This window comes from Hypanus sabinus, unplaced genomic scaffold, assembly GCF_030144855.1.
Source record: "Hypanus sabinus isolate sHypSab1 unplaced genomic scaffold, sHypSab1.hap1 scaffold_251, whole genome shotgun sequence".
NCBI classification, from domain to species: Eukaryota; Metazoa; Chordata; class Chondrichthyes; order Myliobatiformes; family Dasyatidae; genus Hypanus; species Hypanus sabinus.
In genome coordinates, this window is record NW_026780634.1 from 571,574 (window position 1) to 634,729 (window position 63,156).

Below are 63,156 nucleotides of genomic sequence, written 5' to 3' on the forward strand. Positions count from 1 at the left end.
GAATGACTTGATGGCAGTCATGTGTTTCTGTAGTTTGTGTTGGATGGGGGGTTGAATTACTCTTTTTTTTCACCATAGATGAGACAGAAATTTTTTGTCTCCTTGCGAGAAGTGTTTTCCAGGAACTGATGCGAAATTCGGAGGCTGCATATCATTCCGAAATTCTAAGGTGTTAATGTATGTGAGTCTCAGGTCTCCAGGTCTCACTCTCCTAAGTTCTTTAGAATACGTGCTGAGGCCTTTTGCTTTGGAAGTTGTCTATTCTGTATTCTCCAATTGCCTGCGATGGTTTTGCAGGAAGAGAAGTCTAAGCCCGGATGTTTGGTTTGCTTTCGCAGAGTTTTTAGTTTGTGTAGTTATGTATGGTTCATTTATTATGGGTTTCTGATGGAGACACAGACTCCACACCGGCCGTGTGGATTCAGGTTTAAAGGGATCGAAATTTGACCGCTTCTACACCCGAGACGATAAAATCACGATTCAGAAGTAAATTGTCATTTGGATAAAATGGTGTCTACTTGAATTGGGAATTTGTAATTGGCATTTTGGAAGGCTGGTTCTTTTAATGAGCAGCAAAAGCTGCTGATAACTTTGAAACACTTTGAAATGCTGGTTTGAAGTTGCAGGTCTCATTGGAAAAGATTGTTTTGAGGTTATTGTAGCATCTGCCCTGTAATATGTAAATGGAAGGTCAGTTTAGATAACGTGGCGGTGTAATCATTAGCTCAGCGATTTGCTTACATCATCAGCCCTAATTCCATTAATTATCCAGCTGCTGCTAGGTGGTCAGATTAAATCGGTTATTTCCCTCTATAACTGCGACGTCCAAATATAGTTGTAGAGTGTACCGAAATTTTGACCCACGACTGACATAATGCTCGCTGGTCTGTAATTCGAAGGAGTCTCCCTATTATCTTTGGTTAACAAAGGAATAACATTTGCCACCCACCGCCCCCCCCCCAGTCTTCTAGTTCTACATCCATGACCAAAGAAGACACAAATATCCCGTCCAAAATTACAGCAATATCTTCGCTCGCTTTCCAAAATGACCTGGACTATATCCCTTCCGGCACCGTAGAATCACCTATCATAATGTTTTCGAAGTTTCCGGCGCATCCTCCTTCTTAGCGTCGGCACGTTCTAGCCTTTTGACTCTGTGTTCATATTCATCAATGTATTCAGTAATGACCCTTCACCGCTTCCTTGACTCCAAACACAATTTTCCTCTGGTCTGCCCACACTCGATCTAGTCATCCTCCTGTTTTTCCCTTACTTCAGTGCAACTCGCTAAGGCATTCACAGCTCCCCTTATACCTTTTCTAAGTCAATTGTTAAATTCTTTGCTGTCTGCATTGTGACTCGCCATAACCCTACCCGATCCTTTCTTCCTAAACCTAAACTATCTTTTTTCTTCTTCTTGATTCGTCCATATTTCTGGTCACCTAAGTTTAACTTACGCTGTCATCCTTTCCCTGCGTAAATGAGACAAGCCCTTACTGAACCCCATGTCAGTGCTCCCTAAACAATACCTACATATCTGTTGCGCATTTCGCCGGTCTCCAGGGTTAAAGAAGGACATTCTGGCTGTAGAGGAAGTGCAGCGTAGATTCACGAGGTTAATTCCTGGGATGTCTGGACTGCCTTACGCAGAGAGGTTAGAGAGACTGAGCTTGTACACGCTGGAACTAAGGAGATTGAGAGGGGATCTGATTGAAACATATAAGATTATTAAGGGATTGGACAAGATAGGGGCAGGAAATATGTTCTAGATGCTGAGAGAGTCCGGTACCAGAGAGCATGGTTTGAGAATAAGGGGTAGGACTTTTAGGACAGAGTTAAGGAAAAACTTCTTCTCCCAGAGAGTTGTGGGTGTCTGGAATGCACTGCCTCCGAAGGTAGTGGATGCCAATTCTCTGGATGCTTTCAAGAAGGAGCTAGATAGGTATCTTATGGATAGGGAAATCAAGGGATATGTGGACAAGGCAGGAACAGGGTATTGATAGTAATTGATCAGCCGTGATCTTAAAATGGCGGTGCAGGCTCGAAGGGCCGAATGGTCTACTTCTGCACCTATTGTCTATTGTCTATAATTTCCCACTGTACGTTCCCAAGTTCCTGCCAGGAAGCGCCATAATTCGCAGACCCCCAATTAAATACTTCCCTGCTCCTGCTCCTACACAGGTGCAAGCTAAATGTAGGGGAGTTCTCCCTATCTTCTGAAATGCTGACTCGCGGAGAGATCTGTCACCTGACCCGTTTCCTTTCTTAATATTAGATCCGGTATCAACTGTTCGCTAGTCCACCTGACTTCTTATAGTGACATGAATCTTTCCTGGACACAACTGAGAAATTATGCCATACCTGAACCTTCTACCCTGGGAATATGCCGAAGAATATTAGGTAGGTTTTAATTTTGCGTTCCAATAACATGGCATACGTCCACGTTCCACTCCCGATCGTTCCTCAGTGTTCTCGTTGCAGTTTTTTTTTTCTGTTAATCTGGTTGGAGGCTGGACAGAATACTCCAAATGGGGTGATGTGTTAGTCTCGCCATCTATTAACAAACAAACGCTCCACGTTGCCCTCCCTTTCTGCAGCTACGATACTACCCCTGGTTAGCCACCGCACTCCCTTTACACTCTGTTACCCGGCCCTGTCCATTCTGAAACATCTAGAACACGGGAGGTCCTGAAACCATTCCTGCCCTTGTGACAGTCGAGTGTCTGTGATAGTTTGGAACATACTTCAACCAATGTAACAATCACGCCAGCAGCATTGAGTGTTTGTATTGCAACCTACCTGAACTGTATGAAGTCAGCATTCTTCCGCCAATTCTGCAATTTTTGGGTGACCAGGCAGATGATTGTTTGAATTTGCGACATATTTGCCAAACCTGTTAATTGTAAAACGACTTTATTTGAAAACTCCGCTGAATTGTAATTGGACATGGGCGTTATCTACACAGATGGCCATTTAATGTAAGCACATACTTCATTCCATTCCTCAACTCTTCTCTGAATTTCCTCTGTGTCAGGGTATAGATACAAGTATTGGTGCACATGCTGAGTACTTGCAACATGAACCCAAATTGCTGCAGAATGTATACAGGGGAACTCAAATATCTGTTCACGTAAAAATAGTTTTCCAATTGCCATTTCAGGGAATGGGCTACATAGGGCAACCAAAATAATATGAAATTAGCTGATATAGAAAACAGCAAAATCATAGATTTTCTGCGGTTTTCCACCTCGGCATCTTTCTGATTGTCGCTGCTGTGCCGAAGCTTTCTGCGGACTCTATTTGCCACAACGATATGTCTTATGGTTAACCCGTTAAACACCAGGATTAAGCCGATTGGTAGCAACGGATTTAAAATACTGTCCAGTAATTCGTATCCTCTCCACACGGGTGAAGTAGTGTATTCATATGTGACGGTGCACCGCCACGGCATGTTGTCAATGATGACGTAAGGTTCAACGGCAAAGTAAACCGGGACACATCTCCCGCAGCTCACTATAACCACAGTCACGATAACCACCGTTGCTGTTCTCTCGGTGCAGTATCGCTCCCGCAGCTTTTGGCAACATATTGCGATGAAGCGGTCGAAGGTAAAACTGACCGTGAACCAAACAGAACAGTCCGTCGTTGCAACCTTAAATACAAGTGTCAGAGCGCATACAGGAGTGATGAGCAGGGATCTGGAATAAATGTGGATGTTGTTGGTCTGTTCCACTAAAGCAACAACGATAACCACCATCAGGTCCGCTGTGGCCATTCCAACCAGGTAACGGGTGATGCATTTGGAGAGTCCGCATTTTCCCCGAGATAAGATCACAATCGCCGTTAAGTTAACTGCAAGAAATTTGGAAACAAAATAGAAATATGGTCAGTTCCCTGAATGGCCCCATTCTACCGACGCTATGCAGGGTATGGTCTGTTTGGAAGTGGAAAGCGGGAATCCGGTGTGTGCGGTCTCGGTCGCTGCACTCCGGCTGGAGGACAATGACGGATGTGAGTGTCAGTGGATTGGCGACCTTCCCACAGTTTAGAGCGAGGCATCCGAGTTCCACGACTCACGGACCGGTGAGCAGTCGATCGCTCCTGTAAACAACACCATTTCCATTATTAGAGGTTAAAGAACAGACGGGATTATTTCTTAGCGGTGTCAAAGTGCCATCAAGGAGATATAAAGCACGACTTCTCATTTACTTACAGAAGTACGGTCCGGTGAACGGAAGATCGGAAACAAAACCATTTCTATTATTAGGGGCGAAACAGTTGAAGAGATTGTTTGCAGCGGTGACAAAGTGGAATCACAAGATACAAAACACAATTTATCATTTAATGACTTGTGTAAGAACAGATCTGCGTGTCGAAAATAGACCGGACCGTCATTTAAATAAGCTGCCACGTTGTTATAAGGTCGAAGTGTCTGCACTGATAGAGACTCGGACCTAGAAAAGCAGAGACCAGCATCACTTCAGAAAGCCTAGCGATGTAATAATATGAAACACTGTCAATATCGGCACGAACGTCACTGACAAAAGAAATATCACTTCGATCAAAGTACGAAAATGAAAATAAAACAATGAGAAGCTGGAATCCTCCATTCCGGAAACACGTTTCAGCCGACGGTAGCATCTGTGCTCAGTAACAGTGCGGATACTGCAGCAGAGTAACGACGGCACCATACATAAAGTAACCAGCTCCGGCATCTTACCGGGGACACCAACCGCTACAAGAGTGGGATAGAAAATGGCCGCGGTGTAGTAAATAGCCGGATATTCCATATTCTGTCAGAAGCAACGTTCAGCTGCTCAGATGGACTGGTGATCGGGTTTGCAGACTTTTATTGAAGAGAGAGCAGTTCCACTGAGGCAGTTAGCGTGGCTGTCACGTCAGGGACATTAGTGACAACCAATTGCACAAACACTTACGTTAAACTATTTTTATCACTGTTCCGTGTCATGAATTTGACTCCTCAAGGGATATTGCAATCTATTTACTTTAAAACAAAATATGATTTGAATTTTCCATGTTATTTTCCATGATACCTGGCTTCAGCTATTTGAATAGGATTTTTTTTTACATCTGTGTTGCTTTCAAAGTAGGCATTCATCTTGAAGTCGATTTATTTTGTAACATTTGACGGAGCATATTCGCTTCTGAAATTGAGGAAAAGAGATTGTTTGGCAAGGGGAACTGAGAGCACTTCTTTAATAAAGGGGAATATTCGTTCATTCTTTTCTTTCGTTCGTTCCAGTATTCCGAGCGGTTTGAGTGATGGAAATCACAGTGACAACTGACATGTGTTACAATAAAGTACACTGCACATATTCCTCTAAACACCGTAAAAGATCCACAGCGGTATTCCAGAGACCTGTGGTCAAAAAGGGAACGTGTCTTCTGGAGTTTAGCGAGGGGTGTGGACAGTTTGAAGAACAGTGTTTTTCAGCGCACACATGGAGCGTTTGGCAGGAACTGACCTCTTCCAGTGAATGACTTGAACACTCCATACCCGTGACCTTCTATGCAGTCGATTTACCTTTAAAGATATTCTCAAACCAGCTACAATTCTACCAGTATTTCGCCATCCATTCTATGTTTGAACACAAGTAACAAGTGAAGTCTGTGAACATTCTGCATGTTTTCAGGCTGTTCTATTATTTGCCACGAAGTTGTCTGTTTTTCTCCTCATTTGCTTTCAGGTGTATTGTCTTTCATACAAACATAGAAACATAGAAAACCTACAACACAGCATAGGCCCTTCGGCCCATACAGTTGTGCCGGACATGTCCCTACCTTAGAAATTACTAGGGTTACCCATAGCCCTCTATTTTTCCAAACTCCATGTACCTATCCAAAAGTCTCTTAAAAGACCCTATTGTATCTGTCCCCACCACCGCTGCTGGCAGCCCATTCCACACATTCACCACTCTCTGAGTAAAAAACTTACTCCTGACATCTCATCTGTAACTACTCCCAAGTACCCGAATCCTGTATCCTCTTGTTGCAACCATTTCCCCTCTGGGAAAAAAGCCTCTGACTATCCACATCATCAATGCCTCTCATCACCTCTATCAGGTCATCTCTCATCCTCCGTCGCTCCAAGGAGAAAACGCCGAGCTCACTCAACCTGTTTTCTTAAGCAATAGTCTCTATGAGTATGTGCATACTCTCCTCTCTCTCTCTCTCTCTCTCTCTCTCTCTCTCTCTCCCTCTCTCTCTCCCTCCCTCCCTCTCTCCCTCTCTCTCTCTCTCTCTCTCTCTCTCTCTCTCTCTCTCTCTCTCTCTCTCTCTCTCTCTCTCTCTCTCTCTCTCTCCCTCCACCCCCCCCCCCGTTTTAGCAGCACAGCCTGTGAGTAACGTCACAGGCCCTCCTCACTTAAAGAAGCAGGCTGAGTTCTTCCGCAGGCTCGTAACAGAGGTTCATAGTTTGCCGTTCATTTGGAAATTGGACAGTTTAAGCACTACCGCGCAAAATTCCCGAAGTATTCAGCGCGGGTCAGGCAAAATCTTTAACAACGATAATTGACATTTTCTGATCGGATCAGGGACAGATTGTGAAGGAACCGCGGGCAAGCGGAGTTGCAGATTTTAAAAGAAGCGAGCCGAGCGAGGCTGCAGTACGGGGATGGCAGACTGGAGTTCGGGAGGAGACGAAGACATGCGAACGTGGGAAATAAATTTGCTTTAAACTTTGTGAACGGACTGAACGCTTTTCTCTGTATGGGAAGATTCCAGTACCAAGTGGCAGGAACACGCCAGTCACCATTGCCGAGGACGGTGCCGAGGTATCCAGGTTTACACATCAGTCGAAATCCTGATGTTTGAAGATTTATATTCTGTCCATAACGACCTCGGCGATCAGTTGACAATGCCTCCTTTCCGCATACTGATTTCTTCTGGTACGGAGTACCGTAACCTTCACCCAGGGCGCACGCGTGTCACACGTCTGCGACTCACACTTTGCACCTTTTAACTTCCTGAAATGAGTTGTCTACAAAGATTCCAGCTTATTCGCAATTTCCAGCTTATCTCGACCCTGAGAGCCACGGAGCATCGAGACAGTATTTAACTCATCTTTTTTGCTGTTCCCCCACTGTATTTAGTGGCAATTGTTTTCCTGTCCCGATGTGCGGCCACTCTAACTGCATCACGCGCTACCTGGTGGCCATGGCAACGGCGGATCTACTTACCATCATCTTTGACGTAACACTGTTGCAGATCAGTTATTATTACTTCCCGGGACTTTGATGGACATCACTCCCGTGTGCAATGTGATCTCTGCCCTGGCAGAGGCAGCTGCTGACTGTTGTGTCTGGTTCACCGTCACTTTTACATTTGAATCGGTTTGTCGCCATCTGTTGCCAGAAGCGGAAAGTAAAGTATTGCACCGGGAAAACTGCGGTTGTAATTGTGACAGCAACCGGCGTTCTACTCTGTTTTAAAAATGAGCCTAAAATCTTTGGGTATGGTCCTGTGAAAGTGATTGACAATATACCCTGGGACTGTTTACCAAAGCCGGGTTCCTTTACCGATCCAGGGTGGGTGGGGTATGACTGGCTTTCTACCGTTCTAACGCCGTTACTCCCCTTCATGTTAATACTCCTGCTCAACGCTCTGACAGTCAGACACATTTTGATGACTAGTCGCATCCGAAAGGGGCTGAAGGGTCAGAGCAAGGCGGAGAAATCCAGTGACCCGGAGATGGAGAGCAGGAGGAGGTCTGAGATCTTACTTCTCACCATCTCCGGAAGCTTCGTCATCCCGTGGTCGGTGAATTTTGATGAATTCCCTTATTACACCACTGCCGGATTGGATCAAAATAATTATAACGATTCTGAATTAATATTTCAACAATCGGGATACATACTTTTGATATTGTTGCTGCACAAACACGTTTATTTATGGGGTGACTCACTCCAATTTCAGAGAGCAGTTCATCAGCGCAGCGAAATATCCGCTCACGTCAATTATTTAACTAATCAATAAATAAAATATCTAAGCTCTTCTCAGAGGCGGTCGCGGTGTTTTTCATCTTGACAAAACAGACCTGTTAATCGAAGAACGTGGCAGAGGGAAAGAGATCAGATCGAGCCTGGCCCGTACCCACAGTGAGTAGGCAGCGCTGCAGAGATTTAGCTGATTTCAGTCAACATCGGCACGTCCTTGTAAACGCTATATGTAGTCAGCGTCCACGTAATCTTAACGTCAACTAAACTTAAGGTAAACGTAACATAACGTCAACTGTGAGTGTACCTGTGTCCAGTGAGTTGGTATCAAATTTTGTGATGTCTTCCCCTGCATAAGGACAGTCTCAACAAGGTCTTATTATCATCGGCTGAAACTCTACTTCTGAATTGTCGTGCATGAATCTATGAAGAAGGCGCCTTCATTCCTCATTTCCCTGGGTAACAAATAATTTCAATAAATTCAACAACACAAAGCCGGCCAATAGCCACTTTCAAAGAATTTGAGCGAAGGCCAGATGGTTAATTCAGAAAATAAAACTACATGGGATAAAACCAGGACCTAGGAGCAGAATTGGGCCACTTGTTCCATCGAGCTCCCCGCCTTTCTTTCTTGGGGGGGGGCGTTGTCTGTTCGATAACTCCAAACTCTTTCTTATTCCTGGATACCGTTAGCCCCCTCACTAATAGAGAACTTTTTAACCGTTTCACTCACCACATGCAATGGGTTAGCCTCCACACCTTCTGCAGCATCGAATTCGAGTCCTGTTCACACGAGTGCTTGCATTGCATTTGTCTTCGTTACCTCCGAATTAACTGCAAGATAAACAACAGGACATCCAGAGCGAAGACCCAGAACTACATATACATCTCTTCTTTCTGACCATTAACAATGTCTGTGAAATATCCAACTGGTCCCGTCTTGATGACCACTTCCTCGACGTCTCCATTACCTCACTCCTTCCCACACTGTATCGGCAATCTCCCTTTCCCCAACCCCTCTTTGCAACCACCTCCCTTCCTTTCCCCGTCTTTGTGACCGCATCCGCAGTCTCCTGTTACGGAGTAGTCTGATGAAACGCTTACACCGAGTCATGTTGGAAACAGGACATACTGGGAAATTTACAATTTGGGAGCTGCGACCCGGACCCACCCGAGACGAAACTGATGTGCTCTCAAGCCTGCACGCCTAGAAAACGCTTCATATAGGACCATGGTCAGACCCCATTTGGCGTACTGTGCTCAGTTCTGGTCGCTTCACTACAGGAAGGATGTGGAACCCATAGAAAGGGTGCACAGGAAATTTACAAGGAAGGTTGCCTGGATTGCGGAGCATGCCTTATGAAAATAGGTTGAGTGAATTCGGCCTGTTCTCCTTGGAGCGACGGGAGACGAGAGGTGACCTGATAGAATTGTACAAGATAATGAGAGGCAATCAACATGTGGATAGTCAAAGGCTTTTCCCCAGGGCTGAAATATTTGCCACAAGAGGACACCGGTTTAAGGTGCTGGGGGGTCGGTACAGAGGAGAAGCCAGGTGTAAGTATTTTTGTTACTCACAGACAGTGGTGCCAGCAACGGTGGTGGAGGCGAATACGATAGGGTCTTTTAAGAGATTCCTGGATAGATACATGGAGCTTGGAAAAATAGAGGGTTATGGGTCACCCTAGTAATTTCTAAGGTAGGGAAATGTGCGGCACCACATTGTCGGCCGAAGGGCATGTATTGTGCTGTAGGTTTTCTATGTCTCGAAGTTTCTAGGCGCAAGGGTCCCAATCTGTACACCGCACGCTATCAAACAGCGCATGCGCATCTACCACTTTTCCGCAAATCGACCTGATGGATACGTTCACATCCTTTCACTGCAATTCTTCCCACCTTCACGAAACACTCCCTTCCCTCTTCCGACGTGACCCTCACTCCCTCTCTCCACGGCGATCACCTTCCCTCCGGCGGAATCCTGCGCTTCTCTGACTGCACGGTTGCCTTGGCTGCCGGCGGGAGTTGGAGGGTCCGGGGCGGACGCAGCCAGGGGCAGAGCCAACCTCCTATACAGTCTGCAAACGCAGCCGGTTCTCAGAGCACCCTGGACCCAGGTAGGATGGAGCTCAAGGAGAGTCGGGGAGGGAAAGTTTCCACACTCGGCAAGGATCTGGTCTGGGCTCTGATGGCCTATTGCTGGATCTACCAGCTTTCTCCTCCACTCCCTTCTATTTCTTAATCAACAGGGAAACCAGCCGAAACCAAGATTCCATTCCAGGGACCCAAAGCACCCCAACCTCCTGGGTAGCCTGTCGGACCTACCGCATGTTTTTGTTCCAGGAGATCGTCGATGAAGGGCGAGGTAGATTGCTGTATGTTTTTAATTTAGGTCGACAGATATCTGTAATGATTTCTGGAAGAACTCAAATCCAAGACCTATGTAAAATATAATCAAAAACTGTGATTCACACTGTTCCAGCAGTCTCCCTTCGTAAGCAAGGAACACATACTAATACCATAGCCCTATATCAAAGTAGTCCTGTGCCCGTCAAATCCTCAAAGTCCGTCAGTCCCCAAACTAATTTATTTGTCCAGCTCTCTCCCCACAGCTCCACGTCAGTCCCCAGACTAATCCCACTGTCCTGTTAATTCCCCACGGTCCGTTGTTAGTCCCCCAAATAGTGCAAATATAATGCTATTAGGCTCAGACCTCGGAACATAACTCGGGAAGGGGTGTTGTACATCGGAAATGTACAACAAAAGTGTGGAGGTATTTTCGGCAGAACTTTCATGGGGTTCTGGATAGATGTGTCCCATTGAGACAGGTAAAGGATGGTAGGGTGAAGGAACCATGGCTGACAACAGTTATTGAACATCTGGAAAAGAGGAAGAAAGAAGATGATCTAGAGTTTAGGACGCAAGTGTCAAACAGGCTGTCGTGAGTTACAAGGTACCTTCCTGAATTCTATATGCACTACATCTTCTGCTCTACCTTCATCAAGGTGTTTAGTCACATCCTCAAAAAATTCAATCAGGCTCGTAAGGGACAACATGCCTTTGACAAAGCTAAGCTGACTATTCCTGATCACATTACGCCTCTCCAAATGTTCATAAATCCTGCCTCTCAGGGTCTATCAACTTACCAACCACTGAAGTAAGGCTCACTTGTCTATAATTTCCTGGGCTATCTCTACTCCATTTCTTCAAAAAAGGAACAACACCCGCAACCCTACAATCTTCTGGAACCGCTGCCGTCTCCATTGATGATACAAAGATCATCGCCAGAGTTTCAGCAATATCCTCATTATCCTCCCACACTACCACAGTAGCCTGGGGTACATCTCATCCGGTACCGAAGACTTATCCAACTTAATGCTTTCCAAAAGCAGCAGCACATGTTGTTTCTTAATATCTGCATGCTCAAGCTTTTCAGTCCACTGTAAGTCATCCCTACAATCGGCAAGATCTGTCCTGTGATCCCTTGCTTTTTTGTGATTTTTATAAATAATCTGTTTGAGGATGTGGAAGGCTGGAATCAGTAAGTTTGCAGATGATATGAAGGTTGGCAGAGTTGTGGACAGTGTATACATTGTTGTACGTTAAAACAGGACATTGACAGGATGCAGAACAGGGAGGAGAAGTGGCAGATGGAGTTCAACCTGGAAAAGTGAGGAGTGAGTCACTTTTGAAGGTCGAATTTGAAGGTAGAATACAGGGTTAATGATAGGATTGTTAGCAGTGTGGTGAAACAGAAGGGTGATAGGGTCCACACCTATAGATCCCTCAATCTTTCTTCACACGTTGATCGGGAGTTTAAGAATGCGGATTGGCTGTCGGCCTCAGTAGTCCGGGGCTTCAGTTGTGACTCTAAAAATACCAGTTAGACCGCATTTGGAATATTGTATTCAGTTCTTAGCGCCTCGTTATAGGAAGGATGTGGAAACTATCGAGATGGTGCAGAGGAGATTTACCATGATGCTGCCTGGACAAGGGAGCATGTGCTGCGATGATACTTTGAGCGAGCGAGTGTGTTTCCTTTTGGGAGAAAGGTGGAGGAGTGCTGATTTGATAGAGGTGTACACGACGATTAGAGGCATACAGTAGATTGAGTGGACAGATAGAGACTTTTGGAGACACGGCAAAAATGGTGGGCATGACCACACATAATTATATAGTGATTGGAGGAAAGTATGGGGGAGAGGATAAGCGTTATGGGAGGGTATTTATCTAGGGCAGGGCAAATTATGAAAGCATTAGCACTGAGTTGAAAAGTCAGGGAGTTAATTTGCGTCATTTAAAACTCTAGTTAGGCTAGATCTGGAATATTGCGTTCAACTCTTGTTTCCCCATTCTCGGAGGGGAATCGAGGAGTTGAAGAGGGTGCAAATGCGGTTTGCAGGATATTGCCCGAATTAGAGAGCGCTTGATGGGACAAACTTGGGTAGTTTTCTCTGAAGCCGTGGAGTTTGAGGCGAAATCTGATAGAGGTTTATAAGATCATGTGAAGTACAGATAGAGTAGGCAGACAGTATCTCTTTTGAGTGGTTAAAATATCTACTACCAGAGAGCATGCACTCAATGTGAGAGGGGTAGGTTCAAAGGAGAAAGGCAATCTCTGTTTAGTTCAGTTTGCCATCTGATTACTGATCTGCTTGGCCACTTTCAGAGAGCTAAACACATTGTGGGCTGAAGATAGAGTTTATTCTATGTTCTATGTCTGTGTTCTATAACATTGTTCAGTCTACAATGCTTCAATGACATTTTCGGTTCATGGTGTTGTTTTACCATAACAAAAGTTCCAGAAGTTTGTTCAGCATTTTGGCCATCTTTGCAAACCCATTCCTCATTTCCACAGCGGATTCTCTCATCACTTCCTGGGACTGGGAGCCTTTCCCCTTCGCCAGGCCGAGCACGTGCGGGGAATCCTCTGTCGGGTTTCCTTTCTCTGTGAGTTCTGTGATTTCCTGTAGACATGAACGTGTTGAGTGACAGACTGAGTGAAAGGGAATGGAGAAGACATTATCTGCTCAGTGATGAGACGTCTCAGTGACTTTGATCATAGGAACAGTCACTGGGCAGCCTCTACACCCATTCTGTAAATTACTGGGTTTGGTATTAGACAGCAAAGCACATGACTGTGGAAATTACATATCAGAATATTGTTAGGGTCACAGAGAACAAAGCAAAGAAACAGGCCCTTCGGCCTAGTTAACGCCAAAATGTTATTTTCTGCTTTGTTCCAATTGCCTGCGTCAACGCCCTCCGTACACTTCCCATTCTGTACTCATCAGAACTTCACAAATGTTGTAAATCAAATCTGCATCTACCACATATGATGACAGCTCGCTCCACACTCTCGCCAACCTCTCAGTGAAGAAGCTCACCCCTCAGGTTCCACTAAAATATATCACCTCTCACCCTTAACCTATAACCTGTCGGGGTTCAGAACAAAGACTGCGTTGAGAGGGAAAGCGGGTGGGGAAGGTGCGGGAGGAGGGACACAGCTGTAGTGGGTAATGGGAGAACAACTGCAAGATGGAAACAAGGAGGGCCTAGACTTACTATCTGAATACAAGTAATTGCTTGAACTTACTTGCCGCAAAGATGCTAATTATACCCTGTACATTCTCAACGGAATTATTGATGTAGATGAAAAGCAGCAATGTGTAACCCTGGGGAACACCTCTAGGCACGGGCCTCGAGTCCAATACACAGATCCCACCATCACTCTCTGGTTCCTACCATCAAGCGAATTGGGCATCAAGTTAGCCAGCTCTTCTGGGTCCCATGTGATCTGACTTTCCACAGAAACTCGCCATGCTGTACCTTATCAAAGGCCTCGCTGATGCACATATCAGCCACGATCCTGGGACAGAGGTGTTACCGATCAGAGGGCATAGATTTAATCAGAGGATGAAGAGGTTTAGAGGGATCTGAGGAAGATACTTTTCACTCAGAGGGTAGCTGAAATCTGGAACTCACTGCCCGAGGTGGTGGTGGAGGCAGGTCCCTTCACAACATTTATGAAGAGGATGAGCAATGAAACTGCCGAGATACAGTCGGGTATGAACCGAGTGCTGATAAATGGGACCAGTGTAGACAGTGAGTGGATGGTCAGAACAGGTATGGCCGGCCAAAGGCCTGTTTCTGTGCTATGTGATCCACCACTCCGGACATGGTAAATTAACAAAGGTGGCACAGCAAGGAATTGATTTTAAATCTTACTCCCCTCTCCAACCTGAAATAAACCAGACTGAACCCCTTTGTCACCACTGTGAATATCTGTTTCTGTCAAGGTAAAATACAAATTGGTCACTTCTGCTAAACAACTGGCAATTGATGAAATTTCTGTGTCTTCTTTCACTGATATGGCTTCCTTACAGTAAACATAACCGTCTCACAGTGACATATGGTACATGCAGCTCGTCGTCAGACCTGACAAACCATGTCTTCCAACAGCTGGTTCCACCTGTTGGTGTGTCCTCTTTCCTCCACCTCCAGGGAAGCTGCATCTTCACACAAACTCCTCACTTGAGACGACTGTCTGTACCCGTGACACAGGAAATCACATCTCCGTCACTCTCCTGATTCCGTGTCAGGCCTGATCACCTCCGGGTATGCTCCCAGCTCACTCTCCTCCTCAACAAGCCTCCTTCCTCAGTCACAAACTGTGAAATCTTCAAAGAGCAACGCAACCAATACATTAGACAGACCGTGTACTTCACTGCTGACCAGTTAAAACTGTCGCTCCTCAGCACCTTCCATTTTCCCTTTCCCTTTGCAAGCTTCAGATATGCCACCAGATCTGAATCCACTGTAAGGACATTTATGTCTCACACGAGGCTGTACAAACTCCTGTCTTTCTCTGATGCAGACGTCACTGTCACCCCTTCCCCATTCCCAGTCTCCACTCGTAGCCCATGACGGTGACAGATATCCCAGACTCTGGGGCTTTGTAACAAACACAGTGTTAACAACAAAATTAGACAATAATTATTATTAATAGAGAATTGTTGCTTCCTGAAGGGACTTGCGAGTTGTCTGATCTAATAGATCACATCCTCCCTTGTTTACAACTTAATTTGTCCTGTGTCCATCCTTCCCGGTTCACGGAACGTCCAATCATCCAACTTTCTTCCAATAACATCGCCACCACCACGCCTACGGCTCCACACCTTTCACATCACTCACTCCACACCCACACGCCCACCCATAACCTCTCCCCGCACACAAAGACCTTCACACCAAACCTCCTCCCAGCTTTGAGAACAACAACTAAATGATCCCACAGACCGGGGTCGGACTGAAAGCTCCAACCGGGGCAACAGGCCCCGGATTTCCACAGACCAGATCAGGCCTGCCGCCCGAACAGGAGAACAACCGGCAAGCACTGGGATAGGCACTGCGCTTGTTGCAGCCGAAGGTTCCCACGGCGCCGCTGCGCGTCGCCGGAGGTTACTACAGCGCCACGAGCGGCAGGACACCGACAACGCGGACGATTCAGCTGTCCGTCCGTTCAATGGTAGACGCCCGATGTCCACATCAACACCATCCAATCGACTCTGGGCGAACTATGATGACTAACAAGCATAATTCCTCTCAGCCCTCAGCTTTCTGAATGATTCTCTGACTTTTAGAGGACAGAGTACCTGTGGTCTACATTGTTAGAGTGTTTAGTATCCCAGGAGACAAAGATTGCAGGGACGAGAGGTGTTCTGTTGCCAAATATGCTCTGTGTCTAGCCCGCTGACAGTTCTCGTTTATATTAGTGAAACCGCTGGTTATCAAAATTCGAGATCGTAAAATGACGGAAGGCACCCTATACCACAACATCCCGGGAAAGAGCTCCCCACAAGATTTGGGGTTTTGCGATCAAACTCGAGACCAACCACATGCTGCCCACTCCGCCAGCAACACGACAGCTCTGAGCACGTTAAATGGGACTTTACGTCACACAACACTGGATTCAGTGATGAAACCCATGATTAATATTGTTGTCCGACTGAAATCATAAGAAACGTCCCACCCCCAACCGCGTTTTTTGATTTATTTCCATTTCCCTCCAAAGAAAGTTGAATGTGTCTCCTGCGGCCGGAGTCTGATGTACGGCTGAGAAGTAGGAGGAGACGCTCGGCCCGTCGGCCTGATTCTGGCTCCCCGGAGAAGGAGAAATCACGGCAGAAGAAGAAGGGAGAAGGGATAGGGGGATTTTATTGAAAGGATAAAGATGGTGTGAGAGGGGGCGGACAGAATGTTTGTCCCGGTGGGGACAGCAGGGGCTCATCTGTGGAAATGTCTGAGCCCACGGTGGTGCCGTGCAGAGGGATTCACTACATTGGGGTCAAACACCTGCAGACTTTTGCCCTGCAAGCGGGGCCGATGGTCCGCGCAAAGTTACAATTATTTGGGATTTGTTGAGATTGTACCTGGAATATGGTACAAAATCCCGCTCCCCAAACTAACACGGGTTATACAGACCAAAGAACAAACTGCCGGAGGAACTCAGTGGGTCGGGCAGTATCTGTGAAGGGAAATGGACCGTCAATATTTCGGGCCGAGACCCTCCCTCTGGATTGAGATTGGACGGGAAATAGTCAAAGAGGTGAGGGGTGGGGATGGGGCATGTATCGCTGAGAGGTAGGAGGAGACCGCTCGGCCCGTCAGTTTGATGTCGATTCCCTGGGGAGGGAGGGAGAGGGGTGATTTTATTGAAAGGATGAAGATGGTGAGAGAGGGGGCGGACAGGATGTTTGTCCCGGTGGGGACAGGGGGGGGGGCTCATCTGTGGAAATGTATGAGACCACAGTGGTGTCGAGCAGAGGGATTCGCCACATTGGGGGCAAATACTGGCAGACTGTTGAGCTGCAAGTGGGGCCAACGGTCCGGGCAAAGTGTGGACAGCAGTGTTGTTGAAGGTCAAGGATGGAACGACCCAGGGTCTTGTTGAATGAAAGGATGGGCTATAGGAGCCGAATGGCCTGCTTCTGCTCCTGTTGTCTTTGTTTTTATAGAGAAGGTATGAACAGAACCTTCTTGGGCCTGCAGAGTGTCCCAGTGAGTGTTGGAGCCCGTTTGTTCCTACACTGTGTTAACAATTTGTCCGATGATTCAAGTACAACAATTCTAAATCTGTTATTCACATAAAATGCGTATTTTTATATTGATCATGACATAAAATGTGTATTTATACATTGTTAATGACATAAATATCATGCTTAAAAATTCTTAATCACATAAAACTTGTATTTCCATATTGTTACTGACAGGGAATTGAATAATTTATGTTCTGTGTGCATGCTTCTCTGTACTTGAACCTTCCCGTACTTGTGCACTTGACACTAAATTGAAAAGTACCAGAGAAAATTCAATGAGATTTGAGGAGCGAGGTCCAACTTTGCAGCTGGGTAGGTCACTGTTAAACAGTGTTAATTAGCAGAAGGATCTTGGATTCCAAGTTCACAGTCCCCTGAAAGGCACCACATAGATTGATTGGGTGGGTACGAACGCAATTGGAAAGCCTGCCCTCAATAGTTAAGGCACTGAGTTGAAACGTCAATAAATTCCGCTGCAGCTTTATAAAACACAAATTCGGCCACAATTGAATTATTTCATACATTTCTGGTCGCTTCATTCAAGGAAGGATGTCAAGGCTTAGGATAGGGTGCAGATGAATTTCACCAGAATAATGGGGCATGAGTTATAACGAGAGGTTGGACAAACTTGGGTTCTTTTCTCTGGAGCCCTGCAGGCTGGTGTGGGACTTCCAGAAGGACTGTAGGATTACGAGAGTACAGAGACGATATCTTTTCCTAGATTTGAAATGACTTATACAAAAGTCCATGCATTTAAGGTGAGATGGGGGATGTTTTGGAAGAGATGTGAGATGAGAGAGACAAGTTCTTTTACACAGCGAGTGGTGGGTAGCTGGGATGTGCTGACTGGGTGATAGTAGATGCAGATACATTAGGGACCTTTAATAGCCATTAACACAGGCAGGTTGATGTGAGGAAAATGGAAGAATATGGAGGCTGTGTAAGCAAAAAGGCTTAGTTTATTTGGATGTCTGATAAGCAACTTCTGAAAGCATCACGCACAGCGCGTTGGAGAAACTCAGCAAGACATTCGGCATTTCTGGGGAAGAGTAAACCTTTCACGCTGCAGGCCGAGGCCATTCTTCTAGATTGGAATGGAAGGAGGGAGCTCAGAAAAAATAGGAGGCGGAGTGGAAGAAGTAGTACAAGGTCGCAGGCGATTAGTGAAGCAAAGATCTGGAAGGTTGATTGGTGAAAGGGACAAATGGCTGAAGAAGGAAGAATCTGATATGGGAGGGCAGAAATCATGGATAAAAACGAAGGGGAAGGAGCACCAGAGGGAAGTTATAGGCAGGTAAGCAGATAATGTGGAATGGTAAGGGAGGGGTGGGCAGTTACCGGAAATTCGAGATATCGATGTTCAAGGTGACAGCTTGAAGGCTAGCCAAACGGAATATTAGGGGTTGTTCCTCCGACCTGAGTTTGCCCTTATCACGACAGTAGAGGAGGACATGGACTGACATGTCGGAATGGGAATGGGAAGTGGAATTGAAACGGGTGTCCAGGCAGTTCCCTTTATTTCTGGTTAAAGGGTCTCCAGTCTACATTGGGTTTCATTGATGTACAGGAGGCCAAACCGGGAACACCGGATACAGTAGATGATGCCAACAGGAGATATACCGATTTCTCCTTCCGCAGATCAAAATTTCCCTATTCCGCACTCTGACCTTCTACCTCTTCTCACCTCTTATTACAGTACTTCCCGCTGGGACCCTCATTCTTCACCTTCTCCTGTTGTCCATTCTCCTCTCCTATCAGGTTCTTTCTTCTCCAGTACTTTCCTACCCACCTAGCTTCCCTTATCCCCTTCCAGAAGGCCTCTCTGCTCTCCCAGTACATTTTAGTTTAGGCATTTCCCCTCTTCTCTCTCAGTCCTGAAGAAGGGGCTCGGTCGTGATGTCGTGTGCTTACTCTTTTCTACAGATGCTACTTGTCCTGCCGAGTTCATCAGGAATTTTGAAAGCTTTCATTTCATAGCGTTGTAACAAAGAGGTTAGAGAGTTTTTGTGATTGGGAATGCAATGAAAAATCACCAAACTGATCCCTGGAGTGGTGGGATCAACCTGTGAAAAAATAGCAAGCGCGTTAAGCCTTTAATTTAGAGGACCGAGGACGAAGAAGTAAACACATTGAAATGCGTGACATCAGTAGTGGTTGAACCAATGAAAAATGTTGTGGATTGTTCAGGAATGAGATGTCTCCACTCCGAGGGTAGTGAATATTTATAAATCCCCACCACAGAACGCCGTAAAGATTCATGATCAACCTCACGTAAAACAGAGGTAGGCAGATGTGTGAAGACCGAAGGGATCGAGGATAATGAAGATCAGGCAGAAGCATATGTCTGAGATGGGAGCGCATCTGTCATTTTGTTGATCGTTCGGTGGGCTGGATGGCCACCTCCTGCTGTTTCTCTCTTGGTGATGTTACATTTTCACTCTCCAGTGAGGCTGGAGGAATGCGAATAGAAGTTAGTGTTTGTAAATATTGAAATGATTTGAATGGAACCTGCACACTTCTGGTCTGGGTGTAAACTGTATGGAGGACTGGTAGGGGGACCGAACCCGTAAATCGTTGATCCAAGGGAGGAGAAAGGGGGAAGATACAGAGAAGTAATTAAAAATGTAGTTGGTGTAAATATGAAATAATGTGGAAAATGGGGCAGGTGGGTCACACAGCGTGTGAGGGGCGAAGAGTAGAGTCATCGGTTTATGACGGAGTCCTTCAGCCGGCCACGTGATCCCGCCCCCGCTTCCTGTTTACTGCTGATTTGCAGCATCTGTGAGTTTTATCTCGTGCTGTGCGTTTTAATCTTTCTTCCATTCTGTCAAGGCAATGAGATTCAATTTTTCACGCCCTGTCGATGTGGGTGGGTATCATTTTGACTCATTTCACTACTAAAGAGCTGCTGTGCGTTTACTGTTTCCCGATGTTCAACAGTATTTATGGGAGATAAAGCCTTTCCATTGATCTGTGTGTCTGGAAAATGTGTACACTTCAGTTAAGCCTCTCGAGAGGATTCAAATCTGCAAACAAGGTTGTCTAATATTTCCACCAAATTAAAATGGGGAATATATTTATTATTGTTATCATTTTAAAATTTTTGAACAACTCTATGCTCCATGGTCTATGGTCTATGCTCTCCTTTCTAATCTCATTGCTCTGCCTCTAAAAGCCCCGGGGCGGGCCCCAGCTCCGCCTCTGAGCCACGCCTCTGAAGACGCAGGGGCTCAAATTGCGCATGCTCAGTCTTGGTTTAATTTCTGTTCGGTGTTGAAGCGGATCGTCGCGGGGAGACGGGGGAAGGATCGCTGTCTGCGAGGCAAATGCATCAAGTTCCCATCGGTGAGTATTTGAGGCCCTTCCGAGCGGGCATGTTTGAATCCCGTTAACTTACCCGAACTGACGGGTCGGCCCGGGTTGCTGGAGAAAACCTGCCGTGGTCGGTCCGGGTTGTAGGGCCTTCACAGCAAACCGCCTGAGGTGAGCCGCCGCTCAGCCCTTGTTGCTTTAGTGCTAGGAACGGGTAAGGTGGTGATACCGGGACTGCACTCATCCTTTGTTGTACCTGAGGAAATTTACCTCCATCAACCAACGCAGGATATCGGATCCAGACATCGCCTGGTTCGGTGCATGGGGTCGATAACACTTTTAAATAATTCCAGGACACGGGAAACGGCCATTCGGTCTGTTGTGATATAGGTAATGGACAATAGGTGGTAAGTAGACCATTCGGCCCTTCGAGCCTGCACCGCCATTCTGATATCATGGCTGATCATCTACTATCAATACCCGGTTCCTGCCTTGTCCTCATATCCCTTGATTCCCCTATCCATAAGATACGTATCTAGCTCCGTTTCTCCTCCGGTTCTTCTCCGAACCTCCGGTTCTTGCAGCCGGAGGTTAAACGGAGTAATTGCATTTGCGGGACGCTGCTCCATCTGTATGAGTAGTTTCATCTTTCTGCAGTTCAGACAAGACATATTTCTGACGTCCTTTCTTTTGTGTGGGCATTTATTTTCTGGACTCCATTCCACTGTTACGTCACGCCGAAGCGCTTCGAATGTTTTCTGGTACATAACCCTATTAGTACGAGAATTAAGCCTTTTACATTTGTCTGTTCCTCAGAAATTTGTACACTTCTGTGAAATTGTCCTCCCGAAGTTCTGGAGCTGAAATTCAGACTGTCTAATATTTCAACACAATTAAAATGGCGAATGGTTTATTATTGTCGTGTACCGACGTACAGTGAAAATCTTGTCTTGCATGCCATCCACACAGATCAATACGTCACAACAGCACAAGGGGTGATTGATAAGTTTCTGGCCTAAGGTAGAAGGAGACAATTCCCAGAAATCTAGCACGTTTATTTTTCAACATTGTCCCCTCCTACATTTACACACTTAGTCCAGCGGTCGTGGAGCATATGGATCTTGGACCACCAGAAAGTGTCCACAGCTGGGGTGATTGATAAGTTCGTGGCCGAAGGTAGAATGAGATGAGTTATACAGCTCTCGTTACAGGCACATGCAGTTCAACTCTTTGAGTGATTATGCAGAAATTTTGAAATTAATAAGTCATCTCCTCCTACCCAAGGCCACGAACTCATCAATCACCCCTGGTATATTAGGTAAAACATTAACAGAGTGTAGCAAAGCTTTATGGTCACAGAGACAGTGTACTGCAGGTAGACATATGATGCTATGTCACATGGAGTTACATTGTGAGGTCAGGAGTCCACCTTATGCTGAGGGCCTGAAACGTCAACTGTACTTCTCCCTATAGATGTTGCCTAACCTGCTGCATTCCACAAGCATTTTGTGTGTGTGTTGCTTGAATTTCCAGCGTGCGCAGATTTTCTCATGCCAAAGAACATTCAAGTCGCTTATAACAGTAGGATGGAAGCCGTCCTTGAGCCTGATGGGAGGTTGAGAATTGAGAATGTCTGGGGTTCTGAGACTCATCGATTATGTTTACTGATTCGCTGAGGCAGCGGGAAGTATACAGAGTGTCCATGGAGGGGAGGCTTGTTTCTATGATGTGCTCAGCGGTGTCCACAGTTCTCTGCTGTTCCCTGCAGTCAGACGAAGAACAATAGCAGTAGGAAGCTGTGAAGTATCCGGATGGTGCTTTCTATGGTGCGTTCAGGTGCAAAAGGAATATGCGAAAGTCCTTATTGTTTGTTATTGCTTTGACATTTAGGATCATATACATATGTACTATTAAATCAGTATCACTGTAATGCTGTAGGACCATCAGTGATTGGTCTCGATCCCTTCTCCCAGCTCGGTCTAGCTGATCATTCCATGCCACCTTGTTCAAACTCCTTCCAGCCTGTATCTGACCACGTCAATGATATAAACATCAAACGTCTTCCTTCTAATCTTTGTATCATTCTGAAGTATTGTACTGCACGTCTATCTCACTGAGTTTCCAGGAACTGTGTTTTTTGTTCTATTAATTGATCTTTAATTGAATACAGCACGACACAGTGTAAGGACAGCCATTAAGCCATTAAATTTTAGTTTCACCGTTACAAAATGGCTGCAGTGCTAATTTTTTTGTCACAGTGAAACTCAGAACATATTTTATTGAGTTTGCTATTTCCTTTCTTAATTGTTTGCGGTGAGCCACTTCCTCCGTTTCCAAGGTAACAGCCATTCGGAGCTGCAAGAAGTGTTGCACATTTTTATCGCTCTATGTCAGGAGCAACTGTAACGGAGTGATAGTTGTAGGAAAGGACGCTGTGAATGTTGACTGTATAGGATGTATTACACAAGGGTAGTAATGAACTGAAAACTAACAGACTGGCAGGGGTGGTATTACACAAATCTGTTGACCAGTTTTGGGCGCCCCCAACATTTTGCAGTCAGATAATATCTGTGTAGTAAAAGAGAGAGAGAGAGCGAGAGAGAGAGAGAGAGAGAGAGAGAGAGAGAGAGAGAGAGAGAGAGAGAGAGAGAGAGAGAGAGAGAGAGAGAGAGAGAGAGAGAGAGAGAGAGAGAGAGAGAGAGAGAGAGAGAGAGAGGTATGTACTTTTGCAGAAAAGATGGCTAGAGGATCAATAGGATAAGTTCTCCTTAGTTTGTGAATAGGAAATGCCAGGATAACCACAGCAAATCGCCAGTGCCAAAGCGTCAGGGGGCAGTCTTTGTGTAGGTTATAATATTGGGCTGGAGTCTCTGAGAATATGGGAATAGAAGTATATTGTTATTTCTACACCTGGAATTGAAATTCCCACAGTGTGCAGTGATTCTGAAGGGGGGACGATTGGACTTTGGTTGAGGGAATATCATTGACTAGACCAGCCAGTGAGATGTTATGTTTGTCAAACAATTTGTAGTTTTTCAAATACATAAGTATTTTGACCGAGCCCGATGACAGTAAGCGGTGGGTGATGATTGAAGATGGATTTAGCAAATAGAGACCAGTGACGAGTGTGATGGGTGTGTCAGTAATGACAGTGGGAGGAAAGGATGTTGTGACCATTGACTGCATGGAATGTATTACACCAGGGTGCGAATGGACTGAGGAACTAAGAGATTGGTTGGGATGGGGTGGCAATTGCAATTTAGGGTGGGAATCAGTTACTATTTGTGCATTAAAATGAAAAGGGAGAAAATACTACAGTTGCAGGAAATTTAAATTCAGAGGAGAAAATACTGGAGACGCTCAGCAGATCGGCAGCATCTTGGACAGTCTCAGTTCCGGAACTGGGTCTTCCACCATTTGTCCTTTCAGAGATGTAGTCTGATGTACTGACGTCCCGGCTCTTTCTACATTATAATTTTACAATTTGTTCCTGCTACACTGCAGGGAATATGGCAGCCAGCTCTGCTGGCAAGATCTCACACAGCAGGAAGGTTGTGATCAAATGTGCTCGGTTTAGCTGCTGGGGTCAGGCTGAAGTGTATCCGCATCCGCCGTACAGACCGGGCAACCAGCCTGAGCACCGGCCCCGGCAGAGGGTCATTAGCTTCCAATCCACTTTAGTTTGTGAATCGGAAATGGCAGGAACTCCACGGCAAATTGCCGGCACCAAAGCGTCTTTGTATGAGTGATAATATTATAGACAATAGACAATAGACAATAGGTGCAGAAGTAGACCATTTGGCCCCTCGAGTCTGCACCGCCATTCTGAGATCATAGCTGATCATTCACTATCAATACCCACTCCCTGCCTTGTTCCCATATCCCTTGATTCCCCTATCCATCAGATATCTATCCAGCTCCTTCTTGAAAGCATCCAGAGAACTGGCCTCCACCGTCTTCCGAGGCAGTGCATTCCACACCTCCACAACTCTCTGGGAGAAGAAGCTCTTCCTCAACTCTGTTTTAAATAACTGACCTCTTATTCTCAATCCATGCACTCTGGTACTGGACTCTCCCAACATCTGGAACATATTTCCTGCCTCAATCCTATCAAATCCTTTAATTATCTTAAACGTTTCAATCAGATCCCCTCTCAATCTCCTCAATTCCAGCGTGTACAAGCCCAATCTCTCCAATCTCTCTGCGTAAGACAGCCCTGCCATCCCAGGAATCAACCTAGTGAATCTACACTGCACTTCCTCAATTGCCAGAATGTCCTTCCTTAAACCTGGAGACCAAAACAGTACACAATATTCCAGGTGTGGTCTCACCAGGGCCCTGTACAAATGCAAAAGAACATCCTTGCTCTTGTATTTAATTCCCCTTGTAACAAAGGCCAACATTCCATTTGCCCTCTTCACTGCCTGTTGCACTTGCTCATTCACCTTCATTGACTGGTGAACTAGGACTCCTAGGTCTCTTTGCATTTCTCCCTTACCTAACTCGACACCATTCAGACAATACTCTGCCCTCTTGTTCCTGCTTCCAAAGTGGATAACTTCACATTTATTCACATTGAATGACATCTGCCAAGTATCTGCCCACTCACTCAGCCTGTAAGTCTCCCTGTAATCTCCTAACGTCCTCTTCGCATGTCACACTGCCACCCAGTTTAGTATCGTCAGCAAACTTGCTGATATAGTTTTCAATGCCCTCATCTAAATCATTGACATAAATCGTAAAGAGCTGTGGTCCCAATACAGAGCCCTGTGGTACCCCACTAGTCACCTCCAGCCAGTCTGAGAAACACCCATTCACTGCTACCCTTTGCTTTCTATCTGCCAACCAGTTTTCTATCCATGTTGAAACCCTGCCCCCAATGCCATGAGCTCTGATTTTACTCACCAATCTCCAATGTGGCACCTTATCGAATGCCTTCTGAAAATCTAGGTACACAACATCTACTGGCTTACCCTCATCTAACATCCTTGTTACTCCCTCAAAAAACTCCAACAGATTAGTGAAGCATGATTTGCCCTTGGTAAATCCATGCTGGCTCGGCCTAATCCTATTTCTGCCATCTAGATGTGCCACTATTTCGTCCTTAATAATGGACTCAAGCATCTTCCCCACGACTGACGTTAGGCTAACAGGGCGATAGTTCTCCGTTTTCTCCTTCCCTCCCTTCTTGAAAAGTGGGACAACATTAGCCACTCTCCAATCTTCAGGAACTGATCCTGAATCTAAGGAACATTGGAAAATGATTACCAATGCATCCGCAATTTCCTGAGCCACCTCTTTTAGAACCCTCGGATGCAGACCATCTGGACCCGGAGATTTATTAGCCTTCAGTCCTACCAGTCTACTCATCACAGTTTCTTTCCTAATGTCAATCTGTCTTAATTCCTCTGATATCTTATGACCCTGGCCCATCCATACATCCGGGAGATTGCTTGTGTCCTCCCTGGTGAAGACAGATCTAAAGTATGCATTAAATTCTGTTGCCATTTCCCTGCTTCCCATAACAATTTCTCCCAATTCATTCTTCAAGAGACCAACATTGTTCTTAACTATCTTCTTTCTCTTCACATAGCTAAAAAAGCTTTTGCTATCCTCTTTTATATTCCTGGCTAGACTGAGCTCATACCTGATTTTTTTCTCTCCGTATTGCTTTTTTAGTTAAGATCTGCTGTTCCTTAAAACTTTCCCAATCATCTGTATTCCCACTCATCTTAGCCCATATTGGGCCGGTGACTCTGAGGATATAGAACTGGCAGTATACGGGCTTCAATCCAGGTTGGTAATTCGACAGCTGGGATCGGAATTTTCACAATCTGCCGTGAAGACGAAATCCTGGGCGGTTGGGCATTGGTTATGGGGAAATCGCCATCTACACTGTCCAATAGGACATCACATCTGTCGAGTATTTCAGAGTTTATTAAAGAGTTAATCAGGGAGTTGGGTGAAGTTGGGTAGTGATGTTGTTCATCTGAATCTTGGTAATGTCTGTAACAAGATCCTGCACGGCTGCTGATGTGGAAATTTCGGTCACGTGGGAGTCACGGGGAGCTGGCGAGAAGGATTCGGGCTAGAGAACAAGCGGAGAGGGGGATGATTAAAGATGGATTTAGCGAATGGAAGCCTGTGGCGAGTGGGATGTGTGTGTCAGTGTGGAGACCTCTATAATTAATTATTCATGCCATTGATTTGTATATGAATGTACAAGGCACAATCAGCAAGATTGAATTGAATTAAATTGAATTGATTTCTTATGTCCTTCACATAAATGAGGAGTAAAACTCTTTGCAATCCGTCTCGGTCTAAATGTGCAATGTGCAGTCAAATTAATTTATAATAATTCAAGATAAATTAAACTATCTACATAATATGAATTACCTCAAATTAATATGAGTTAATTAATCTGAAGACCTGGTGGAAAAATCTGTCCCGGAAACTGTTGGTTCTGGCTTTTATGCTGCGGTACCGTTTCTGGGATGGTAGCAGCTGACATAGATTGTAGCTGAGGTTACTCTGGTCCCCAATGATCCTTCGGGCCCTTTTTATACACCTCTCCTTGTAAAGATCCTGAATCATGGGAAGTTCACAATTACTGATGCGCTGGGCTGTCCGCACCACTGTCTACAGAGTCCTGTGATTAAGGGAGGTACATTTCCCATACCAGGCAGTGATGCAGCCAGTCAGGATGCTCTCAATTATGCCCCCATATAAACTACTTAGGATTTGGAGGCCCATACCTAACTTGCTCAAACTTCTGAGGTGAAGGAGGTGTTTTTGTGCCTTTTTCACCGCACAGCTGGTGTGAACAGACCACGTGAGATCCTCGGTGATGTGGATGCCGAGGAAATTAAAGCTGTTCACTCTCTCAACCGCAGAACCATTGATGTCAATAGGGTTTTACCCGTCTCCATTCCTCCTGTAATCATCAACCAGCTCCTTTGTATTTGCGACATTGAGAGGAAGGTTGTTACTTTGCCACCACTGTGTCAGAGAGATTACCTCTTCCCTGTAGGCCACCTCGTTATTGCTTGATAGGAGGCCAATCTATGTAGTGCCGTCGACAAATTTAATTAGCAGGTTAGAGCTCTGGGTGACGACACAGTCACGGGTATACAGGGAGACTAAACTCGGGAGACTGGTTGATAAGGCAACAGGTGACACTGAATTTGAAAGACATTTTGGTCAGTTTTGGAGATGGGCTGAGAAATGGCAAATGGTTTTCAACTTGGACAAGTGAGAGATGGTGCATTTTGGACAGTCAAACTAGGTGGGACTGGTATAGTGAATGGGAGAGCATCGGGTGTAGTGGAACAGAACGACCTGCGTGTACAACAGCACAGTTCACTGAAAGTGGTTGTGCAGGTATTGAGGGTGCAAAAGAAGGCTTTAATCATGCTGGGATTCATCAGTTAGTGCATTGACTTCTGGATTGTGGTCATTACATTGTAGTCATATAATTTTTTGGTGCGGATACACAGAGTGTTGTGTACGTTTGTGTTCTCCGTACTGTAGGAAAGATATAATCAGTATGTAGGGTGTGCAGACGAGATTGCTGGAATAGAGGACCGGCTCATGGGAAGAAGTTGGCCGAGCTGGATCCTAATTCCAGAGGTGAATAGAGCTGACATTGTAGGAGTTTATAAAATCAAGAGGAAGTACAGAAAATGTGGTTGGTCATTGTATTTGCCCCAAGGTTCAAGATCCAAGATTGTGTAATGTCATTCCAGTATAGGAGAACAAAATAATTGTTACTCTGTGTCCGAAGCAGGACAGAGAGAAAAAAAAACACAATGATAGGGACCACAATAATAAACAACACACAGTATGATAGTTTAAAAACATTGATTCTTTGTCCATAAAGTGACGTTAGGCACAAGAAAGAGTGGGCATATGGAGACTGTTATTGATTGTCTGCCCATTAAATTACTTTAGGCACAGGAGTGTCTAGAACAGTCAGGAAATGTTAAACCAATACTGGGTGGCGTGTGGAGCGTGGGTTTGTGAGTAGAGGTGTTGATCAGGCTTACTGCATGGGGTAAGTAACTGTTGTAAACCTGACTGCCCTGGCGTGGGTGTTACAGATCCACAATTCACTTAAGGTAGCACCAGAGTCGTAAAGAGAGTTTTGGGCATATTGACTTTTATAACGCAGGCTATTAAGAAGAGGGTTTGGGATATTAATGCTAAAGATGTAATTCACCGTGATTCCAAAACATGTAGAATTGTGTGCAGTTCTGGTCAGGTACTTGGAGGACAGATATGGATAAGCGTGAAAGAGTGCAGGGAAAATTACACGGACATTGCTGCTATTTCAGGAAATAATTATAGTGATGGGTTGAACAGGTTAGGACTTGATTACCTGGAATAGGGGAGAATGAGGGGATATTCTAGCAGGGCTCCAATTTTTTTTATGCCATTGGCCCCTACAATTAAAGGTAGAGTCCAAAGACACCAGGTTGGGACGCCCTACTAAAGATGTAGTAATCCATGATGGTATAAATAGGGTGAATGCAGGTAGGCATATTCCCCTCAGCTTAGATAAGGTCATGGATTGAGGGCAAAACATGACACATAAGGGGTATCTGAGGGGAACTACTTCACTCAGAGGGTGGTGCGAATGCGGAACCAGCTCCCAGCAGAAGTAAGAGATGAAGGTTCACTAGCAGTATTTGAGAGATATTTGGGTAGGTAAACAGATGAGGGAGGTATAGACGGATATGGTCTGGGAACAGGGGGATGGGACCACACCGAACATGGCTCGGACTGGATGGGCTAACAGTCCTGTGCCTGTGCTCTAACGGCTCTATGAATCGAAATTGAAATTTTTACACATAATCGATATTTGTCGCATCCAACAATGTGTTTTTATTTTGGACCAGCGTCTGCACTGCTGAGATCTCTGCAGAGCTGAAACAACCATTAGATTTACTGAATACACCTCGAAAGGCTAATAACAACCTTTGGAATTTTAGTATCACCATTAAAAAATGGCTGAATGTTCAGGTCATCTTTGTCACAATGGAACCGAGAACGTGTCACACTGAATTTGTGATTTCCCCGCTCGGTTATCTTTGCGAGTTACTTCCTCCGTCACCAGGGCAACGGCTCAACTGAGCTTAAAAGAGTGTTGAACATGTTTCTCGCTCTCTGGTTGCTGACTCTCAGCGGAGAGAGAGTGGCCTCAGATACGAGGATGCTTTGAGCATTTACTGTCCGGGATGGAATGAAGAAGATTGTGGGAATGTATTTATGCAATCCTGTCCTGGGCGTCAAACATCTTGCAATTAGTCAATCGTTTCTGCATCAAAAGAAACAAAAAAAATCTCTTGTATTGATTTTCCAGTGTTATATTTTCAATTTTATATTTCGAACATTTTGTTCCTTTTACACGACGGGAAAAGTGGCTGATAACTGACCTGGGCTACACCGCACTCAACAATGAAATAATGAAGAAATGTGCTCAATGTAACTGTGGATGCAAGTATCATCACCCGCTGATCCCCGTCCAGAAAAAGGATCATCAGGCTCCAGTTCTGTCATGGGTTGGTGTGGGAGTGTAAGTTTTTGAACTGGAATTAGCTGAGACACTGCCTCATATTACCGGCATCAAAGAGCCCTGGGAGAGTTGGTGCTTGAGATGCAATCTAGGGATGTCGTCTTCAGGAATATGGGACTGTCAGTGTCTGGACTTCGGTCCACGTTGGAGCTCTTACAGATCCTGCTGGATGTTCCTCTTTCCGCAATGAAGCAGACGTCTCCGGGGGTTGGATTTTGGTATCGTGAATCTCTCAAAGTGAGATGTGGGAACACCCAAGTGTGAGATGTGGAAAAGATGTGGGAGGCTGTGACCCTCTGAGGTTGCATCCTGGTGTACCACAAATGTTTTGACCCAGATAAAATGAATCAGGGGATCAAGTTGTCCATGTTTATGAGATGTTAAGCGAGTATTTCAGTTCTGTACTCAGATGTTTGATTCTATAGTTCCTTTGGAAGCAAAGCAGAGAATGAGTTCCCATTCCATCCCTCACAGGGAGAGGCTGTGAGAAAATACGCACCAGTAGAAATAGACCGGGGTTTCAGAATTCAATTCATATTTGGAAATTCCCCCTCACTGTCAACAGTCTATCCGCCAGTGGGAGTTAAACAGAAACTCTAGATGCTGAAGACAGAACAGAACAGAGCATCACAGGGACTGGTCCTTCAGCCACAATGGTGTGGCAAACCAGCTGAACAGTAAATCATCCGCACTCCCTCAAAATCTGTGGTTGGATGGTGAAGTTACGGCGGGAGTGATTATTTATACCAACTGAATAACAACAAGTCTTGATGCAGTGAGAATGGAGAGGGTGTTTGGATTGGACGGAGAGTCTGGGATCTGAGAGTGCAGCCTCAGAATAAAGAAGCATCACTTTAAAACTGAGATGAGAGACATTACTTCAGCCAAAGGTTATTTGATCTGTGGAATTTGTCACCACAGAGGGTCATGGAGGCGATCCCTGGGTATATTCATGTTCTGGATTGTTAAATAGGTTGAGAATTACAGTAGGAAGCAAGAATACGGTGTTGGAAAAATAAATCCTCCATGATTGATTATGGAGCAGACTAGAATGACTTAATCATAATTCTCCTGCTATAAATTATGACTTGTATCTTATGCCATGACTGAGCAATGACTTCCTTGTATTCCATCACAAACAAGAGAAAATCTTCAGATGCTGGAAATCCAAGCAACACCCACAAAATGCTGGAGGATCAAAGCAGCTGGAAGAGGGGAGCGTCTACATCCAGATGCTGCCTGACCTGATGAGTTCCTCCAGCATTTTGTGTCTGTTCTTATGTTTCCCATGTCAGGCTTTGTAAAGTTTGAGGGACAGTTACACATTTCATCACTCGGCTCATGATATGTGCATTCAAAATTTAAATTTCAGGTTACTGCTTTGTTCTCGTTTGTAATAGTTACATACTTCATTATCTGTCTGGTTAAAGTTAGACTTGTGGTGAGAGGTTTATTAGAAGAAACGCCCATACGGGAAAAAAAACGCAACTGAAGACGAGGGAACAGCAACAAGTGGACCAGTCCGAAGACTGAGAGCATCGACTGGAGAGGACCCTTCTGACTCCGAGATACCATTGATTCAGCCAGGAGAAAGTTTGGTGAGTCTCATTTACTCTAACACGGATCCTTTAGACATTACATTTCTTTACCAAGGAAGGTGGGAAATAGCTGGAGTGACACTGAATAAACTTTGAAGTGCCAGTTATGCCAGTTGATAAATCAGTCCAGATCTGCTAATGTGCTGTCAGCATCAGCTCTGGGAAGCCACACACATTCCTCATATTGTTTGCTAATTTCAAACTTGTCAGTTCTGATGTCTCCTTGCTTGCCTGTGTTACGTCATAATAATCTCAAAATGCGTTTAGAATTTCCTCCCTTTATAAGACGCCGCAGCTGCTTCCTGCAGTGGTGATTGCAGAACGCCAACACGCCACATGCGTTCTTAACAACACCGTCAATGCGTGCAGCAGATTTGAGCGTTCTATCGACACAGATATCAAGATCTCACTGATCCTCCACATTGCCAAATGTCTTACCATTAGTATTATATCTTGTCTTCAAATTTGACCTACCGAAATGAACCACTTCACGCTTATCAGCATTGAACTCCATCTGCCACCGCTGCCCAGTTCTGCATCCTATCGATGCTGCAGACGATCCACAACACACCCCCCTTTTCTGTCTTACTAACCCATCCTTCAACTTCCTCATCCAGGTCATTTGTAAAAATCACAAATAGAAGGGGCCGCAGAACAGATCCCAAAATAACACTATTAGTCGCCATCATCCAGACAGAACACCCTAAAACCGCCCTTTGCCTTCTGTGCAAACCGTGGTGGAGGCGATCGTTGGGTATATTGTTATGGATTTCTAAATAGGTTGAGAATTATAGCAGGAAGCAAGAATACGGTGTTGGAAAATAATCCTCCATGATTAATGATGGAGCAGACTAGAAAGACTTTATCACATAATTCTACTCCTATATATTATGACTTGTATCTTATACCATGACTGAACGATGACTTCTTTGAATCCCATGAAGAACAATAGAAAATCTTCAGATGCTGGAAATCCAAGCAACACACACAAAATGCTGGACTAACCGAGAAGGCCGGGCAGCATCTATGCAAGAGAGTACCGTCGACATACAGATGTTGTCCGGTCTGAGGAGTTCCTCCAGCATTTTGTGTCTGTTCTTTGGTATCCCATGTCAGGCTTTGTAAAGAGTGAGGGGCAGTTTCGGAATTCTTTACTAGGATTATCTGCGTTCAAGATTTAAATTCCAAGTTACTGCTTTGTTCTCGTTTGTTGTAGTAACATACATCGTTATCTCTCTAGTTAAAGTTAGACCTGTGATGAGAGGTTTATTGGCAGAAAAACCCACAACTGGAAGCAAACCACAACTGAAGACGAGGGAACATCAACAAGTGAACCAGCCCGAGGATTGAGAGAACCAACTGGACAGAACCCTTCTGACTAGGAGGTTCCATTGATTCAGTCAGGAGAAAGTTTGGTTACTCTCATTTACCCAAACACTGGTCCTTTAAACATTACATTTCCTTGCCAAGGAAGGTAGGAAATAGCTGGAGTGAGACTGAATAAACCAAGGATCAGAATCAGAATCAGAATCAGACTTTAATCGCCAAGTATCTGTACACATACAAGGAATTTACTTCCGGCAGATGTTGTCTCTCTGCTCATAACAATAATAATGATAAATATAAATTAAAATATAGATTATACATACAAGTAGTGCAATCCAAGTAATAGTCAGCCGACAGTTAACCGGCAGTTAACTGTTCAGCAAAGTGAACGCAGTAGGGAAAAAACTTCTCCAGTGCCTATTAGTCTTAGCCTAGAGGGATCTGAAGCGCCTACCAGATGGAAGCAGTTCAAACAGTCCGTGCGCAGAATGGGAGGAGTCCTTTATGATGTTCCCCGCCCTCTTCTTCAACCTGGAAGAGTACAGGTCCACAATAGAGGACAGAGAGGCTCCAATGATGCGCTCGGCAGTCCTCACTGTGCGCTGTAGTCTGGTTCTATCCTGCTTGGTGGCGGCTCCAAACCACACAGTGATGGAGGTGCACAGGACAGACTCAATGACTGCAGTGTAGAACTGCAGCAGCAATTCCTGAGGCAGACCATATTTCCTCAAGAGCCGCAGGAAGTACAGCCGCTGCTGGGCCTTCTTCAGGATGGAGGTGATGTTCTGTTCCCACTTCAGATCCTGAGAGATGGTGGTTCCCAGAAACCTGAAGTTTTCCACGGTGGACACAGGGCTGCCGAGGACTGTGAAGGGGGACATAACGGGGGGATGTCTCCTGAAATCCATTATCATCTCCTTTGTCTTGAGCGTGTTCAGCTCCAGATTGTTCCGACTGCACCAGAGTGCCAGTTGGTCCACCTGCTGTCGATATGCAGACTCATCACTGTTCTGGATGAGTCCGATGACGGTGGTGTCGTGTGCAAACTTCAAATGCTTTACATAGGGGTTGGAGGAGGTGCAGTCATTGGTGTAGAGGGAGAACAGCAGTGGAGAGAGGACACACCCCTGGGGGGCGCCGGTGTTGGTGATTCGAGTATCCGAGGTGACATTTACGTCAGTTGCAATCATTACAAATCTGCTAATGTGCTGTCAGCATCAGCTCTGGGAAACCACACACATCCCTCATATTGTTTTCTCATTTTAAACTTGTCACTTCTGATGTTTCGTTGCTTGTCTGCGTTACATTATAATAATCTCAAAACGCGTTGAGAATTTCCTCCCTTTACAAGACGCCGCAACTGTTTCCTGCTGCAGTGATTGCAGAAATGTGGAATTACCATATCGTCGTGCAAGCCTCTGCGAAGAGCAAACCGTCTTGAAGCGAAATGTCCCAGCACCACATTTCTTTCAGTCCTAACTAAAAAATGCCAACCAATAATTTACATTTACATACCCTGTCGTCATCGAGTACTTTTCTACCAATAAATTGTCAGAACCTACGAATCTGTGATTAAGCAGAAATAAGTATTGCAATGTTCCCGTATGACCCTGTACCAAAGGCATGGGTTATATCTGTACTTGAGATGAATGAATGTCCTTGCAGCCAGGACTGCTAAAACTGCCGGTATCGGTTTAAACTCAGTCATTTCGGGATGGGAAGTAGCGTGTTGGGTCAGATAATGAAGCTGTTGATATTATGTATATCCAATGTTCGGAGAGACTGTGGGAGGTTTGGCTGTGGACAGGGCATCGTGTAGTGAAAAGCAGCAAGAGTTTCCGCTCCCCTTCTCCACCCCACTCACCCTCTCACCGCCCTATTTTTTTTAGCCGGTGTTAATCGCAGGAGTTCGGAATTCTTTCTACTCACTGAACAGTGAAATTAAAGCCTGAAGTTAATTAAAGCCTGTAAATCCCAGTTTATTTAAAAAGAGTGGGTTTGAAGTGTTATTGAGATGAACATGGGGGAATGAGAAACGAAAGTTTAAATCAGATCAGCAGCAGTTTCGGAGGGCCGAGTGGTCCACTTATGCGGTTGGTGTGTTTATCAGAAAAGTTCTGACAGTTCAATCAGAGTAAGTCAATATAACTTCTGCATATTAATTGTATTGTGGAACTGAAAAGAAACACTGCATTGATTAAGTATATGCATCGAGATTTGTGCGTTAATGTTGCACCCTAACGGGTTGCGGATCAACCGTGACTCATTCGGTGAACGGTACGGGACCGAGGGATGTGCTCTCCGTTCCCTGTTACTGACTCTACAGTCTCCCCATCTACCGCGCAAACCAGCCCACTGCCCACGCGCGCCCTATCGCGAAGCTTTGTCACGCTCGAGCTCCCGGGCTGGCGTTGAGACGATTTCAGCATTCAGCGCGTGACCGGTATCTCTCGTAAAGTGACGTGCGATTTACCTGTCTCTCATTGGTGACAGCAAATGCCATTTTAGCATACCAACCAATCAGGATATGAGCTTTTTCATTAACGAGTTCCCTCCGTAGACCCCGCCATATATTTACTACCCTAACGAGTGGGAAAGATGCAAAAAGCTAATTTATTTAATGCCACTCTTCCGCTCCAAGGAGTTTGCGGATCTGTAAGGGCGGTGGATTGAAGTTCACTCAAACTATTCTCATCAGACACGCTCCCCAATCCAGACAACATCCTTGTAAATCTCTTCTGCGCTCTTTCTATGGCATCCATGACGTTTCCTGTAGTGAGGTGAACAGAACTGAACACAGTACTCCCAAGTGAAGTCTAATCAAGGATTTGTATAGCTGTAACATTACCTCACGATCTTGAACTCAATCCCATGGCTGATGAATGCAAACACACCATCTGCTTTCTTATCAACACTGTCAACGTGTGCAGCAGTTTTAAGCGTTCTATCGACACAGACCTCAAGATCTCTCTGATCCTCCACATTGCCAAAAGTCTTACCATTAATATTACCGATGGTACTGAGGTAGGAGATGTTGTGAATAATGAGGTGGGTTTTCAAAGCTTGCAGGGAGATTTATGCCGGTTAGAAGAATGGGCTGAACGTTGGCAGATGGAGTTTAATGCTGAGAAGTGTGAGGTTCTACACTTTGGCAGGAAAAATCCAAAGAGAACATACAGGGTAAATGGTAGGGCATTGAGGAATGCAGAGGAACAGAGAGATCTAGGAATAACAGTGCATAGTTCCCTGAAGGTGGAGACTCATGCAGATAGGGTGGTGAAGAAGGCATTTGGAACGCTGGCCTTTATAAATCAAAGCATTGAGTACAGAAGTTGGGATGTAATGTTAAAATTGTACAAGGCAATGGTAAGGCCAAATTTGGAGTATTGTGTACATTTCTGGTCACCAAATTATAGGAAAGATATCAATAAATTAGAGAGAGTGCAGAGACGATTTACTAGGATGTTACCTGGATTTCAGCACTTAAGTTACAGAGAAATGTTATACAAGTTATTCATTGGAGCGTAGAAGGTTGAGGGGGGATTTGATCTAGGTATTTAAAATTTTGAGAGGGATAGATAGAGTTGACGTGAATAGGCTGTTGCCATTGAGAGTAGGGGAGATTCAAACGAGAGGACATGATTTGAGAGTTAGGGGGCAGAAGTTTAAGGGAAACACGAGGAGGTATTTCTTTACTCAGAGAGTGATAGCTGTGTGGAATGAGCTTCCTGTAGAAGTAGTAGAGGCCAGTTCAGTTGTGTCATTTAAGGTAAAATTGGATAGGTATATGGACAGTAAAGGAGTGGAGGGTTATGGGCTGAGTGCGGGTAGGTGGGACTAGGTGAGATTAAGAGTTCGGCACGGACTAGGAGGGCCGAGATGGCCTGTTTCCGTGCTGTGATTGTTATATGGTTAATATTATATTCTGTCTTCAAATTTGACCTATGGAAATCAACCACTTCACGCTTATCAGTATTGAAGTCCATCTGTCACTTCTCTGCCCAGTTCTGCATTCTATCGATGCTGCATCTGACAACCCTGCAGACGATCCACAACACTCCCAACTTTTGTGTCATCAGCAAATTTACTAACCCATCCTTCAACATCCTCATCCGGGTCAGTTGTAAAAATCACAAAGAGAAGGGGTAACAGAACAGATCCTAACGGAACACTATTAGTCACCATCATCACTGTAGAAAATGAACTATCTACAACCGTCCTTTGCCTTCTGTGGGTATGCCAGTTCTGGATTCACAAAGTAACGTCTCGTTAGATCCATACCTCCGTCTTTCCTTAATGAGCTTTCCATGGGGAACCTTAGCTAACTTTTTACTGAAATCAATATGCAGTACTTCCACTGCTCTACCTTCATCAATGTTTTTTGTTACATCCTCAACGAATTCAATCAGGTTCATAAGGCGTGACCTGCCCTCGGCAAAGCCGTGCTGACTATCCCTAATCAGATTATGTCTCGCCAAATTCTCATAAACCCTGCCTCTCAGGATCTTCTCTAAATTTTGCCCACCACTCAAGTAAAACTCACAAGTCTATAATTTCCTGAGTTATCTCTACTCCCTTTCTTGAACAAGGGAACAGCGTTTGCAAACTTCCAATCCTCTGGTACTTTTCCACTCCTTATTGCTGATGCAAAGATCATCGCCAGAGGCTCAGCAATCTCCTCCCTCGCTTCCCACAGTAGCCTGGGGTACATCTCATCCGGTCCCAATGACTTATCGAACTTAGTGACTTTCAAAAGCTCCAGCACATCCTGTTTCTTAAAATTTATGCACTCAAGCATTTCAATCCACTGTAAGTCATCCCCACAACTTCCAAGGTCCTTTTCACTTGTGAATACTGAAGCAAAGTATTCAAAATGTACATCAAAATATTTTAACTGATCGGCTGATTGAGATGCAGCTGTTGAGAATGTAGAGGTGAATGCTAACCAAACCAAGTTGCCTTTACTGGCGACCCCACGGATTTGTTATAGACAATAGACAATAGGTGCAGAATTAGTCCATTCGGCCCCTCGAGCCTGCACCGCCATTTTGAGATCATGGCTGATAAACTACTATCAATACCCGGTTCCTGCTTTGTCCCCATATCCCTTGATTCCCCGATCCATAAGAGACCTATCTAGCTCCTTCTTGAAAGCATGCAGAAAATTTGCCTCCACTACCTTCCGAGGCAGTGCATTCCAGACCCCACAACTCTCTGGGGGAAGAAGTTCTTCCTTCACTCTGTTCTAAATGACCTACCCCTTATTCTCAAAACATGCTCTCTGGTACTGGAATCTCCCAGCATCTGGAACATATTTCCTGCCTCTATCTTATCCAATTCCTTAATAAACTTATATGTTTCAATCAGATCCCCTCTCAATCTCCTTAATTCCAGCGTGTACAAGCCAAGTCTCTCTAACCGCTCTGCTTAAGACAGTACAGACATCCCAGGAATTAACCACGTGAATCTACACTACACTTCCTCTGCAGCCAGGATGTCCTTCCTTAACCCTGGAGACAAATACTGTACCCAATACTCCAGGTGTGCTCTCACCAGGGCTCTGTACAAATGCAAGAGGATTTCCCTGCTCTTGTACTCAATTCCCTTTGTAATAAGGGGCAACATTCTATTAGCCTTCTTCACTGCCTGCTGCACTTGCTCATTCACGTTCAGTGACTGATGAACAAGGATTCCTAGATCTCTTTGAATTTCTCTCTTACCTAACTCTACACCGTTCAGATAATAATCTGCCTTCCTGTTCTTACTCCCAAAGTGGATAACCACACACTTATTCACACTAAACGTCATCTGCCAAGTTTCTACCCACTCACCCAGCCTATCCAAGTCACCCTGAATTCTCCTAACATCCTCATCACATGTCACACTGCCACCCAGCTTAGTATCATCAGCAAATTTGCTGATGTTACTTTCAATGCCTTCATCCAAATCGTTGACGTAAATTGTGAACAGCTGTGGTCCCAATACCGAGCCCTGTGGCACCCCACTAGTTACCACCTGCCATTAAGAGAAATCCCATTCACCGCTACCATTTGCTTTCTATCTGCCAACCAGTTTTCCATCCACGTCAATGTCTTCCCCCCGATGCCCAGAGCTTTGATTTTCCACACCAATCTCCTATGTGGAAACTTATCAAATGCCTTCTGAAAATCGACGTACACTACATCCACTGGATCTCCCCCGTCTAACTTTCTGGTTACATCCTCGAAAAACTCCAACAGATTAGTCAAGCATGATTTACCCTTGGTAAATCCATGCTGGCTCGGCCCAACCCTATCATTGCTATCTAGATATGCCACTACTTCATCCTTAATAATGGACATTAGCATCTTCTCCACCACCGATGTCAGGCTGACAGGTCGATATTTCTCTGTTTTCTCCCTCCCTCCTTTCTTAAAAAAGTGAGATAACATTAGCCATTCTCCAATCTTCAGGAACTTTTTCTGAATCTAAGGAACATTGGAAAATGATTACCAATGCATCCGCAATTTCCAGGGCCACCTCCGTTAGCACCCTAGGATGCAGACCATCTGGAACTGGGGATTTGTCAGCCTTCAGTCCCATTAGTCTTCTCATCACCATTTCCTTCCTAATGTCAATCTGTTTCATTTCCTCTGTTACCCTATGTCTTTGGCCCATCCATACATCTGGGAGATTGCTTGTGTCTTCCTTACAGAAAACAGATCTAAAGTACTCATTAAATTCTTTAATCATTTCTCTGTTTCCCATAACAATTTCAGCCAATTCATTCTTCAAGGGCCCAACATTGTTCTTAACTATCTTCTTTCTCTTCATATAACTAAAAAAGCTTTTGCTATCTTCCTTTATATTCCTGGCTAGCTTGCGTTCGTACCTCATGTTTTCTCCCCGTATTGTCTTTTTAGTTAAGGTCTGTTGTTCCTTAAAATCTTCCCAATCATCTCTCCTCCCACTCACCTTAGCTCTGTGATACTTCCTTTCTTTTAATGCTATGCAATCTCTGACTTCCTTTGTCAACCACTGTGGCCCCTTTCCCCTCTTTGAATCCTTCCTTCTCTGGCGGATGAACTTATTTTGCACCTTGTGCATTATTCCCAAGAATACCTGCCATTGCTGTTCCCCTGTCTTTTCTGCTAGGCTATCCGTCCTGTCAACTTTGGCCAGCTCCTCCCTCATGGCTCCAGAGTTTCCCCTGTTCAACTGCAACACTGACACCTCCGATCTGCCCTTATCCTTCTCAAATTGCAGATAAGAACTGATCATATTATGATCACTACCTCCTAATGGGTCCCTTACTGCAAGATCGCTTATCAAATCCTGTTCATTACATAACACTAAATCCAGAATAGTCTTGTCCCTGGTCGGCTCTCGTACAAGCTGTTCCAAGAATGCACTCTACAAACTCCCTATCCTGTGGTCCAGCACCAACCTGATTCTCCCAGTTCACCTGCATGTTGAAATCCCCCGTAACTACTGCGACATTACCTTTGCATGGCCTCCCCTCAGCTCCCGTGATGATCGTTACAAATGTCAGTGATATGTATTCGATCCGTGATTAGCAATCAGCAAATGTACAACCTTGAAGCGATGAATCTGAAGTGTAGCCAAGTGTAGGTTCAGCATATTTGAGAGGATAATAACAACAGATATGTTACCCGTCAGTCCCAAGCAGTGTACCACATGAAACAAAGCACAAATATGTAACTGATTCCCTTCGCATTTACCACACCCCGACTGGTGCGAACAGTTACCATAAAAAGCATAATAAATAAAGAACGCAGAATACAATGCGGATAGAGAACAGATATATGGCTCCTACAGACAGGCTCAGTTCTGATACAGGGCCTTCCACCTGAAATATTAATATACTGTCTGTCTTGTTGAATAATTCCAGCATTTTGTTGTATTTATGTCAAAGCTTCTTTTCCTAGCTTACTGTTTCGGATGTATGGTGGGTCTACATTGTGCTTAACAAGGTGCCATGTTATTACCTGATAACAGCCAGATGATTTGTTCAAAGAAATCCTGACCAAGTTCAGGTGATAATAATGGCCTTAAAATCCTGCCCGAGAAAATGTCGTGGTTCAGGACAAGATGTTCTGTTGTTATGTGTGACGTTGCATTGTTCGGGAAGTCAGAGTGATTCTATGTAGACTCAAACCATATTTTGCCAGAGGTGTCAATCCCAGATGATGTTAAACTGAAAGGAGACGGTGAGTTTCAGGTGTGACTGAGAAATCTGGATAATTCATTGACGAGAGGAATAGATGTCCCATTGGTCAGCAGAAATGTTTCACCCCACACTGCTGCAAAACTTGCCCATTACCACCAGTTATAGGAGGACCAAAGCAGTGGGCTCTGTCTGCTCACTCTGCCTCGCCATTCTATTGACACATCACTCCCAGTACAGAGCACAAGATTGGTTCCTAAAATGGAATTGCCTGCAATATAGCGAGTAGAAACTCTGGAGAATCCTGGCCCAATCTACGATCCATGCATAGATCGATAATAGACATTGTGTGTCTGTGGGTGGATGGGCATAGGAAGATCAGGCCATGACACGTCTTCAGTGGACAAAGCCAAGACGCCTGGAAGTGCTTACCTCAGTTTAAAAACAAAACAGTGTTCTCCTTTACACCCCAGTGATTGTTTGACCCTCCTGTTATTTATTTGATTTTGTTACAGAGCAACAGAAACTGATCACATCTGTCCTCAAAATGGGCCAAGGTAGAAGCAGAGGAAAAGCTCCAGTGACGTCAGCATCAGGAAAGGACACAGGTATTTTGGCGAATTATTTTAATTTATAAACAGTCTACTGATTCTGTGTCTGGGTTTAATTCAACATTGGCAATTAACAAGATGTTTGTGAAAACTGAGCAGAGAGATGAGAGAGAGAGTTGAGGGAAATACAGTCACACGTCTGCTCCTGCTCTTCTAACAGATTGTGATGCACATTAAAATAGCGAGTTTCTCCAGAAGACAAGACATTCTGCAGATGTTGATCAGTTTGAGCAACACAGACACAAAAGATTTGCAGAACATAGCAATTCAGGCAGCATCCATGGAGAGGAATAAACATTTGACGTTTTGGATCAGGACCACAAGGAACAGAATGTAATGTGGAAATATCTGGAATTTTTGTCCCCTCATTTCAATTCCGATGAAGGTCATTGGCTCAAAACGTTGACTGTTTATTCTCCTCCATAGATGCTGCCTGATCTGCAGAGAACTTCCAGCATTTTGTGAGATATTCTAGTGATTTGCTGAAGAAGGAATTGACCAGGCAGACACTAACCCAGAGCCAAGCGGTGGTGATGGGCAGTACTAGGAGAGAGATGGTGATGGGTTACTATATATTCAAGAGTAAACAGAGGGAAAATCCCGGGGATAAAAAAAGAGCAGCCTTCAACAGATGGAGCTACATAAAGTGCACAAAACAGTGCAGGGCAGTACAATAAAAAATAAACAATTCAACCCCAGGAGACTGACTCTCTCTGGCCACTCCATCGATGCCTCTCATAATTTTGTATACCTGTGTGAGGGTTCCATTCAGCTTCTGATGATCCAGAGAAAACAATCCAATTTTATCCAGTCCCGCATGATAGCACATGCCCCCTAAACCAGGCAGCATCCTGGTAAACCTCTTCTGCTCACTCTCTAAAGCCTTAACATCCCTCTGGTTGTGGGGCAATCGGTACGTGACGCAGTGGCCGAGATGAGGCTGAGGCGGAGTTCATTAAGTTGAAACTTGACCTCTGTTTCCACCAACGGTTGTAATTTGCGTCGGGCGGTTCAGTTGTTGAACCACGAGGATCTGCCCAGGTAAATACTGGCACTGTGACAGAGAACACAGTGAGACACAGATAAACGTGTTTGCTAGAGGGAGAGTTTTCACAGGACATTTTGAGGAAAGAGGCGAAAGCTGGCGAGTTTCAGGAAAGTGGTCACACCGCTCCAGGGCCTGCAACTAGAGATCTGGGATCTATACTACGGCGTCTGGGTGGTGAAGAGAGCGATCTGGAGAATGGAACAAAAACAACATATTCCTTCACACGAAAAAGCCAAAACCTTCTGCTGCCAGCCACTACCCCTCCTGAACAGCCTCATCCTGAACCATTTTCTAAACTCCCCCAGTTCCTGCAGATTATCTTTTCTTAGTTTAGGCATCCAGGAAAGTTCCAGACACAGAATAGTAATAATAGCATAACTTTAATTAGAAAAGCAGGTAACATCCCAACTGGTCTGTTCAACCACAGAGCAGCAGATGAACCCCGCTGTGTTCACATCTGCACTCCCTAGTGCAAACACTGCTACAGTGTTAGAGAGGGTGAGACTGGGGGACATATTCCTCAACTCAGTCCACAGAAGCTGAAATTCCTGTCTGCCGGTGTTGTGTGAGGGACACTGTGGAAGGATGAGAGATGGGAATTAGGACAGAGAAACAGAGGGTTGTGGGATTGCGGCATGGAAGGTGCAGAGGACTGGAAATATCTATAGATAATATTGCAATTAGTTAAATTGTGACCGTCTGGACGGGAAGCTCACTACATCCATAAGCCCATCATGTCTGTGAAAATGGAGCCCGGGGCAGTGCATGGGCTCAAGAGATTGTAAGACATCATCATCGCAGACTGAGTTGAATCACCCAACTGCACATTTAACACAGGAGAGAGGGTAGGAAAGAAAAATATCACAAAACGTATTAATATTGCATCAGACCATGTTTTATCTGATTATTCGAAGCAAACAGAAATACAAGAAATCTCAGCCAGAACCCTGGTTCAGTCTCTTTCACTTACAGGAACAAATTCCAGAGGTGATAATTTAATTATGGTACCAGAGATAGACCAATCAGGAAGTTTACAAACTACTCACGTCTCTGTCACCTCTGTTAATGCTGTTCCAGTCCACATCCGCTCAATGAAACCCCTCAGTTTTCCTGCACCATGAATTTGGTAAATCGCTGCAGGCCTGTTCGTCACTATTCCTCATGTTGTTTGCCGAGGGAACAGACGCGACAGTGAAATTCTCAAACCTATTTCTGAATATGAAACAGATACACTCTCTGATTATTGAAGAACATAATTTCTACCACTGTCACATTCTCTAAAGTAAATATGTCCAGAATCAAAGATTTCCTCCGCTCCCTATCACAGACGAATACATTGAATAGAGACCGCTCACATACCTGACAGGGTCCTGAAACACTGTAAGACCCCACACACACCTGACAGGGTCCTGACACACTGTGAGACCCCACACACACCTGACAGGGTCCTGACACACTGTGAGGCAAGAAAATCTGGAAAATCGGGATTTCTAAGAATCACACGCAAAATGTTTGAGGAACTCAGTGGGCCAGACATCAGCTATGGGAAAGAATAAAGTGTCGACGTTTTGGGAAGGGTTCACCCCGTAACGTAGATTTCCATCGTTGCTGCCTGAACTGTTGAATTCTTATAGCAGCTTGCGTATGTCTCTACTCACGGATGGATTTATAATATCCAATGTATCAAATATTTCTTTACACACCTAACTCCACGTGACACCACTTTCAATCAATTAAATTCCTTGGGGTCGTATCCATGTTCCTCAGTGCACAACTCACTGCCCTGTCTTTCGCCGTGAAATTCCTTCTCTGATCTGTCCTTCCAAATTGTAACACTTCTGTGTGTCTATTTCGGATTGTGTTCGGCGACGTGCTGCATAGAAACCCCGTCTCCAGGATTCAGAGAGAAATTTGCTGTCCATTAGATGTCCAATAATGTCTTTAATTTTCCCCATTTTCCTTCATAGACCTCAGAGTAATCACCGAGCTCCTGGCAATCTGTGACGATTTCCAGCTGTTGCAGCTGACGGTCTTCTACCGGGACAGGCTGGAGCAGGCGATGGAAGGAGGGGTGCACGGAGTGAGCCTGGCGTTAACGGCCAAGAATCAGTTCAGTGGAGAGGAACATCGGGTGAGTGGGAGGGAGAATGGGTTTGAATTTTCACACATCACAGCACTGATAGGAGTCGGAACTCTGATTCATCAGAATATCAAAGCATAAAAACAAATCACAAGTATATATAATTTTTTAAAATGTGAATCTCAACCAATGATTGAAAGAGTTGTAATACCCCTTCTGGCGGCTCAATGTTCAGTAAACGAGTTTAAATGCAAATACAGCATGAAATTTTATTTCATGAATGCTGTACAGTATGACGGCAGGATGTCAGTGAGAACTGTGGCATTATCAGTGAATGACGCAGGAGCTCGAGTGTGCTCTGTTGTGGTTGAGGATGATTGTGTTATTGGGAAAGTAAGGAGGCATGGGTTCCGATGGAACATTGTTTTGTGGATCCAGAACTGGCTTGCCCACAGAAGGTAGTGGTCTGGGATCCTTACTGTTTTTGACTTTTATAAATGACCTGGACGAGGAAGTGGAGCAATGGGTTACTAAGTTTGCTGATGACACAAAGGTTGAAGGTTTTGTGGATAGTGTGGAGGGCTGTCAGAGGTTACAGGGGGACATTGATAGAACGCAAAACTGGGTTGAGAAATGGCAGATGGAGTTCAACCCAGATAAGTGTGTGGTGGCTCATTTTTGTAGTTCAAATATGATGGCAGAATATATTATTAATAGTAAGACTTGGCAGTTTGGAGGGTCTGTGAGATCTTGGTGTCCGTGATCATAGGACGCTCAAAGCAGCTGTGCAAGTTGACTCTGTAGTTAAGAAAGCGTACGATGTATTGGCCTTCATCAATCGTGGAATTGAATTTAGCAGCCGAGAGGTAATGTTGCAGCTGTTTGGACTCTGGTCAGACCCCAGTTGGAGTACTGTGCTCAGTTCTGGTCGCCTTACTACGGGAAGGATGTCGAAGCCATAGAAAGGGTGCAGAGGAGATTTACAAGGATGTTGCCTGAATTGGGGAGCGTGCCTTATGAGAACAGGTTGAGTGAACTCGGCCTTTTCTCCTTGGAGCAACGGAGGATGAGAGGTGACCTGACAGAGGTGTATAAGATGATGAGAGGCATTGATCATGTGGATAGTCAGTGGCTTTTTCCCGGGGCTGACGTGGTTGCCACAAGAGGACACAGGTTTAAGGTGCTGGGGAGTAGGTACAGAGGAGATGTCAGGGGTAAGTGTTTTACTCTGAGAGTAGTGAGAACGTGGAATGGGATACCAACAACGGTGGTGGAGGTGTATACAATAGGGACTTTTAAGAGACTTTTGGATAGGTACATGGAGCTTAGAAAAATAGAGTGCTATAGGTAAGCCGAGTCATTTCTAAGGTAGGGACATGTTCGGCACAAGTTTGTGAGCCGAAGGGCCTGTATTGTGCTGTAGGTTTTCTATGTTTCAATGCAAACAGTGTGGATCGGGGAATACTGCCGTGTTGTAATGTGTAATCACTGAATAACCCTCCACCGAAAAAGGCAAAGGGCAGGAATCAGGCGTCAGACGGTAATCCGCTGTCATGTTGGACACTGGCGGACTGAGGAGATGAATCACATCATCTTTTCTGCAACATCTCCGAGACTGTTCACGCTGATACAAAAACCCTCCTGTCTTCTTTCTTCATCTGTGATCGTTACTTTCTGATTTTGTTTTACACCGTCAAATCCAGTGAGGAATTATTTATGGGTTTCGAGCCACGTTTACGAAGCGGTCACAGACCAGCCAGGATCTCACTGACTGGTGGTCCAGGTTCTCGGTAAATGTCCCTCCGTGAGCACTGCACTCAGAATGTACAGTCCATGTCCAGACAGGATCAGCACCCGTCCGGGTGACTGCTCAGTGTGATCCCGTTACAGAGCATATCATTTACTTCTCATTCTCTGTGTGAATCTGTCAGTCCCCAATATGTTCACCGTTACTCTTCACAGAAAATCTCTGATCTCGCTGATAAGGGAGAGCGGGCGGACAGTTCTAAACTCCTCCTGAGCCTGGTGATGGAGAAAGGCTCCCGCGCCCGGAGGGTGATGTGGGAAACCTTTGTGAAAATGCGGATTGGTGTCCCAAAGCTGGACAGAATACTGAAGGAAATACAGATGTATGGTGAGATAATATCAGAGATTAATTTAAATTTTGGTCGCAACATAGCACACTTTACAATTTTACAAAAATGATTTCCTCAATTTGTTTATATTCAATCAGGTTGTGATCCTTCCCATCAACCAATTCCCACTCAACTTTTACTAACGTTTCTCAGTGAGTTGAATGGCAAGAGAACGTTCATTGAACATTGCAGAGTATAACTCAGGAATAAGCCATTGGGCAAATAAAATTGTGCCGAAACAGCTAACAAGTAAATCAAACAAACACAAACTCTAATCTCCCCTTCCTACAGCATGTCCACATGCCTCCATCTCCCTTATATCCATGTGCCCGTCCAAACGTCTCTTAAAAGCTTCTAATAATTTGCCTCTGCCATCTTACCAGACAGTGCGTTCCAGGCAGCCACAACTCTCTGATTTATATATAAAAAAAGCTGTCCCTCTCATCCTCCTTAATTCTAGACGCCCCACCTTCAATATATTCCCTCTGGTAATAGACACTTCAACTGTGGGAAACCGATTCTCTTGTCCACTCTAATAATGCCTCTCGTAATCTTGTAAACCTGTGTCAGAGCTCTTCTCAGCCTCCGATGATCCACAGAAAACAAGCTAATATTATCCATCCTGTCATGATAGCACGTGCCCTCTGAACCGGCAGCATCCCGGTAAATCTCTTCTGCTCCCTCTCTAAAGCCTCAACATCCCTCCGGTAGTGGGGCGATCGGAACGGTACGCCAAAGCAGAGTTTATAAAGTTGAAAGTGGACCTCTGTTTCCACCGACGATTGTACTTTGACTCAGGTAATGTTAAGTTTCTCAAACCATTCAAACTGTCTCGGTTTATCGCTGCCTGTCAGGTTTCAGAGGCACCATTTGCCTGTTGAAGGCAATTTTCTGAAGTAGATAAACACAGGCGTAATTACCGAGAACTGAATGCCTCCAAAGCTGATCCAAGTTGAAACTGCACGAAAAACTCCAAATCAGACCTCGCGAACAACCCATACAACTCCAAGATGACATGCCAATTTCTCTGCTCAACAGAGACGAGAAAATCTGCAGATTCCGGTAATCTAAGCAATGCACACAAAATGCTGGAGGATCTCAGCAGGTCAGTCAGCAGCTATGGGAATCAACGTTTCGGGAAGCGTCCCGACCTACAACGTCGGCTGCATACACGTCTCCTTAGTTGCTGACCGCCTGCTGAATTTCTCCAGCATTTTCTGTGTCTATCCTCAACAGTTAGATTTATAACATCCAAAGCTTTCTTTACGACCCATCTGCAAGTGACACTACTTCAATTAATTAAATTCCTTTGGGTTGTATCTACTTTATCAGTGCACTCTGTGGATTGTGTTCCGTCACCTGTTGCACAGAATCCCCGTCTTTCGGGTCCAGAGTGAAATTTGCTGACCAATAGATGTTCGGTATTGTCTTTAATTTTCTTAATTTTCTGTCAAAGGTCCGGGCTCAGTGATCACCGAGCTCCTGGCAAGCTGGGACGATTTCCAGCTGCTGCAGCTGACGGACTTCTACCAGGACAGGCTGGAGCAGGCGATGGAAGGAGGGGTGCACGGAGTGAGCCTGGCTTTAACGGCCGAGAATCAGTTCAGTGGAGAGGAACATCGGGTGAGTGGGAGAGAGAATGGGTTTGAATTTTCACACATCACAGGACTGATGGGTGTCGCTGCTCTGACTCATCGCATAATAAAGCATAAAACAAATCAGAAATAAATTTATATTATTCTTAAAACTTTAAATCACAAGCAATGATAGAAAGAGGTGTAAATACCCCCAGTGGCAGCTGAATGTTCAGAGCAAGAGGAGCAGGTAACATTTGAAAGAGGTTGCAATAAATTATTTTAAATGGAATTCGATTTATTAGGATGTTACCTGGGTTTCAGCAATTAAGTTACAGAGAAAGGTTTAACAAGTTAGGTCTCTATTCATTGGAGCGTAGAAGGTTGAGGGGGGATTTGATCGAGGTATTTAAAATTTTGAGAGGGATAGATAGAGTTGACGTGAACAAGCTGTTTCCATTGAGAGTAGGGGAGATTCAAACTAGAGGACATGATTTGAGAGTTAGGGGGCAGAAGTTTAAGGGAAACACGAGGGGGTATTTCTTTACTCAAAGAGTGATAGCTGTATGGAATGAGCTTCCTGTAGAAGTAGTAGAAGCAAGTTCAGTTGTGTCATTTAAGGTAAAATTGGGTAGGTATATGGACAGGAAAGGAGTGGAGGGTTATGGGCTGAGTGCGGGTAGGTGGGATTAAGGGTTCGGCACGGACTAGGAGGGCCAAGATGGCCTGTTTCCGTGCTGTGATTGTTATATGGTTATATGGTTATATGGAAATAGAAACATGGAAAATATAGAAAACCAACCGATGCCGGCGGACCATTCCACACACACACACCACTGAGAGTAAAAAAATTACTCCTGACATCTCTGTACCTACACCCCAGCAGTTTAACCCTGTGCCCTCTTGTGGCAGCAATTTCAGCCCTGGGAAAAAAGGCTCTGACTATCAACACGATCAATGCCACTCATCATCTTATACAGCTCCATCAGGTCAACTCATCCGCCGTCTCTCCAAGGCAGTGTTCACTCAACCTATTCTCATAAGGCATGCTCCCCAATCCAGGCAACATCCTTTTAAATCTCCTCTGCACCCTTCCTATTGCTTCCACATCCTTCCTGTGGTGAGGCGACCAGAACTGAGCACAGTACTCCAAGTGGAGTCTGACCAGGGTCCTATATAGCTGCAACATTACCTCTCAGCTCCTAAATTTAATTCCACGATTGATGAAGGCCAATACACCGTACGCCTTCTTAACTACAGAGTCAACCTGCACAGCTGTTTTTAGCGTCCGATAGTCTCGGAACCCAAGATCCCTCCGAACCTCCACACTGCCAAGAGTCTTATCATTAATAGTATATTCTGCCATCATATTTGAGCTAACAGTTATCTGGGTTGAACTCCAACTGCCACTTCTCAGCCCAGTTTTTGTGTGTCCCACTGTAAACTCTGACAGCCCTCCACAGTATCCACGACACCCCCAACCTCTCGGTCATTAAGTATGGTAGGAACTTCAATTTTGGGAAGAATATACACCTTGACGAAAGGGTGTCAGTGAGAACTGGGGCATCATCAGTGGGTGCCACAGGAGTTCGAGTGTGTTCTGTTCCGGGTGGAGATCATTCTGTTACTGTCTGTAACAGCAAACAGTGTGAATCTGGGAATACTGCCATGTTGTAATGTGCAATCACTGTATAAACCTCCACTGGAAAAGGCAAAGGAAAGGCATCAGGTGTCCGCTGTCATGTTGGACACTGGCGGACTGAGGAGAAGAATCACGTCAACTTTTCCATATAACCGTATAACAATTACAGCACGGAAACAGGCCATCTCGGCCTTCCAGTCCGTGCCGAACACTTACTCTCACCAAGTCCTAGTGGCCCGCACTCATCCCATAATCTTCCATATACCTATCCAATTTTCCTGTCCATATACCTATCCAATTTTACTTTAAAAGACAATATCGAACCTGCCTCTGCCGCTTCTACTGGAAGCTCATTCCACACAGCTTCCACTCTTTGAGTAAAGAAATTCCCCCTCGGGTTACCCTAAAATTTTTGCCCCATAACTCTCAAATCATGTCCTCTTGTTTGAATCTCCCCTACTCTCAATAGAAAAAGCCCTTGCACGTCAACTCATCTATCCTACTCATAATTTTAAATACCTCTATCAAGTCCCCCTCAACCTTCTATGCTCCAAAGAATAAAGACCTTATTTGTTCAACCTTTCCCTGTAACTTAGGTGCTGAATCCCACATAATATTCTAGTAAATCTTCTCTATTCTCTCTATTTTGTTAACATCTTTCCTATAATTCAGTGACCAGAACTGTACACAATACTCCAAATTCGGCCTTACCGATGCATCGTACAATTTTAACATTACATCCCAACTCTTATACTCAATGCTCTGACTTATAAAGGCCAGCATAACAAAAGCTTTCTTCACAACCCTATCCCCATGAGATTGACCTTCAAGGCAGTATGCACCATTATTCCTAGCTCACTCTGTTCTGCTGCATTCTTCAATGCCCTACCATTTAACATGTATGTACACTTTAGTTTATTCCTAACAAAATGTAGCTCCTCATACTTATCAGCATTAAACTCCATCTGCCATCGTTCAGCCCACTCTTCTAACTGGCCTAAATCTCTCTGCAAGCTTTGAAAATCTACTTCATTATCCACAACGCCACCTACCTTGGTATCATCTGCATACTTACTAATCCAGTTTACCACCCGTTCATCCAGATCAGTAATGCATATGACAAACAACATTGGACTCAGTATATATCCCTGAGGCACAGCACTAGTCACCGGCCTCCAACCTGACAAACAGTTATCCACCACTACTCTGCGGCATCTCGCATCCAGCCACGGTTGAATCCATTTGACTACTTCAATATTAATACCTAACGATTGAACATTCCTAACTAACCTTCCGTTCAGAAGTTTCTGCAACTACTCTGAGACTGTTCACGCTGTAATAAAATCCTTCCTGACTTCTTTCTACATCTGTGATCAATATTGTCGGTTTTACTCCCACAAATCCAGTGAGGAATTATTTATGGATTTGGAGCTACGTCAATGAAGCGGTCACAGACCAGACAGGATCTCATTGACTGGTGGACCAGGTTCACGGTGAATGTCCCTCCGTGTGCTCTGCTCTCAGAATGTACAGTCCATGTCCAGACAGGATCAGCACCCGTCCGGGTGACTGTTCAGTGTGATCCCGTTACAGAGCACATCATTTACTTCTCATTCTCTGTGTGAATCTGTCAGTCCCCAATATGTTCACCGTTACTCTTCACAGAAAATCTCTGATCTCGCTGATAAGGGAGAGCGGGCGGACAGTTCTGAACTCCTCCTGAGCCTGGTAATGGTGAAAGGCTCCCGCGCCCGGAGGGTGATGTGGGAAACATTTGTGAAAATGCGGATTGGTGTCCCAAAGTTGGACAAGATACTGAAGGAATTACAGATATATGGTGAGATAATATCAGAGATTAACTTTAATTTTTATTGCAACTCAGCACACTTTAAAATTTTACAAAAATCATTTCCTCAATTTGTTTAAATTCATACAGGTTGTGATCCTTCCCATCGACCAATTCCTGCTCAACCTTTACTAAAGATTCTCAGTGAGCTGAAAGGTAAGTGAACGTGCATTGAGCATTGCAGAGAACAGCACAGGAATAAGCCATTAGGCAAATAATATTGTGACGAAACAGCTTATAACTAAATCAAACAAACCTGAACTCTAATCTCTCCTTCTTTCACCATGTCCACATGCCTCCATCTTCCTTACGTCCTTGTGCCTGTCCAAAAGTCCCTTAAAAGCTTCTAATAATTTGCCTCTGCCACCTTACCAGGAAGTGCGTTCCAGCCAGCCACGACAGTCTGATTGAAAAGAAAAATGCTGTCCCTCACATCGCCCTTCATTCTACACTCTCTCACCTTCAATATATTCCCTCTGGTAATAGATACTTCAACTGTGGGAAACCGATTCCTCTGTCCACTCTATTTATGCCTCTCGTAATCTTGTAAACCTGTGTCAGAGCTCCTCTCAGCCTCCGATGAACCAGAGAAAGCAATCTAACTTCATCCAGCCTCTCATGATCGCACATGCCCTCTGAAACGGCAGCATCCCGGTAAACGCCTGCTGCTCCCTCTCTAAAGCTTCAACATCCCTCCGGTAGTGAGGCGATTGGAACGGTACGCAGTGGCCCAGATGAGGCTATAGTGGCGTTCATAAAGTTGAAACTTGACCTCTGTTTCCACCAACGGTTGTAATTTGCGTCGGGCGGTTCAGTTGTTGAGCCACAAGTATCTGAATAGGTACATATTGGCACTGTGACAGAGAACACAGTGAGACACAGGGAAACGTGTTTGCTAGCGGGAGAGTTTTCAAAGGACATTTTGTGGAAAGAGGCAGAGAGCTGGCGAGTTTGAAGAAAATGGTCACACCGCTCTGGGGCCTGCAAATAAAAATCCCCACCCGAGTCTGAGTGGAGAAGGGGCGATCTGGAGAATGAAAAAATAACATTATTCCTTCACATCAAAAAGTCAAAACATTCTTTTGCCAGCCACTGCCCCTTCCTGAAAAGCCTCGTCCTTAACTATTTTCTAAACTCCCACAGTTCCGGCAGATTATCTTTTCTTAGAGCTGGGCGTCCACTGAATTTCCAGTCACAGAATAGGAATAATAGCATCACTTTAATTAGAAAAGCAGGTAAGATCCCAACTGGTCTGTTCAACCACAGAGCAGCAGATGAGCACCACTGTGTTCACATCTGCACTCCCTAGTGCAAACACTGCTAAAGTGTTAGAGAGGGTGAGACTGGGGGACATATTCCTCAGCTCAGTCCACAGAAGCTGAGATTCCTGTCTGCCGGTGTTGTGTGACGGACACTGTGGAAGGGTGAGAGATGGGAATTTGGACAGGGAAACCGAGGGTTGTGGGATCGCTGCAAGGAAGGTGCAAAGGCCTGAAAATAACTATAAATAATAGTGCAATTAGTTAAACTGTGACCGTCTGGACGGGAAGCTCACTACATCCATATGCCCATCATGTCTGTGAAAATGGAGCCCGGGGCAGTACATGGTCTCGAGATGGTAAGGCTCCATCATCGCAGACTGAGTTCGATCACTCAACTGCACATTTAACAGAGGAGAGAGCGAAGAAAAGGCAAATATCACAAAATTTATTGATATTGCATCAGCCCATGTCTTATCTGATTATTCGAAGCTCTTAACATAAATATAGGGAATCTCGGCCAGAACCCTGGTTCAGTCTCTCACACTTACAGGAACAAATCCCAAAGATGATAATTTAACTTTGGTACCTGAGACAGATCAGTGAGGAAGTTTACAAACTACTCACGTCTGTGAGACCTCTGTTAATGCTGTTCCAGTATCACCCTGTCAATGAAATCCATCAGTGTCCCTCAGCACGGGTTCAGTAAATCGCTACAAGTTTGTTCCTCATTGTCCATCATCCGGTTTAAAGAGGGAACACACCTGACAGTGAAATTCCCACACCCATTTCTGAATATGAAACAGATACACCTCCTGATTATTGAAGAACACCATTTCTACGACTATCACATTCTCTAAGTTAAATATTTCCACAATTAATGTTTTCCTACGCTCCTTATCACAGCTGAATACATTGAATAGAGACCCCTCACATACCTGGCAGGGTACCAACACACTGCCAGACACCACACACCTCTGACAGGACTACTACATACTGTGAAACCCCAAACACCCCTGACAGGGTCCTGACACACTGTGAGACCCCACACACTCCTGACAGGGTCCTGACACACTGTGAAACCCCACACACCCCTGACAGGGTACTGACACACTGTGAGACCCCATACACCCCTGACACTGTCCTGACAGTCTGTGAGACCCCACACATCCCTGACAGGGTCCTGACACACTGTGAGATCCCGGACACGCCTGACAGGGTCCTGACAGCCTTTAAGGCCTCACACACATGACAGAGTCCTGACACACTGTGAGACCCCGGACACACATGACAGGGTCCTGACCGTCTGTGAGACTGTCTCAGAGACACACTGTGAGGCCTCACACACATGACAGGGTCCTGACACACTGAGTCCCGACATACCCCTGTTAGGGTCCTGACACACTGAGAGACATCACACCCCCCTAACAGAATCCTGACAAATATTGAGACCCCACAAACCCCTAACAGGGTCCTGACACATTGTTAGACCCCAGACAACCCTGGCAGGTTCCCGACACACTGTGAGGCGGCACACATACCTGACAGGGTCCTGACACACGGTGAGACCCCACACACCTGATTGGGTCCTGTTAGACTGAGAGACCCCGCACTCACCGCACAGGGTCCTGACACAACTTGAGACGCCACACACCCATGGCAGGGTCACGAGACACTGTAAGAAGACACTGAGGATCCTGACCCTGACTGGATCCCGACACAGTGTGAGACCACACACACCCCTGTATGCATCCTGACACACTGTGAGACTCCACACACTCCTGACAGGGTTCAAAGACACTTTGAGATGCCACACACCCCAACCAGCCACCCACAGTGCACGTGCTGATGCGCAAAGTTACTTCTTTGTACTTTGAGTCAGTGACGGTGGGAGAGGAGGGGAAACTGTGATTTCCCGACCCGTTCATTCTCTATCACCATATGCCACATCAACACTGTGTTTCTCCTCAGGAAAAAATGACATCTCTGACAGTAGTGTGAGATTGTCCGATACGGGACAGTCGGAGGTCAGTAAACTACCAGGGAAATAATCACCTTCACAGCCCAGTTAATGTGGAAATGTGATGATCTAGTGTTTATCTGGAACCGGCTTCTCTGTCCAGTCAGCAGTCTGTTAATTGAATTTACTTTACTGTAAGAACATCCATTGGTGAATCCAATCAATGCAACAGCTTTGAGCTAACTCTTGTGCGCTTAAATACTGAGTTCTGAGCTGAGGCATCTAACAGTTTGTCCACTGTCTGTTCCCATGGAAGATGCTCAACAGAAACACAAAGAGACTCTGCGGGCAGATACGGAAAAACTCAGAGTGGACACAATCCTGATGAAGGAGAAGGTGAAGGTTTTCCAGTTGGTTGATCGATACGCTGAGCTCACGGTCATTTCTACAGTTCGAGATCGGAGACTGGTGGAACATGAGCTGCTGGCAAGAGGCAAAGACCACGAGGAGTGGAGAAAGAAACAGCTCCGTGGACACCTGGAAAAATTCCGGACGGAACAGCTGTTCCAGAGCAGCTTTTCTTGGAGTATATCCAAATCTGGGAGTTCGGCAGCAGTGGCCGAATCGGGAAAACAACAATGGTACAAAAGATTGTTTATGACTGGGCCACGGGGAAAATATACCAACAATTCCAGTTTGTCTTCAGTTTCAAATTCCGCGATTTGAACACCATTAACTGCAGAATAAACCTGATGGAACTGATTCTGGATCAGTATCCTTACATTGGGAATATCCTGAGAGAGGTCTGGAAGAACCCAGAGGGATTGCTGTTTATATTTGATGGTTTGGATGAATTCAATGACCAAATTAATTTTGCTGACAGTCGGAGAGACACAGAACCTCAGTACACATGCACAGATCCTGAATTCAAGTGCAAGGTGACTGATATTGTATACAGTTTAATCCAGCACAAGCTACTCCCAGGGTGTTCAGTGCTTGTGACCACCCGTCCCACTGCGTTACATTTATTGGAAAAGGCAGAGATCAGTATCTGGGCTGAAATCCTGGGATTTGTTGGTGAGGAACGGAAGGAATATTTCATCAGGTATTTTGAAGATCAGACGGTGGCGGCAGCTGTTTTCAAACACGTGAAGGAGAACGAGATCCTATACACCATGAGCTACAACCCGTCCTACTGCTGGATCCTCGCTCTGGCACTGGGCCCCTTCTTCACACAAAGAGTCAGGGACCCACAGCGAGTTCCCAAGACCATCACGCAACTATACTCCTACTATATTTACAACATCCTGAAAAACCACGGCCGTGAGATTCAGAACCCCCGTGATGTGTTACTCAGGGTTGGTCAGATGGCCTTCAGAGGCGTGTTCGATAGGAAGATTGTGTTTACAGATGGAGATTTGATCAACTACAATCTGCAGCCTTCCCAGTTCCTGTCCGGTTTCCTGATGGAGCTTTTGGAGAGAGAGGATTCTGCCCGGTGCGTGGTGTACACATTCCCACACCTCACCATTCAAGAGTTTGTAGCTGCAGTTGCACAATTCCTGAATCCAAATCCCGGGGATATCCTGAAATTCCTCACTGGAGCCCACAGCACGACAGATGGGCGATTTGAGGTATTTCTCCGTTTTGTTGCTGGTCTCTCCTCCCCAATGACAGCTCGGGGCCTGGAGGAGTTTCTGGGTCCATTTCCTCATCAAACAACCTGCCGGGTGATTGACTGGTTGAAGGAGGAGGTTAAACGCCGGAGTGGAAACACAGAGAGTGAAGCTGGTAAAAGGAGGCTCCTGAACACATTGCACTACCTGTTTGAGTCCCAGAATCGTGGTCTGGCTCAGGCCGCACTGGGATCAGTGGAAACACTTACATTCCGTGGAATGACACTGACCCCGATTGACTGCGCGGTCCTGTCTCATGTAACAGGACTCTGTGATACAATAAAACACCTCGACCTGGACAGATGCAACATTCAGTGTGAAGGAATCCAGCGGCTGGGACCCGGGCTGCACAAGTGCCAGGAGTTGAGGTAACTTGATTTATCTCTCACTCTGAACTGTGAAACAGTTCAATTGTGTTGTTTCAAGGTAAAGATATTTGGTTAAAACTGTAGTAAATCAGATTGTAAGGAATTGTGACAAATGACCAGGGGATCAGTCAGTAATTCCCCAAGGACGGGAGGGTTCTGTGGTTCCTTGTGAAGGGATTTTGGAGACTTCATCAGATCAGTGAACAACGGCCATTGGTTTAATGGTAGTAAATCACAGGAATGGCCGTGTTTCTCGCTGCCTGTGACACGTCCATTGACAATGTTCCTTCTCAATGTTACTGACACGCAGACCGACACTGACTGCAGCAGGTGGGTCAGAGATTCACACCCCCTTCCCGGTGAGGGACAAGAGACCGTCAGCAGACTGTCCCAGTGAGAAGGAAATAAATACCATTGTGAAATTGTCCTCCCACTGCCATTCCCCGTGTGTGACTTAGCTCATTTCCAGATACACAAAGAGCGTGGGGGCATCTCCTCTGGGCATCTGTTCAGACCCAACACACACGTACAAAAAAAATTCTGCATCGTCTCGTCTTGTAGGATTATCGTTTAGCCTTGGAATCCTCCTGTGTGACCTGTCATCCCAATCCCCCTTCAAATCTTTGACATCTCGCCCCCATTCCCATTCCACCAGTGGGCTCTCTATTACTCTTTCCTCATCCTCATGTGGGATGTCTTTTCCACACAACCAACCCGCCCCCCAACTTTCCCTTGTGGGATCTCTCCTCCCCATCCCTCTTCCTCCTGTGGGATGTATTTTCCACACAACCACCCCCCTTTCCCGTGAGATTCCCCATCCCCCCTCCTTTTGTGGGAACTCCCGTCCCCATCTCCCTTTCACTTATGAAATCGCTCTTCCCCATCCACCTTCCTTCTATGGATTTCTCTTCCCCATACCCTTTCCTCCTGTGGGATCTCTCTCCTCCATCGACTTCTTCCTGTCGGATCTCTCTTTGGCATGCCCCATTGTCCTGCGGAATTTCTCTTCCCCAACCCCCTACCTCCTGTGAGATTTCTATTCCCAATCCCACATCCTCCTGTGGGAACTGTCTTCCACATCTCTCCTCCTCCTGAACGATCTCTCAACCCCTTCCCCCTTCATCCCGTTTATATCCCTCTATATCCCTCTTCTTCCTGTGGGATCTCTATTCCCCATGCCTCATCCTCCAGTGGGATCTCTCTTCTACACTCCCATGCCGCCTGTCGGATCTCCCTTCCCCACCCACTTCTTCCTGTGGGATCCGTTCCTCTTGTGGGCTCTCGCTTCCCCATCCCCTTCCTCCTTTGGCATCACTCTCGCCCATCCTCCTTCTTCCTGTGGGATCTCTCTTCCCCATCCCCATTCCCCTTTCGCCTGTGGGGACTCTCCACCCCATAGAATCATAAAATCATAGAACACTACAGCACAGAAAACAAGCCATTCAGTCCTTCTAGTCTGCACCAAAACCTTATACCGCTAGTTCCATTGACCTGCACCCAGTCCATAACTCTCCAGTCCTCTCCCATCAATGTATCTATCCAATTTATTCTTAAAGCTTAGGAGTGAGTCCACATTTTCCACATCAGATGGCAAGCTCGTTCCACACTCTCACCATCCTCTGAGTGAAGAAGTTCCTCCTAATGCTCCCCCTAAACCTTTCCCCTTTCACGCTGAAGCCATGTCTTCTCATATTTATCTCTCCTAATCTATGTGAAAAGAGCCTATTCGCATTTACCCCGTCTATACCCTCATAATATTGTAAACCTCTATCAAATCTCCCCTCATTCTTCTACGCTCCAAGGAATAAAGTCCTAACCTGTTCAATCTTTCCTTGTAACTCAACTCCTGAAGAGCCGGCAACATCCTAGTAAATCTTCTTTGCACCCTTTCAATCTCACGGATATCCTTACTATAGTTAGGTAATCAGAACTGCATACAATACTCCAGATTTGGCCTCACCAATGTCTTATACAACCCCACCATAATATTCCAACTCCTAAACGCAACTTTGATTTATGAATGCCAGGATGCCAAAAGCCTTCTTTACAACCCTGTCTACCTGTGACTGCACATTCAGGGACTTTTGTATCTGAACTCCCAGATCCCTTGGTTCCTCCGCACTGTTCGGTGCCCTACCGTTTATCGTGTATGTTGTACCTTGATTTGTCCTTTCAAAATGGGACACCTCACACTCGTCTGCATTAAATTCCTTCTGCCATTTTCTGGCCCATTCTTCCAGTTGGTCTAGATCCCTCTGTAAGCTTTGAAAGCCTTCCTCGCTGTCCACAACGCCTCTATCTTAGGGTTCTCCACAAACCTGCTGATCCAATTTATCACGTAATCATTTGGATCATTGATAAAGACAATAAATAAGAATGGTCCCAACACAGATCACTGAGACACACCACTCGTCACGGGCCTCCAGTCTGAGAAGCAATCATCTACTACCACTCTCTGTCTTCTCCCACACAGCCAATTCGAATCCAGTTTACAACCTCTCCATGGATACCTATTGGCTGGACCTTTAGAACTAACCTCTTATGTGGGACCTTGTCAAAGCTCAATGTAGACAACATCCACATACTTTCCTTCATATGCATTCTTGGTAACCTCCTCGAAAAAACTACAGGATTCAACAAACATGATCTACCATATACAAAGCCATGTTGACTATCCTTAATCAGCCGTTGGCTGTCCAACTCCTTGTATATCTGATCTCTCAGAACACCTTCTAGTAATTTACCTACTACTGATGTGAGGCTTCCTAGCCTGTAATTACCTGGTGTATTTTTTGGAGCCTTTTTCAAACAACGAAACAACATGAATTTCCCTCCAATCCTCCGGCACCGCACCTGTGGCGAAGGACATTTTAAATATTTCTGCCAAGGCCTCTGCAATTTCTACACTAGTCTCTCTCAAGGTCCGAGGAAATATCATGTCAGGCCCGGAGATTTATCTATCTTTATTCACTGTAAGGCAGCTCCTCCTGTTTAATCTCTATATGTTCCATGACACTACTGTTTGTTTGCCTTAATTCCATATCCGCTATGCCAGTTTCCTGAGTAATCACTGACGCAAAAAAAATGTTTTAAATTCGCACCAATCTCATGAGGCTCCACACATAGACGACTACTCTGATCTTCAAGGGGACCAATTTTTTTCCTTTACTATCCTTTTACTCTCAATATAATTGTAGAAACCCTTCGGGTTTACCTGCACATTATCTGCCAAAGCAACCTCATGTCTTCTTTTTGCCTTCCTGATTTCCTTCTTTAGTATTCCGTTACATTTTCTATACTCTTCAGGTAACTCATTTGTTGCCTATACTTGCTAAACACCTACTTAACCAGATCGCCAATATCCCTTGAAAACCAAGGTTCACTATTCCTGTTAACTTTGCCTTTAAACCTGGCTGGAACATGAAAACTCTGCACTCTCAAAATTTCACCCTTGAAGGCTTTCCACTTACTGAACACATCCTTTTCAGAAAACAACTTATCCCAATCCAGTTTTCGCAGATCATCTCTAATTTCCACCAAATTCGCCCTTCTCCAATTTAGAATCTTAACTGGTGGACCAGTCCTATCGTTATCCATAACTATCTTGAAACTAATGACATTATGGTCACTGGACCAAAAATGTTCACCTACACATACTTCTGTCACCTGACCTGCCTGGTTCCCAAATAGGAGAACAGGTACTGCACCCTCTCTCGTTGGTACCACAATATATTGATTTAGAAAACTTTCCTGACCACATTTGACAAACTCCACACCATCTAACCCTTTCTCCGTGTGGGCGACCCAGTCCATATGTGGAAAGTTAAAATCCCCTACGATTACAACTTTCTGTTTCTTACTTTGGTGTGCTAACTCTCTACAGATTTGCTCCTCCAATTCTCTCTGCCTATTGGGCGTTCTATAATAATACCCTATTGTGTGGTCACACCTTACCCGTTCCTCATCTACACACATATGGCCTCTGTAGACGAGCCCTCAGGCTGTCCCGTCTACGCACAGCTGTGATACTCCCCCTGACTGGTAATGCCACTCCTTCCCCTTTCATCCCTCCCCTCTATCACATCTGAAACAACGGAACCTCGGAACATGAAGCTGCCAGTCCTGCCACTCTTGCAAACTAGGTCTTACTAATAGCAATAATGTCGATATCATCATGTGCCAATCCACGACATAAACTTATCTACCTTATGTAGAATACTCCTTGAATTGAAATAGATGCACCTGAGAACATTTCTCTCACGTGCAAACCTTTGATTTCTGTCTGTACATGCAGTCCTCGAGTGACTTTTATCCTCCTCCAAATTACTATCTGCTCTAACACTGTGCCCCCTCCCCCTGCAATCTAGTTTAAAACCCCCGTAACAGAATGTGAAAACCTACTGGCAAGGATGTTAGTCCCCTCCAGTTCAAGTGCAAACTGTCCAATTCGAACTGGTCCCACCTCCTCTGGAAGAAAGCCCAATTGTCCAGAAACATGAACCCCTCCCTCATGCACCATCCCCTCATCCACGTATTTAGCAGCATTAACTTCCTATTTTTAGCTTCACTGGCACGTAGCACTCCACGTGTGGGATCTCACTTTCCCATCCTCCTTTCATCCTCTGGGCTCTATGTTCCCTCACCTCCTTCCTGCTGTTGGATCTCTCCTCAGCATCCCTCTAGGATCTCTCTTCCCCATCCTCCTTCCTTCTGTGGGATCACACTTTCCCAAACCCCTTCCTCCCGTGGGATCTCTCTTCCCCATCCCCCTTCCTCCCATGAGTCCTCTGCTCCCATGCCCACTCTTCCTGTCGGATCTCTCTTCCCCTTCCCCTTCCTCATGTGTGATCTCTCTTCCCCATCCGCATTCCTCCTGTGGGCTCCATCTTCCCCTTCCTTTATTCTCCTGTGCGAACTCCTTTCCCGATCCCCCTTCCTCCTGTTGGGCCTCTCTTCTCAATCCCCGTTCATCCTGTGGGTTCTCTCTTCCCCATCCCCCATCCGTCTGAGGGATCTCTCTTTCTCTTACCCCTTCCTCCAGTGTGAACTCTCTTCCCCATCTCCCTTCATCCTGTCGGATCTCTCATTCTCATGCCTTTGCTCCCATGGGAACCCTCTTCCCCATCCGCCTTCCTCCATTGGGATCACTTGTCCATCCCGCTTATTTCTGTGGGATCTGTCTTCCGCATCGCCAATCCATCTGAAGTATCTCTCCTCCGCATCCTACTTCCTGCTGTTAGTCTACTGTTCACAATTCCCCTTCCTCCGGTGGGAACTCTCTTCCCAATCTTCCTTCCTTCTGAGGGATTTCTCTTCCTCTTCCCCCTTCCTGCAGTGGGAACTCTCTTTCTCACCCCCTTCTTGCTGTGGGATCTCTCCTCAGCATCCCCCCTCCTCCTGTGGGATCTCTCTTCCCAATCCCCTTTCCTTCTGTTGGATCACTCTTTTCCAAACCCCTTATTCCCATGGGATCTCCTTTCCCCATCCCCCTTCCTTCTGAGTGATCTCTCTTCCACATCCCGCTGCCTGATCTTGTGCCTCTGTTTCCAAACCCCCTTCCTCCTGTGGGATCTCTCTTCCCCAACCCCCTTCCTTCTGTGGGATCTCTCTTCCCCAACCCCCTTTCTCCTGTGAGCTCTCTCTTTCCCAAACCCTTTCCTCCCATGGGTTCTCTCTCTCCCATCTGCCTTACCCCATTTGGATCACTTATCCATCCGACAATCTCCTCTGGGATCTCCCTACCCCACCCGCCTTCCTCCTGTGGGCTTTTTCCCATCCCATTCTTTCTGTGGCATCTCTCTTTCCTGTTATGTACCCCGTAACTGGGTGTCTAACCAGCAAAGGTAGAAGTATCCGCTGGAGTCTGGTGGTACTATTTTCAAAAGGGTTTACTAGTAAAATATACAGAACAATACCATTAATACAAATATATA

General features: G+C 45.3%; 1 protein-coding gene across 1 annotated transcript; it reads left to right on the forward strand.

The window, feature by feature from the left end:
• Positions 1 to 20,296: 20,296 nt before the first annotated feature.
• On the forward strand, positions 20,297 to 55,797 carry LOC132388018 (uncharacterized; the record flags this gene model as incomplete). Its single annotated transcript, XM_059960353.1, has 9 exons — positions 20,297 to 20,392; positions 31,364 to 31,531; positions 41,540 to 41,632; positions 44,651 to 44,814; positions 46,726 to 46,897; positions 48,355 to 48,521; positions 51,780 to 51,951; positions 52,051 to 52,116; positions 55,496 to 55,797. Coding segments are annotated over exons 3-9 (1,104 nt in total), but the record flags the coding sequence as incomplete, so codon positions are not given.
• Positions 55,798 to 63,156: the final 7,359 nt, after the last annotated feature.